The sequence below is a fragment of the Hevea brasiliensis genome, chromosome 11 (assembly GCF_030052815.1).
Source record: "Hevea brasiliensis isolate MT/VB/25A 57/8 chromosome 11, ASM3005281v1, whole genome shotgun sequence".
NCBI classification, from domain to species: domain Eukaryota; kingdom Viridiplantae; phylum Streptophyta; class Magnoliopsida; order Malpighiales; family Euphorbiaceae; genus Hevea; species Hevea brasiliensis.
The window spans coordinates 16,257,048-16,329,136 of record NC_079503.1 but is presented as its reverse complement, the minus strand read 5'-3'; the positions used below and the strand labels follow the sequence as shown (position 1 = coordinate 16,329,136).

General features: G+C 31.9%; 4 protein-coding genes across 10 annotated transcripts in view; all 4 read right to left on the bottom strand.

Moving 5' to 3' along the window:
• Positions 1–13,678: 13,678 nt before the first annotated feature.
• Positions 13,679–19,627, bottom strand: LOC110654416 (VIN3-like protein 1). Of its 4 annotated transcripts, XM_058129982.1 has the most exons (6): positions 19,454–19,627; positions 18,199–18,267; positions 16,148–16,787; positions 15,393–15,703; positions 14,184–15,296; positions 13,679–13,950 (listed from the first exon to the last, which is right to left on the bottom strand). In XM_058129982.1, the coding sequence occupies exons 2-6, from the start codon at positions 18,227–18,229 to the stop codon at positions 13,937–13,939; spliced, it is 2,109 nt and encodes a 702-aa protein (XP_057985965.1). In that variant the 5' UTR covers positions 18,230–18,267; positions 19,454–19,627; the 3' UTR covers positions 13,679–13,936. The 4 variants fall into 4 exon arrangements, with proteins under 4 accessions (XP_057985965.1, XP_057985962.1, XP_057985963.1 ...); XM_058129979.1 differs by having other exon boundaries at positions 13,679–15,296; positions 19,454–19,626; XM_058129980.1 differs by lacking the exon at positions 19,454–19,627 and adding an exon at positions 19,057–19,402 and having other exon boundaries at positions 13,679–15,296.
• A 21,964-nt stretch (positions 19,628–41,591) lies between these two features.
• LOC131170587 (protein SODIUM POTASSIUM ROOT DEFECTIVE 2-like) lies at positions 41,592–47,793 on the bottom strand. The gene is made up of 5 exons (XM_058129978.1): positions 47,040–47,793; positions 44,689–44,697; positions 42,344–42,424; positions 42,128–42,203; positions 41,592–41,987 (listed from the first exon to the last, which is right to left on the bottom strand). The coding sequence occupies exons 1-5, from the start codon at positions 47,154–47,156 to the stop codon at positions 41,860–41,862; spliced, it is 411 nt and encodes a 136-aa protein (XP_057985961.1). The 5' UTR covers positions 47,157–47,793; the 3' UTR covers positions 41,592–41,859.
• Positions 47,794–52,057: 4,264 nt separating this feature from the next.
• LOC131170223 (uncharacterized) lies at positions 52,058–52,839 on the bottom strand. Its single transcript, XM_058129292.1, has 2 exons — positions 52,520–52,839; positions 52,058–52,411 (listed from the first exon to the last, which is right to left on the bottom strand). Exons 1-2 carry the CDS (start codon positions 52,781–52,783, stop codon positions 52,058–52,060), a joined length of 618 nt encoding a protein of 205 aa, XP_057985275.1. The 5' UTR covers positions 52,784–52,839.
• An 18,374-nt stretch (positions 52,840–71,213) lies between these two features.
• LOC110647916 (protein MLN51 homolog) overlaps positions 71,214–72,089 on the bottom strand; it is a 7,297-nt gene continuing 6,421 nt past the window's right edge. For 3 of the 4 annotated variants that reach the window (XR_002493465.2, XR_002493467.2, XM_021801956.2), the window contains one exon: positions 71,946–72,089. This exon is cut by the window's right edge and continues 137 nt beyond it. The gene's annotated coding sequence lies outside the window, so the exon portion shown is untranslated. Of the gene's footprint in view, positions 71,479–71,945 lie in introns of those variants that run through there. The other variant, XR_002493466.2, reaches the window with a different exon arrangement.

The following is a 72,089-nucleotide window of genomic DNA, read 5'->3' as shown; positions in this document are numbered from 1 at the left end:
TAGGTGTAGGTTGACTAGATGGATCTATATCCATCTGATCTGTTTGTTGGTCAGAATTCTCCAACTCCAACTCTATTTTCCTTTCTTTGCCTCCTTCTTGTACAAACTGTTGTTCAAGAAATGTGGCATCTCTACTTATCATAACCTTTTGTGATGTGGGAAAATAAAAATAATATCCAAAACTATTTTTTGGATATCCAACAAATCGACCGTTTCCTGATCTGGTCTCTAATTTATCAGTGTTCAGCTTTTTGATATAACCTGGACAACCCCAAATCTTAACATGCTTAAGACTTGGTTTTCTTCCATGCCATATCTCATAAGGTGTGGAAGATACTGATTTTGTTGAAATCCTATTCAGAATATACAAAGCTGATTCTAAAGCAAATTCCCAAAAGAAGATTGGCATATTAGTATAGCTCATCATACTACATACCATATCCAACAGGGTACGATTTCTCCTTTCAGATACACCATTCAGCTATGGTGTTCTTGGAGGAGTCAGCTAGGAAACAATGCTATGCTCTCTTAAGTATTCATCAAATTCAGTAGTCAAGTATTCACCTCCACGATCTGATCGAAGAGCTTTAATACTTTTTCTTGTTTGATTTTCTACTTCATATTTAAATTCTTTGAACTTTTCAAAGGATTCATGTTTGTATTTCATCAAATACAAATACCCAAACCTTGATTTATCATCAGTAAAGGTAATAAAATAATGAAAACTGCCTCTAGCCATTTCTTTAAATGGACCACATACATTACTATGTATTAGCTCTAAAATATTTTCAGCTCTTAGTCCTTGTCCAACAAAGGGCGATCTAGTCATTTTACCCTAAAGGCAAGATTCACAAGTTGGAGTGGGTCCAAAACTCAATGAGGATAAAATCCTCATTTTCCCCAGCTTTGCAATCCTATCTTCTATAACATGGCCAAACCTTAAGTGCCAAATATATTTTGAATTTGAGTTTATTTTCATCATGGAATTGCATTCTTTTAGATTGTTTGCATTAGATTTGTATTTAACATTATTATCTAGATAATAAAGTCCATCATGCACATAACCCAAACCAACATATTTATTTCCAAAATAAATATTGCAAACATCATTTATGAACTAAAATTCATAACCATCTCTAGTTAAACTAGATATAGAAATGATGTTCTTAAAAGGTATCAGGTATATGCAAAACCTTGTTTAAATACAAAACATATCTATACATGTATAAAGATTTAGATCCTATGGCTAAAGCTTCAAGAGTTGAGCTTTGGCCAACCTGGAGTCTAATATCTCGTTAGTGCAAGCTTCTATTATTGGCTATACTCTGGGCAGTTCTTATTTCTGTGCCCATCATTCTGGCTGTGGAAATACTTTCCTTTGCCTTTGTCAGCTTTGGTCTTTACTTTCTTTTTAGCTATTTTCTTAGAAGGACCAGGAATTTGAGATTTCTTTTTCTTATTGCTCTTCTTCTTGTTGGACTTTCCAATAGAAGAAGATGCAATCAAAGCTACCTCTTTTCCTTTATTGCTCTGCATATTCTTTTAGGCAATAACTAGCATGTTGAGTAAACCAGCCAAGGTGCATTCCTGCTTAGTCATATGGAAATTTGTCACAAAATTCCCAAAAGACTCAGGAAGGGACTGAAGGATCAAATCCGTCTGCAGTTGGAAATCCATGTTAAAATCAAGATGTTCCAGATGCTCAATCAGCCGAATCATATTGTAGACATGATCCCCAACATTCTGTCCCTCAGACATCCTCATGCGGAATAGTTATCTAGATATCTCATACCTGACATTCCTACTGTGCTCACCATACAACTCTTGTAGGTGAAGAAGGATCTCACTCGCACTCTACATGTTTTCGTGCTGCTTCTGTAACTCATTTCTCATGGAAGTAAGCATATAACACTTAGCTCTCATATCATGCTCCTTCTACTTATCCAAAGTTTCATATTCCTCTTAAGTAGCCTCTGGAGGTAAAGGACCAGGAACATTTGAGTCTAGAACATATCCTATATGTTCAAGGTTCAGGACAAGTTTCAAATTTCTTAGCCAATCAGACAAATTAGGTCCTATCAACCTATTGCGATCAAGTATGCTTACAAGAATATTGGATGGTGGTAGTTGTTCTGTGCTCATTATTATTAGAAAATTAATTGTAGAAAATAACCAGATTTATTGGTAAATGTATCATGTAATTAACCAAAATGATTATGGTCTTTTAATCAAATTGGTCCTCCCACTAACTTAGCGAATCCTACACTTCCAAAGAAGAAAACGGAAATCTTAGTTGGATGGATTTCTAGTGGGTGATTAAATTCTTATAATTCTATTGATCATCCTCAGGCACATCCATTATTGGAATTATGATAAACTATAAGTGAGCAACTCCTTGCCCATCACATTTCATGTGAGGTTCAATCCTTTACCTAGCCCCTAATGCTCAAAATCTCAGGTACATCCATTATTGACTTATCTGGCATTAGTTAAGTTGATCCCATTGAGCCAATAATTATGCAAATAATTTTAATGTCCTCAGGTACATCCAATATTGGCCACCAAACCATTTATATATTTACAACATCTCATGCTTAATAATTATTCTTAAGAAAATCTCTTAAAGTAATTGTATCTTATGCAAGTATTTAAAATTTCTTAAAATAATTGCCTCAATGGAGGGCCTATGTTATAATTACTTTAATTATAGCATTTCCAACTTAATCATTTGTTTGGAAGATTTTATGGTCATCCTAATTACTATTAAGGTCTCGCCTTGCACATTATCCATTTAACATGCATATATCATATAGTTGCATACATTCCCATACATCTCATGCATTCATGGATAAACAGTAAATATGGTATGATCATAGACTTTCTAAGGGATTCAATTCTGAACCACCAAGAATTGAATCAGGGCATTCCTAAGTGCATTTCATTCATTCATATTACAAGAGTTGCTGAAGGAGTACATAATCAACACTTGATATTAAATTCCTCCCACTGGTCCTACCAATGCTATTAACCTTCTTGTTCTTCTTGCAATCCAATTACATAGTAATCCTTGGCATACCAAGGCGAATTTACAAGAACTAAATAAATGAAATTACAACTCAAAAATTATTACAACCTTAATAATACATGCTCAAAATAAATTAAAATAAATTAATTAATTTACAACCCAAAGAAATATAAAAGAAATAAATCCAATCACATTGGTCTTTTATAGTCCATGATCATTCATCATGCATATTACTATTTAATAATTAAATAAAACATACATACTTAAATTAAATTGAGTATTTCATATTCAACTTAAAAATCCAGATTTGAATATGATTCAAACAAATTTAAAAATTCATATTTGAATCACATTTAAACAAATTTAAAAATTCATATTTGAATCACATTCAAACAAATTCAAAAATTCAGATTTGAATCACATTCAAACAACTTTTAAAAAATCAGATTTGAATCACATTCAAACAACTTTAAAAATTCAGATTTGAATCATATTCAAACAACTTTTAAAATTCAGATTTGAATCACATTCAAACAACTTTAAAAATTCAGATTTGAATTACATTCAAACAACTTTTAAAATTCTGATTTGAATCAAAATTTAATTGTGTGATTTAAAACTCTAATTAAACAATTTAATTAGAAATAAAATAGACATAATTATGAGCATTAGATCATACAACAATTGCACAAACATTGCCCAAACAATGCGCACCATAAGAAGTTGGTCAAACCATGCGCACATATGGAGTCTTCATCAAGCCGCCACCTTTATCATTGCAACCAGCAATGGATCTATCACCTCATTATCAAACCACACAATTAAATCATATGATCAAGAATCTAAATGGCAAATATAGTGGCTCTGATACCAATTGAAGGAGCGGAAGCATGAAAAACACAAGTTTAGATCATTGAAATTCAAAATTTTTCTTCTAGGGTCACATGCATCATGCAAGATTTATTTTTATCTATTTGATTTCAATGATAAACATCATATTAAAACTCTTGTAATATATTTTTGCATCTACATTTGCCATTTAAGATTTTAGAATTAACAGATTAATTCATTAGAACACTAGATTAGATCAAGAACAAGTGCACTAACATGTTTGATCCACTGCAGTGTGTTTGGCACCTTTGGGATGCACCTAGGACATCAGATGTTGTCCCTCTAGCTTGTCCACACTAAGATCACCAATGGCAGCCCCTTGAACAGCTTCTAAAGCTTTTTCAATCAATTAGAAAATTAGGTTTGGCCTTTTGAGAGATTACAGATGTAAACAGAATACTAGAAACAATTTCTAGTATTTTTAATTCAAGAGATTGTTGGGAAATCTCTTTGAATTGATGAGAGATGAAGAAGATGAAAGGAAGAGATGCTTTGGGGAGGCACCAATGAAACAAATAGCAGCTAGGTATTTTTCTTTTCATCCTTTCCCTTATATAGCTAGGTCACCACTTAAAACCCTTGCCACATGTCACCTTCTGATTAGCTCTAGGTTTAATTGACCCAATCACATTGTGCCAAGTGTTAAACCTATATTTAATCTTGACTTTAATCATCTTACATGATTAAAAGACATATGGTAAGCTTATGTGTAGTGCCATGTGTCACCATCTCTTGGTGCCACATATTACCCTGTGAAATGACCAAAATATCCCTGTGTCTTAATTTTGAGTTCTCAACCCAAAATAATTATTTCTCTTCTTCTAATCAATTCATATCAAATATAAATTAATTAATTAATCTCTATTAATTAATTTCTCATTAATTAAATTCATATTTAAATACTTTAAATATAAATTTAACTTATACTATACATCCAATAACCTAGATTTGGTTTCAAGCCATGCTAGGGACTTTGCAATCTAATTGCAAACCAAACCTATTTAATTAATCAATTAAACTCTTTAATTAATTAATTAAATCATATTTAATTTAGTGATTGCTTGTGTATGTGTGTGACTTACTAGGCTCATAACTAATTGGCAATGAGACATGATATCAACTCTTAATATTATCAGAACTCTTTCTTACCGTAAATGATTTCTCCAAATCATTTTATGCACCTCATAGACCATGGTTAACACCTAGCCTAGCATGCCATGGCCACCCAATTAGTAATAAGGTTTACCTTAAATGAACCTATAATCATATGTTACCATGCACTAGAATCTCTACATAAAATCCCAACTCAAGCCGAGTCATGATTTATGTCAAACCCCATTTGCTATGAATATTATGTTCTGCTTTAATTTCAGTTCTTGATTAAAAGATTTTCTTATCGTAAACTCTTTCTCGAATAAATCTATCTGTCCTGGCCAGGAACTTGAAACATCAAGAACAATTAAATGAATATAGGATTTTATCCCTATTTACTTAGAGGAACAGATTCCATCTTGATCAACACCTACCTCCATATATAACTAGTAGGAGCCAACACATGCTCATATACCTATACACAGTACAAGTATGAAAGCAGTATCAAACTCAAACCACCTATATATAAGATAACCGTGCTATCTCAGGTCTAAAGATTATATGCACTGATATGATTTATGACAATGCATTGACAAGAGTAAACTCCATGTGCTTGTCATAAATGTCACTGGTTCGGCCTACTTATCATTTATAAGTGCCTATCATGTTTGTTATATGGCATGAGACTCACCATTCCATCTTATTTATATCTCATATAAATAACTTGGAAACAAACATGAATACAATCTTACTGGATAAGTCATGTCCTTATTGTGAAGTATCCTCGATTGTGAACCTATTTATGATACTTTGTGCTAGAAATACTGTCACTCATATTCTTAACAACTTAAGAATAGAATTTCTAACAAAATATCAATGGACCTTTTCTATTACACATAAATATATTTTGTAAACGGAAAAGTGAAAATGCCTTTTATTAATAAAAGATGTACAAAATACATACTAAATGATATGCTCTAGGGCATACTACTAACATCAGGTAGCACCTATAAAGGGTATGATCTTAACCATACAAGCTAGAAAGGTGCTCCAACAAGGGTGTAGAGGGTTCATTGCATATGTTAAGGAAGTTGTAGAAAATAGATATGGACCAGGATTAGTTCCTGTGGTAAGAGAGTTTTCAGATATTTTTCTAGATGAGCTACCTAGATTGACACCTGAAAGGGAAATAGATTTTAAAAGCACTAGACCTATGTCTATCCCTTCTTACAGATTGGCTCCTATAGAGCCAAAGGAATTGAAAGAATAGCTACAAGAGTTAATAGATAAGGGATTCATCAGACTGAGTACCTCCCCTTGGCGTGCTCTGGTGTTGTTGGTGAAGAAACAAGATGGATCCTTGAGGCTGTGCATCAACTAGAAACAGTTGAATAAAGTGACCATGAAGAACAAGTACTAGTTGTTTCTCTAAAATAAACTTAAGGTCTGGATATCACCAGTTGAGGATCAAGGAGATGGATATTTCAAAGACTACTTTTCAGACTAGATACAGGCATTGAGTTTCTTATGATGTCATCAGTTTAACCAATGCCACAGCTGCATTTGGGGATCTCATGAACAAGGTATTTAGACCTTTTTTGGATCACTTTGTGATCATATTTACTGATGACATATTAGTGTATTCTAGAAGCCCCAACGAGTATGCACACCATTTAAGAATGGTTCTATGGACTTTGAGGGAACATTAGTTGTATGCGAAGTTTTCTAAGTGTGAGTTTTAGTTGAAGAGTATATCCTTCCTGGGACATGTAATATTAGAGAATGGAATTAAAGTGGACCCTAAGAAGGTTAAAGCAGTGGCAGATTGGCCAAGGCCAATTACAGTGACTGAGATCAAGAGTTTTTTAGGTTTGGTGGGCTATTATAGGAGATTTGTGCATGATTTCTCCAAGATAACTGCTCCAATAATGAGGTTAAATCAAAAGAACAAAAAGTTTGAATAGGATCATCGTGAGAAGAGCTTCCAGAAGCTTAAGAAATGTCTGATTTTGCACCAGTGCTGGCTTTGCCTTCAACCAATAAAGATTTCATCATTTGCTACAATGCCTCCAGAGTGAGTTTAGGATGTGTTCTTATGTAGAATGGCAAAGTAATAGCTTATGCTTTGAGGTAGTTTAAAAACCATAAAGCTAATTATCCCACTCATGAATTAGAAATGGCATTTCTAGTTTTTGTCCTAAAGATATAAAGACACTATCTATTTGGGGCTAAATGAGAAATTTTCACAGACCACAAGAGTCTTTAGTATATCTTCAACCAGAAAGAGCTGAATCTCAGATAAAGGAGATGGGTAAAGCTACTCAATAATTATGATTGTACCATCTAGTACCATCTGGGGAAGGCAAATGTTATTGCAGATGCCTCAGCCAATAATCATTTGGCAATTTGGCGCATATATCCATAGAAAGGTAGCCTATCTTAAAGAAGTTACACTAGTTGATTAGAGAAAGGTTATAGTTGGAGCTATCAGTTAAGGGTACTTGGATAGCTCAAATGAAGGTGACACCAGTATATTTAAGACAAGTAGCAGAGAGGCAACACAAAGACCCTAAGTTAGTAAATATAGCTAAAGCAGTGCAGAAGGGTAAGAACCCTAAGTTTCGATTTGATAGGAAAGCAGTGTTAAGATATGGCAATAGGTTATGTGTACCAGATGATATCAAGCTCAAGGGAGACAATATGAGAGAAGCTCATAATGCTACGTACAACATCCATCCTAAAGCCACCAAAATGTATCAAGACCTTGAGAAGGTGTATTGGTGGCCTTCCATGAAGAAAGAGATTGCACAGTCTGTGCCTACTTGTGAAGTCTATCAGAGAGTGAAGTTAGAGCATCAGAAGCCAATAGGAATGCTTAACCCACTACCCATTCTAGAATAGAAATGGGAAAATGTGGCAATGGACTTTGTTATGGGGTTACCAATAGCCTCCAGTAGACATGACTCAATATGAGTTATAGTGGATAGGTTGACCAATATTGCTCACTTCATTCTTATAAAAGCTAACTATTCTGTGGATAAGTTAGCTCAAGTGTATGTGGCAGAGATAGTAAGGTTACATCGAGCTCTAGTGATGATAGTCTCTAAAAGATTACCATAATTCACATCAAGGTTTTGGCATTGTCTTCAGAATGAGTTAGGCACCACGTTGGACTTCATCATAGCTTTCCATCCTTAAATAGATGATCAATCAAAAAGAACTATACAGACTCTAGAGGATATGCTAAGAATGTGTCTACTTGACTTTGGAGGATTGAGGAAAAAGTACCTTCCTCTAGTTGAGTTCGCATACAATAATGGTTATCACTCTAGCATTAGAATGGCACCATATGAAGCGCTGTATAATAGGAAGTACAGGTCTCCTATGTGTTGGGAAGAAGTAGGTGAAAGAGCTTTAGTAGGAACAGAGTTGGTGGAAATCACTAATAAAGTCATGCCTTTAATCAGGGCAAGGTTAAAGACAGCAACCAGTAGACAGAAGAGATATGCAGATCTCCATAATAGATAAGTGGTTTTCCAAGAAGGGGATATGGTGCTTCTAAAGGTATCTTCGATGAAGGGTATCATTTGGTTTGGGAGGAGAGGCAAACTAGTTTTGAGGTATGTTAGACCATATGAAGTGCTGTAAACGGTCAGAAATGTATCTTATAACCTAGCCTTGCCGTCAGAAATAGAGAGGATCCATCTGGTGCTTCATGTTTCTATGTTGCGAAAGTATGTGGCAGATCCAAAAAATGTTATAAGTGAACCCGACATGTAAATTTCAGAGGATCTTTCTTATGTTGAGCAGCCTATTCAAATCATGGATACGCAGATAAGGAAGCTCAGGAACAAGGAAATACCTATGATCAAAGTTCTTTGGAATCACCATAACATGGAAGAATGCATGTGGGAGACCCATGACTCTATGTTACAACAATATCCTCACTTGTTCTCAGTATGTTTTGTTATATTTGTCTATGTTATACTGTAAATGCTCATGTTGTTATGTGTTTGTTTAACATTTAAGGATGAATGTTCTAAAAGGGGGGAGAATGTAATACCCACCATTTTTTGATGTTGGAATTTCTATCGTCGATAGAATATTCTAACAAAATTTAAGATTCCACAAGTAAGGGAATGGTAGAAAGTGTAGGTATATATATGTAAGATGTATTAAAATTTTGCTTTTAAAAATAAAAGTGTTAAGTATTTTGTGGGAAGAAGGAACTTCGATAGCCAAAGTATGGACTCTCAATAATTAAAGTCCCTTTTTACTGTTTAAATTTTTTTTGGGTAAAATGGACTCCGACAACTAGAACTATGACTTTCGGCTGTCGAAGATCCCTCGACAGTGAAGGTATAAAAGGCCAATGGCTTGTTTTTTCTGTCCAAAGGTAACCTAAACCCTCACTTCTATTTCTTTAAACTTTAGAGACGTACAAAGGGCTTTCTGAGGAGATTTTTCTTGGTTATTTCATGCTTTGAAGTTTGACTCTTCTATAGGGAAGCTTGGTGAAAGTGGATTTAAGCTGGTATCATCAATTCACTTTCTTCCCTAATTCAAGGGAAAGAGGTAATTTCTCTTTTCTTTTAATCTTTTGGAATAATCCAAGTATGTTTAGGTGTGTTAGATTGTTGGTTTTGATTGCATGTTTGTTTAGAAGAGTTTTAGAGCATGTTTAGGTTAAGAATGAGGCTTGCACGTTGCTTAGAAGTGTTTTTTTTCATGTTGGGTCTGGATATGTGGATGCTAAATGAAGGATTGTTCTTGTTTTTGACAAGCCTAAGAGTTTATGGACCTTGAATGGTTAGTTTCATTAGTTAAACCCAAGGATTTCTTGTATTATGTGAATGTTGATGTTGTTTGAGCTTTGAATCCTAGCTCTAAATGGTTGCATGTGAGCTTTAAGCATGAATTCAAGTTGTTTTAGGCCTTAGGAATGTGTTTATATGTTTTGATTGTCCTTTGGACCTTTGGGGTATGTTTTGGAGGTTTTGTGAAGAGAAATTCTGCTGCTTTTGACTTGAGAATTATGGAAATTCTCAAGTTTGGCTGCCTAAAATCATTATTTTGATAGCCGAATCATGTAGTTTCTCAGGAAAAATCTGGAGAAATTCCAAGTTTGACAGCTGAAGTCTGAGCCTTCGGTAGTCACAGTGGCTACTGCCCAAATTGGGCACCTGATGTCTAAGGGTTCAATAGTCGAAGTCTAAGACTTCGACAGCCAAACTTGGTTCTACCAACTTTATTTCTCCTTTAATTTCAAGGTTCCAAAACATCATTTTATGGTTCCTAAGGCCTAGAATAAGATGTTTGATATGAATATAGAGTTCTAAAGATTCGAATAACTCATTAGGTTTCGAAGTTTATGGGATCAGACTTAAGGGATTCGGGAAGCTAAGCATCCGAGGCTAGCTATCATTCGTGTTTTGAGTAACTCTAACCCTAATAAATGTAAATTCTTTAAATGTAATTCATGATCATCCACATACATCATTTCATTATTTACTAGGGTGTATGTATCTAGAGCATGAATATGTTGCATTTTTACATAATTTTTATTGATGCATGATGGAATTTGGATGACCCACTGCTTCTCCCTATATTATGTTTATGATGTGATCATGCATGATCTGTGGTGGTAAGACCAGGTGAGCCCTAATAAGCCCCTGGTGCACTACTCTTAAGCGAAAGTCCTGAGGAGCCTATGTGTGAGCCGAGCACATTAGATTTGAGGAATTACTAGTGACAAGTCTATCTTATGTACAATGCTTATGATGTGAAAACTCATTTGGATGATGCATTGCATATGTATGAAATGAATATTATAACTAATTAATGTTGGTTAGCTTACTCATTGAACTTGTGTAAGCTCATCCCTTTCCCCTAACCCCAGGTCCAGGAGTGCAGGAATAGAATAGTCCTTTGGAGCTTGGGCAGTAGGAGTAATTGTAGAGTGTTTATATATATGTTGTATGATTAGTGGACATGTAATATGTAAAGTAATAGGTATTATGCTAGTATTGAAGTTTTGATAGATGTTTTATCTTAAGTATAAGTGATGTAATTATATATGTTTAAAATCTAAGCTAACTCTTCATGTGAGTATGTATGTATGAACTAATTACACTGGAGTGATTCTATGTATATAAATGTCCAAATTCTGAGCCAATTCTATGTTAATTTATGAATGAGAAAACTAAAATGTAATGATTTGGAGTATCCTTGGATTGTGAAATACAAGGATATGTTCATGTTTAACAGGTCTTTAGGCTTACTATGAGTTTTGGTAGCTTTAAGCTGACTCGGTCCCTAGCGCCGGTAACGGCCCCCAGGCTGGTTCGTTACAAGCAATTTGGTAGGTTGTAAAATGGAAGTCTTTAGAGGTTTTCAAAAACCTCAAAAAATCATATTTTAAAAAACCTTCTACTCTCCTAAACACAATATCAAGGTTTTTAAATCATGGAAAACCTCCCATTACTTTAAAAAAAAAAACTTCCTCCCAAATAAAAGCTTACTCTCATACCACATGATTGGCTTGACCACAATTCTATATCACTTATCTTTCATTTTGTCAGGATCCTATAGTCGCATAGCACATTCTTCCACTTCAACTATTAAGTTTTTATCTTATGAGTTACATCATCAAATATTTTTTCATTCTTCTGGATGATAAAATCTAAATATTTGAATTGATTATAGCTTGATACCAAAACTCTATCCAGTCAAACTTCACCTTCATTTCTTCTACAAGTGCTAACTTCCAAGGCATGTATTTCGTATTACTTTTATTTAACCTAAAACCCTTACTCTCAATAGTCCTCTACAACTCCAACTTATAGTTAACTTAACTAATTTCATCCACTAAAACAATATCATTTGCAAATAATATACATCATAGGATATCATCTTGAATAAAGTTGGTTAGCTCATTTACAATCAAGATAAATAGGTACAAACTCAAAGCCAATCCCTAATATTAGTATGTTGTTATAAGAAACTCACCTGTATCCCTTCTCATTGTTTTTACACTTATGATCACCCTCTCATACATATCCTTAATGATATTTATGTATTTGAGATAAACTCATTTCTTTTTTAAATCCACCAAAGAACTGTCCTCAACATGTATTATATGTCTTTTCTAGGTCAATGAATACCATGAGGAAATCATTCCTCCTCTATAAATTTCCATTAATTTTCTTAACAAAAAGATGTTGTAAGTTTACCAAGCAAAAAGCCAAATAGGTTATCTAGGTTTACCAAGCAAAAATCCAAACTGGTTATCTGATACCTTAATAGTGTCCCTAAATTTGAGTTCAATCACTCTTTTTCAAAACTTAATTATGTAACTCATCGATTTAATATCCCAATAACTTGTACAACTTTGGATGTCTCCTTTGTTCTAAAAAATAAGAACCAAAGTGTTCTTCCTCTACTCATTTGGTAGCTTTCCAGATTTTAGTATCCCACTAGATAGCTTGATTAGCAAACTTATTCTACGAATGTAGTTAAAATGTGTATATGCCTAAAGAACATTAAAATTTATAAAATATAGATCCAAAATATATAAAAAATATATATATTAAAATAATCTTAATTACATTTAAATTATATTTTAAAAAATATTTCTCTTCACAATGATTTCAAAAAGGTAACATTTTTTTTTTCTCCCAACACAAAAAGAATCTCTTTGGATCTAGCTTCATAAGAGGGTAGCAAGACTCGTAGCCGATGAACCACCTATTTCTTCTCTTTGTTTATATCTTTTTCATGTTTTATATGAATAATCATTTCTCTATCCATAAAGACTTGATTTTTGGTGCTTGAGTTTATGCATTGAAGTTCATCAAACGACCCGATGATCCTTAATTGAGAGATGTTCTATTAATTATTGTTAGGGTTAATGTTTGTCTCCATCCTGTATGGAGTTTTTATTTTATTGTTTTGTATAGATGTTCAATTTTTAGATTGATTATTTTGTAGATAATAACCTCCTTATATTAGAGCTTGTTCGCGCGACTTCTTTCTCTAGTGCAATTAGAGGTTCACTTCTTTTGTGGTTATCATATTCAACAATTACACAGTTAAAGTAAATTAATTATCTCTACTATTATTATGTTAGTCAACCACTATTACTGGTTCTTCAAATATCCTATTTAACAATTCCTTTTCTAGAAATGCCTTCACTGCCATCTATACCAAGAACTTATGCAGGGAAACACAACATTTTCATTGTTATTTCTTTTCTTTTTTTCCCTGTGAAAATTAATTCATATTAAAAACAGTAAAAGAGTATTATTCTAAACCTTAACTAGGTTAAGTTTAGTCGTTTACAAACAAGATAAAATACAATGAAAACCAGAAAAAGCCAACAATTAAACAAATCTAAACTTCCTAACTAAATATGCAGACTGGCCTTTTGAAGAGGCAGTGAAGTTCCATTGCTGAAATTTTATGTGATTATAACATTCTAATGGCACCCAAATTCCAAGAAAGCAATAAATTGCTGGAATTCATAACCTCACTTGGCCTCACAAAACTCATTTAGAAGTACACAGGCAAGTAAGGTTCCAACATTAGTTAGAGCCTACTTTAAAAAAATAAAATAAAATAAAATCTCAAGCTCATTTGAAAGTGTGCGGCACAAGACAGAAGAACACAATGTAACCACTAAATTTAGCCATCAATTAACGTACCCTTCTTTGAATTAAAGAAGGCAAAATAATAACAGTATCCAAATATATAAATGTTCATCACTAACGTCTACTGCTTCAAATGTAATTAGCACAATCTGAGAAATTGCAATGGCTTCTACAGGATGAAGTCTCACATGCGAATGCCTTTTACAGCATGAAGCCTTCCATCCATGGACATTGCCTTCAAGAAAAATGGGAACTGCCTCTGCAATCAGCAACCAATCTCTTAGCTGGACAAACCTGTCCATAACATAAATGAATCACTTCACGAAGTGATTTAAGAAAAAATGCCTGTACATAGAACGGCAAAACAATCAGAGGTAATTTGTCACATGGGAAAAAATAATCGCGAAGAAAATAGCAATCCCGTATTTTTGGATGCCCAGCCCTAATTTAATGCCACAGCTTGCTACAGAAACCGTTTCGCGACCTCTTGCTGGATATGATATCTGAAAAGGAGTCAACCAACTGACCTGCCAAACTACTATGATCATCCATCAGAGTTTGTATGAAAGTGTTGACCACTCGTCGTTCTTGTTCTGTTGATCTCAAACTAAACCAGGTCAGTAATTTCAACCTGAATTCCTGGTTAATGTGACCCTCACATTCCAACATTCGGATTATCTTTACACAGTCCTCAAAGTTGTCATCCAAGCAACCTGAGCCATTGGAAACACGGAATGGTGATCCATTTATCAAAGTGCTAACACAGTCATTCATCTCCTCATTGGAATGTGCAGCCCTTTTCCTGCACAGCTCTGCCCCCGAATCAACAGCTGGCTCTTCTGCACTAGGCCCATCGGTCCAGGTCTGGGAGTCACCACTACCATTTGATCTTGCTAAACCATTCTTCTTTATGTCATGAGAAGCAGCATCGTCATCCACCTCAACAGCCTGTTCCAAAGTACAACCATTATCTTCATCCCGGGAAGACTCAAATGGAGGGGTCAGCTCTTCATTCAAATCAGGCACAGAAACAACATTTAAGTCAAGCCCACGTGAAACAGATGGCAACTGATCTTCCATAGTTTCAGACTTCATCACTTGGCTAGCTCCACAACATTTTTCTGTATCAGCACTGCAAAAACCTTCAAAACATCCTTGCTCTTGAGCCCAAGCCAGGTGGAGGACCTTTCCAAGCTCTCGAACCTTGAATCCAGAAGAATTTACAGACATTGTAGTTTTAGACTCTCTTTTTGAACCAGAAGTACCTCCTCCCAATTGGGTATTTGGATTCTTGCCATTGACAGCAACTGAGGAAATTGGATTCTTGTGAATTATCTCTATGCTCTTGGTAAAACACTTGGCCTCAGAGTGACCCCAGTCACCAGCATCTGTATATGAAACAATTCGAAAAGTGTACTCTGTGCAGGGCCGCAGATTGGATATCAAAATCCTCCTCTGAGCTCTTGGAAACACACAAATCGGGTCTTTTGTGTGTGTTTCTTCTCTACTCTTGCAATACCAGAGCTTGTAGCCCTTAATATCATCAGATGATACAGTAGACAATTCAATTAAAATGATTATGACAGATGACGATGTCACTTCTTCAAACAAGAACCTGCAAGCAGCAGGGAGTGAATCCTCTGCGGAAAAGACAAATTGTGTTATTCATTTCAGCAAACTTTATGGTTGTCATGTACAACAGTAGGACAACAGAGAACAGCTATATGAATTTTAACCTCTGCAACTTGATTTTCCATTAGAAATGATAGCTAACCACTCATCCGCTTTGTCAATTGCAAGTGAGCAAAGTTTCTGCACATCACCAGCAACAGAGAGTCTGCTGACAATACCACGTGCCATCTTGGCTGAAACACCATTCACCGGACCCACCTCCGTTTCTAGTTTGGCCTTGGCATCTTTCACCATTTCATGCAGCTCTTTAAACCTTAAAGTCCCATCCAATAGCCTGTAGCTCAAGTATATCCTATAACAGAGCACATCAACACGACGAGCATCCTTGGCAATGATTAGCTGCTTCTTCCAACATCTGTCAGTATTGATAAAATCAGACCATTGTCATCAGTCCAAAGTTCAAATATATTACAGAAGCATAGAATTAACCCACAGTTATTGGCCTACATGACTATGTTTAATGCTGTTTAAGGTACCATCTCAATTAGAACTAGAGAAACATCTTTTCCCGGAAGACATTTAATTCACTAAGCTCCATTCATGTACTGGAAATCATCTTTCAGCAATAAAGACACATTATGCACATGCTTCTTTCATGGTAAAATACAGTGACAAGAACAGGGTAGAGAGGAAATTGTTCAATAAGATGAAGTAGGATGGTACTTTTCAAACTCAAAATGAATAAATAGAGTAAACTCTGAGCTGCCAAACATCAACTAAGAATTGATGAAACACCTTATTGAAAAATAAAACTTGTTTACAGAAAAATGAGTCAACAACATGAATAGAATTCACTTACCCAAGTATGCCAGAAATTTTACCGCAAGAAGCACAGCAATAACTACCATCTAGTTGCATCAATTGTCCCAGATCAACAACGCCCACCTTATCACGTTGAAGTGCACACTCAATATGACATGATAGCCCACAGGAGTCTCCCTGACCAGTTTCAGATGTGCAAAACAACCAGAGACTAGGATCTTTATTGTCATCAAATAAATGACAAATACAACAAGAGCACCTCTTGCAAAATGTGTCATCAATGGATAGGACAGCTCTACACGCAGAATTTTTACATATCCATGAGTTTGAACATCCAAAATCTGATGACTGCTCAGAAGCAGGTACGAGTTGTGTGGGATTTTCCCCCTTTCTTTGTTGCTTCTTAAAGGAAGGCTGATTATTGGGACTTGAAGACACTTTTTTAGATTCCTGCTTCTTAATTGTTTTGCTACCTATCTTTGTAACTTCTGTCGTTTTGCTCTTAGATGAAGCTGTGTGCTTCTTTTCCTTATCAAAGCAAGTTCGAAGAAGCTCCTTTTTTGGTCCAGATTTCAGAAACTCTTGAAGGAGTTCTGGACTTCTCGAAGCATCATCTGAATTCCCATTTTTCTCAGGTGTGCTTTGCACACTGGAAGAAAGGCTTTGAACCCCAGAAACTGGAAGAGAATAACGGACCAATTGAAAAAAATGAGAACCCTTTGGCAGAAACAAAACAACATATTCACTACAAACAATCCAACATTACATGCAAACATGTGAAATTGAATGAAGCTGTCCAGTATTACCATTAAAAATTGTGTCAAGGAGTATGAGTATAAGACTTCCCTTCTTAGTAGCTCAACCCATTTTCCTTTTTGACATTTTCTTCGCCCTTTTATTCCTTCAATATTAAAAGTTTAGAACACCCCCTTCCATATATATATTTATATATGGAAGGGGTGGTTCTAAACTTCTTAGAAAAATTATGTCCACGACCATCAATAATTGAAGACTTACAACATTAACTTTCTTCATAAACTTATTCTCCCAATCATTCAAGATGAACACCACATCATCTTTTTCCTTTTTCTAAGTTTCAGATATCTTATAAAGATATCGTCAGTTTTTACCAAAAGTTTGCCCTATAACGTATAGTCCACAAGTCAATAAGAATTGCATACAGTGGTGAAAACCCAAAAAAAAAAGAGCTATTTTTATTTGCATGTCAGGGGTCTGACACACAAGTCAAAGTATTAAATCAAATAAACATTGGAGTAACAAATGCCAAGGGACCATCATCATTAAATACTTTCTTCTATGATCTCGTAGAATTGCTAAAAGGCACCAGAAGCAACAGCTATACCAGTCATGACATCATATGGGAATTGCTAAACCCACTCTGCCCAATTGCCATTCCTGAATAGGGTGAAATTGGCATTAATGAGGTTAATAAGATAGTTGGTCATCTACGCAAACATGTGTGTAAAACATACCAATATAGGAGAAGATTCCTGCATAGAACCAAGAAGATTAAATCTCAAGCTAAAATTGGGATCATAGCAGCAGCTAAATCTATGCCAGTGGTCCATGAATAACAGGATAGCTGGGACAAAAATTTGCAGATAAGTGCAAACACAAAAGAAATTATGAGCTAACCAGGAAAGGAAGAGAAGAAAAACGTATCATGGGTACGAGTCAAGAATATGGCATGGCAATTAACCACACCTGCCACAACTGCGAGTCATTTAAAGTCATCTTCTTGCAGTTCTTACAGGCACACCCCAGTAGTTTGAACTTGGGATTTACAAACGCCAGGTTCAAACCACAATGAGCTTGGGGTTAGGGGAGCTGGATTACGGTATGGGAAAGGACTACTCCACTAAGGGACCTCCAAAGTGTTGTGGGAGGGAGGGGGGTGGGGAAGAATAGAATCCAATCAGTGAACTGAACAACTGAACAATGTCCTAATAATCTCCACCACTGCTTCTACTATTACCATGCAACCAATTTTCACAGCATACATGAAAACCAACACAAGAAGACAACCAAAAATCAAGTTATAAAAAGAAAAGAAGATAAAAAACATACCTTTAGCAAGGAATTTATCCTCTAAATCCATTTTTCAACAGGTGAGCGCATAGGCCTCCCCAGACCCACCTGTAACAATGAATTCAAAACATCAAAACATCTTCAAATTTCCATCATTTACTTAAAAACAATACATCAAAAAGAAGTAAGAGTCTAAGAATTAATCCCAAACTAATTGGGATCAATTTTACGTATCCTGTTTCATCACTCAACTCTGTTTGAGACCAATTATATATTAATATTAATACAATAACAAATCTTTTGATACTTCTTCACTCCACGTCATTTTAGGTACTCCCTTTCCCTTCATTCTTTCCATCACTAACTTATCACATTTTTGTATTGATACATTCAATGTTCTACATTGGACAAGGCCCATATCATCTTGATCAACCCTCTTTCATTTTATGCCAATGTGTGCTACATGATTGAATGTGTTCATTCTTAATCTTACCTATTATCGTAATACTAAACATTCATCTTAACATCCATCTGCCACACCCAAATACAGTAAATCTTAAAATTTTCACTGCCTAATTGAATATTTCACTTTCACTCCCCAATATGTGATCCAAAAAACCTACATTTCTTTCACTTTCTTCTCTTGCAGCAGGTTAAAAAAATACATTGCACGATCAAAAATTCTCTCATTTCCAAAGTTGAATTTACTTTCCTTTTCCCCTTTTTTACCGCAATGCAGCTAACGAAAGAAACATAATGACCCAAAATCCGCACAACCAATAGCACTGAAGAGCAAACAGAAATATCCAATTGAATCTTATCAACAAACACACAATAAACCCCTCAAAGCACATTACTACTTTTATCTTTAAAAAATTTCATGCGAGATCAACATACCCCATTTCAAAACCCATGCTTAGCTTCACATACGCTCACTAAAAACAGGAAAGAAATAAATACAACAAACATATCGAAACAGAATCCAAAACGACATGGAAAAAGCAGCAAACAGAAACTTTAACAGTTAAAAGTGCCTGAATGTCCGTACATTGTTTAGATATAACGTAAACTAATATTAGAAAAAATACAAAAAAAAAAAAGGAAAATCACATAAATTTTCAAAACTCGAGTATATAAAGGAGAACGCAATCAGAGAAAATAAAAGCAAACTGAAAGAGGAACGGAGAAAACGAAGAAAAAAGGAACGGATCTGAGAGGAAACACAGAGACCAGAAATCAAAACGACAATTTGAAAAAACAAAAACAGAAATAAACAAGAAAAAAGGAGAAGTACCTGTGGATAATGGGAGAGGAATCTAGGGTTTTAATGGGGCCAAGAGTGAAGAATTGGGTAACAGAGGACCCGAATCAGAGGAGAGAGAGGTGGAAAAGAAAAGGAGAAACTTCTCCGTTGGTATCTCTAACAAGGGAAGAGAAGCGGAGAGCAGGCTTGGCTTGTACGAGTTGTTCACGTTTTAGAGAATTGAGCCAAGGACGAGGACGAAATACAAGTTTCACGCGCGGAGGAGAAGCGTTTGGGTAAGTTGTTCAGCTCGAATGCAGGGTTGGTTGTGCTGAGCACAAAAAGTACGTGAAGCACTATCATTTGTTTCGATTGGTGCGTGCTCTGTCACGTACTTACTGGAACGTGGTACCGGAATTGTCTGTATTTGTTTTTGTTTTATTTATTTTACTCTATTTTTAGGAGAATTTAATTTCCTTATTATGCGGTCTTCTTATTTAAAAAATCAATTATCAAGATTTTTCTGAAAAAAAATTCAGAAAAATTAAAAAAAAAAATCTTATAATTTTCCGCTTTGATACAAAAGTCCTGTGATTTTTTTTTTTTAATTTGATGCCCTATGTTATTAAACATTAATAAACATAGTCTAAATCGTCATTTATTATTAAGTGAGGCAGACGTGATAAAAATAATATTGATACGGCGTTAATACCAATATATGTTATCGATTTTAATATTATTATTTATTTTATCATATAAATACAAAATATTGAAAACTTAGTTCTTGAATTAAGAAAAAAAAAATCAAACCTTTAAAGTTAAAAGTGTGAAAATATAAACTAAATCATTATTTATTATTATGGGAGATAGACGTGATAAAAATAATATTGATATGATATTAATGTCAATATATATTATCGATTTTAATATTATTATTTATTTTATTATATAAATACAAAATATTGAAAACTTAGTTCTTGAATTGAAAAAAAAAAATCAAACCTTTAAAGCTAAAAGTGTGAAAATATAAACTAAATCATTATTTATTATTATGTGAAACAGACGTGATAAAAATAATATTGATACAGCGTTAATGTTAATATATATTATCGATTTTAATATTATTATTTATTTCATCATATAAATACAAAATATTGAAAACTTAGTTCTTGAATTAAAAAAAAAATCAAACCTTTAAAGCCAAAAGGGTGAAAATATAAAATATTTAAGTATACTTTATTATTTATAAATAAGTATTTATATTTTGATAAATAAATTCTTAAATATTATAAATATTTATAATCTCTTTACTCTTATCTTTTCTTCCATCTCTCTTTTTATCCATCTTTTTCTATTTTTTTTTCTTTTTTCTCTCTCCTTAATTTTTTTTATGTGTTTCTCTCATTATCTCTCTTAGTCTATCTCTTTATATTTCCATAAATATTCTGAAAATTAAAATTAAATTATAAGATTCACAAATCCAAAATATATTGAAAAATATAAATAAAAAATTTTTATATAATACTAAAATTAAAAATTATTGACTTTACTATTTTAGAGATGACTTGAATATTATTAAATAACTATTCTATAACACTTCTCTATGCTATATAATTAAATAAATTTTTAAATAAATATTCACCATGTAACATTTTAAAAATTGCATTCACATGTATTAAAATAAAATTTATTTATATTTCTTTGATGATTAATAATAATAATAATATGTCATTGATTTCAAACTACCAACTCCAAACTTACTTGAAAGTTATTAGGCGTTAATGTTGAATCTAATTTTGTTGGCAAGTTTTGAAAAAAAAAAAAAAAAAGAAAGAAAGAAATTAATAGAATTATTATTGAGATACGTATCAAATGGGAATTGGGAGGAGGAGTCACAATCACACTCAGATACTGCCATGTCATCATACTACATAAAGTTAGGTACTTTTTATGATTCGTTCCCACACTTTCTCTGTGCTCTCTTTTAGCTTTAAGGAAATCACACTTGGCTTATTGGAATTCCAAGAAACATTTACTTTCGATCAATTTTAATAATTATTTTTAAATTTATATAATTATAATATTATTATCTTTTAATTTAAAAATATAATATAAAATATTTTTAATTTTTAAATTTTATATAATAAAATCATTTTAATATTTAATTATTAATTTTTAGTTAGATAATAACTTAGAAAATATCAACATAATACTCAATCAATATTTCTCTTTTCTCTTTTAAATTATATATATATATTAAATTATTTTATTTTCAGTAAAAAAATAATTTTTTATATATCAAGATAATAATTTTATATTTTATATAAAAAAATAAAAAAATATTAACTAAATATCACATTAAATTTTTTCACATCAATATCTAATTATAAAATTAGTGATTATAAATTAAAACAATTTTATTGTTAAATCAAAAATCAATGAATTATATTTTAATTAATAAATATTGAACATAGTAATAAGGCTTATTGAGTTTTAAAAAAATAAAATTTATTTTTTTTAAAAAAATATTATTAAAAAAAATAATTATAAATTTCAAAAAAGTTAATTTTTTTATAAATTATAAAACAGATAAAAAAATACCTTAATAAATTTATACAAGCTTAGCCTCCATATAGGCCTAGTCTTAAAGTTGGTTTTGGTCAATGGTGGGTTCCTCAATATTTGACTAAGTTTTCCTTTTGTAGAGTAAATTTGACTGCAGGTTGAAGATTTCAGAGAAACAGAAACTCATGGGATTGGTTAAGGTTGAGAAAAGTTTTTTTTTTTTTTTTTTTAAGTGCCTTCAGGATATTTATATAAAAGTAATTAAATTATTTTTGTTATTTTAAAATTTTGATTAATTACAATTAAATTCGCATAATATTATATATAATTTATGATAAAATTATATAAAATTTTTTAAAGAACTCATAATAATGAAAATATATAAATTTAAATAACTATTTCTTAACCAGTGTCTTACGAACACTTGTTAGAAAATTTTTTTAAATAGTTATTTTATTGACTATAGAATAAAGTTTTAAATAAGACTCTAAATTTTTTAGTGATATTTAATTAGGTCTAAAATGAATTTTTTTTATTTAATTAATTCACTTTTTTTTCATTTAAGATTAAATAGATTCATAATTTAATAATAAACATAGGCTTGGAAGAGAATGCAGGGTCTTGGAGTAAATAAACCAAAATTGAATTTCAAATTCTCCCTTTAATTCTCAATTAAGGCTCAATTATATAAAAAATAATAATTATTTTTTACAAAAAACTAAATCAATCATTTTAATAAATAAAAAAATATTTTATATTTTTAAAGATTTAAAATTAAATAAATATACTTTTGTAACTCATTTGAATCAAGATATTATTTAACTATAGTGTTTTTATTTATAGCAATATAATAAATTTTATCAAATAATATATCTTTTATTTTTAATATATATTTATAAAGATAATTAATATCTCTTTTATTTTTAATGTATATAAATAATATTCTATAAATATTAAGAAGATAATTAAATATTTGTGGAAGTATTTTTTATTTCCTGTATTTTTTTTATAAACATTGAAAATAAAAAATAATATTTAAATTTAAAAATAAAAAATAATTAAAATTTAAATGTTCAATATTTTTATAAAATTTAAAAATAATATTAAAATATTTGTAAATTTAGCTTAATGAATGTTTAAAAATTAATTTTAGGCCCTAAAATAATGCTCAATAGTTATTTAGCCACTGAAAGAGAAAAATTTACAACCAAATATGTCTCTCAAGTTTTAATTTTTATTAACTAAATCATATTTTGAAAAGTGTGACTAATGGTGTTAAAAAAATTATTAAAAAATATTATTTTTTATATTTAAATTATTAAATATATTTTAAAAATTAAAAAATTCATAATCTATATGTGTATGCTACAATATCATGCACCTTCCTTTTTTTTTCAATTATAATTTCATTAATAAAATCCAATTTATATTTCAGGTCCAAACTAAATTCCGACTAGTAGTCCTCCCCAATACTCTCAACCTAAAGCCCAAAATGTTAAGTAAAGAAACTTAAAATAATATCAAACAAAATTAAAGGATGTTACAAGGAGAACTCGAAGGCTCAAACCAAAAGGTGAGACTAGCATCAAATGTAGCTAACCGATGCAAATAATGAGCAACTATATTAACTTGTCTTCAAATCCAAACTAAGGTCCAATCAAACCCTTGAGATAATAGGTGCTTACAGTCAAAAATAATATATCCAAAGACATACCAATCATCTTGACTATGATGAATAGCATCCACCATCCATCTCGATGTCAATGGTACTTATATTGCTATTTTTCAATCAAAGAAAGGCTTCTCTGAGAGCAAGAGCTTTAGCTACACGAGGAAGATAAAAAGTACCTTGATAACCTGATAAAATGAAGGAGCCATTGAAGTCCATAAGACCGCAACATAGATGTGCACCTATCCTCCCTGTGAATCCAGCATCAACGTTGCTTTTTACATGTCTCTCCAGCGACTTACTCCACAACGTGTGAGGCTGCAACTACATCCACATGTGCCATTGCCATTCATCCATCAATTTCAAACCACCCTGTACAATATCAATGGTTGTCAAAGATAGAGGTGTAAATGAATCAAGCTGCTCGTGAGCTATTCAAGGTTCGGCTCGATAAAAGCTCGGCTCAATTTTTAAACGAGTCGAACTCGAGCTCGAATTTTAAGTTCGTTTAATAAACGAGTCAAGCTCGAGCTCAGCAGCATTCGACTCGAGCTCGAGTTTGAGCTCGGCTCGTTTATAAGTTCGTGAACTGACTCGTTGAACAGGTTCGCTAGCTGGCTCATTGAATAGGCTCGCGAGCTGGCTTGTTGAACAGGCTCGCGAGCTGGCTTGTTGAACAAGTTCGTGAGCAAGACAAAAATATTTATATTAATTATTATAATTTTAAAATATTATAAATATATTTATTTTGTTTATAATTAATTTTAAAATAATCTATTCTTTCAAAATATGATATAAACAATATATAAAATATATTTATAATTATATAGTTATTTATGCTTTAGATTTATTTTTCTAAAAAAATAAGTTAATTTTTACATAAGAATAAATTTAGAATATTGGATAATAAATACATAAAAATTATTGTGAACTATTTTATCTATATTAAATTACTAAAGAAATTAAAATTACATACTTTTGGCGTTAGTGTGATTTGAAATATGAAGCATGTCTCTCCCCTTCTCTTCCTTCTCTATTAAAATTTTAAACTTTTAAAAAATTAAGTTTCAAAATTAATATTAATATATCTAATAATTATTATTACTTTCGTTCAATATGTAGTCCCACTTACAATCTCTTGATTAGTTTTCTTTTATGTGAAATTTAAACTTTTAAAAGATTAATATTCAATTTTAATACTAAACTATTTATCCATTATTAATATTCTTCTCTCTGTCTAAACACTTTCTCTTTATGCATCATTTAAAAATTCTTTCTCCTAAATCTTTTCCTACTTAATATTATCTACTTATTCCCCAAGAATTAAATTGTTAATATGTTAAATTTAAATTATAATACTATTGAGTTTAGTTAAGAACCATAAAATTAGATTATGTGTGCGTGTGTGTGTACACATTTATGTAATTGAGTTTATTATAATTGTCATTAATACATTGACATCATATAATATATTGTATTTATATTATATAGTAATCTTTTTAATTAAATCATAATACTATTAGAATGTGTGTGTATATATATACACATGTAATTGAGTTGATTATAATTATAATTAATATATTGATATCATATATTATCTTGAATTTGTATCATATGGTAATCTTTTTAATTAAATCATAATACTATTGAGTTTAGTTAAGAGCCATGAAATTAGATTAAGCATACATGTGTATAATGTAAATATGATTTTTAATTAAATTTAAAACTTAAAAAATTATAAATGTAATAATAAATATGATAAAATTTTAATTATATATTATATTGTGCTGTTAGGCTTTTATTGTAGTAAATTATTTATATAAAATAAAAGTAAGTTAAAATTTAAAAATAAAAGTTAATAAATTTTTTCACAAAAAAAAAAAAAAAACAAAACCAAAGTCCCACATCGGATAGAAAGAAGGGGGGGGGGAGGGAGGGGGAGTGAGTGGCTTCCCTTTTTTGGTTGGCCGGCAACCTAACGTGCTCGAATCGAGCTCAAGTTTAATATATATGTAATGAGCTGAACTCGAGCTTGAATATTAAAGCTCGAGCCGAGCTTGAGCCTGAAAAAAAAAAATATAACAAGCTGAGCTTGAACTATTCAAAGCTAAGCTCGGCTCTGTTCGTTTACATCCCTAGTTGAAGACTTAACTTGCTAGATCAACAAATTTCTTGGGTTCCACATGCTCCATAAAATGGAGCAAATCTTTTCCATAATACCACTATTAATAGTTCTCAACAAATAACCAATAAACTTAGTAAAACATGAGAAAGAATGGGTATCCAAATCCAAATCAAAAGACATCCAAAAATCATTAGCAAGAGGACAAGATAAAAATACATGAAGGTCATTTTCAATACCACCACAAATAGAGCAATTAACATCTATATCAACATATTTATTACCCAAATTTACCCCTTTAGGAAGAATACCTCTTAAAACTCTCTGAAGAAAATTTTTAACATTAGGTGGCACATGGAGTTTCCAAATCCTTTTCTAGTCACTGAGAATAACATAATTAGACAATTCTCCACTATAGTTGATATCAACATGGTACCTAGATTTTACACTATATTTACTTGACTTGGTGAAATGCCATATACACATATCCATACATCTTAACAAATTAAGGGGAATTCAAACAATGTGGACATTAGGGGGAGTGAGTGGCTTCCCTTTTTTGGTTGGCCGGCAACCTAACGTGTGGGGCTCAAATGGGCTCTTAAGTATTTTTTTTTCAATTTTAAATTTATTTCAATTAAGATTAAATATATTTTAATTATAATTATTTAAATTTTTAATTTACATTTATTTAAATTAAATTTTATTTTAATATAATAATATTAACGAGCTTGAGTCGAACTAAAATTCGAGCTTAAGTTTAGCTTATAAACGAGCTGAACTCGAGCTTCGTTCGTTTATATTATAAATGAGTTTGATACGAGCCGAACTCGAGCTTGGTTCGTTTATATTATAAATGAGTTTGATACGAGTCGAGCTCGAATCGAGCTCAAGTTTAATATATATGTAATGAGCTGAACTCGAGCTTGAATATTAAAGCTCGAGCCGAGCTTGAGCCTAAAAAAAAAAATATAACAAGCTGAGCTTGAACTATTCAAAGCTAAGCTCGGCTCTGTTCGTTTACATCCCTAGTTGAAGACTTAACTTGCTAGATCAACAAATTTCTTGGGTTCCACATGCTCCATAAAATGGAGCAAATCTTTTCCATAATACCACTATTAATAGTTCTCAACAAATAACCAATAAACTCAGTAAAACATGAGAAAGAATGGGTATCCAAATCCAAATCAAAAGACATCCAAAAATCATTAGCAAGAGACAAGATAAAAATACATGAAGGTCATTTTCAATACCACCACAAATAGAGCAATTAACATCTATATCAACATATTTATTACCCAAATTTACCCTTTTAGGAAGAATACCTCTTAAAACTCTCTGAAGAAAATTTTTAACATTAGGTGGCACATGGAGTTTCCAAATCCTTTTCTAGTCACTGAGAATAGCATAATTAGACAATTCTCCACTATAGTTGATATCAACATGGTACCTAGATTTCACACTATATTTACTTGACTTGGTGAAATGCCATATACACATATCCATACATCTTAACAAACTAAGGGGAATTCAAACAATGTGGACATCACAAAGGGACAAAAAAAATTCAAGCAACAAATCCACATTCCAACTCAACCCATCCTTATTAATTAATCCTGAAACTTAAAATCTTCTAAATCATCAATGAGAGGTGTGTCAATATAAAAAATTATTTTCATTATTGACCCATGGATCACCCCAAATATTAATACTAGATACATCTCAATTCTCCACCTAATACCATTAGAAAGAAGCCAGCAAAAAAACTTTTCCACACATAACTAGGACTATTTTCTTCTTCTGCAGTAACAAAATCCCCTTTTGGAAATTATTTAGCTTTGAGAACCCGACTAAGAAAAGCATTTGGGTCAAAAATAATTCTCTAATTCTGTCAACCAAGCATAACTAAATTAAAATAGTGAAGGTTTCAAAAACCGATACCCTTAAAATCTTTCCCTGGACACATTTTATCCCATGATAACTAGTGAATTTTCCTATGACCATTCCCATTAGAACCCTACCAAAAAGGATTCTGATTGAGTTAGGAGTTTGTAAAGAAGTTAAAAAGAGAAACGTAAAGGAAGTTGCTGAATAAAGCTTTGTATTATTGAATAAGAAGGGAAAATACAACCAAATAAAATTAAAAACTTCAAATGGCCCACTGGAGATGAAGAGAACTCTGGCCTAACAAATTTGCTGATGTAATAGGAAATCACTCAAAGCATGCTCTTATTCTATTGTTTACTACTATACATAATTTTCTTTCCTACACATGCTATTTCTTTGAGTATTTAGTTACTGGCCAACTTGCTCCAACTCATCCCTCCTAGGACCTTCCTCCTTGTTACTGGAAGCTCTTGTTGTGTAACACCCACTCTTTCCATTCGTTGGAATTTCTGTCACAAATGGAATATTCTTACGAATTTTAAGATTTCGTAAATGAAGGGAAGGGTGGCAAAAGGTGTATATGTTTATGTATATGTGTGTTTGAAGTTTTCGAAATGTATTTAAAAATGAAAATATTTTAAAGGTTTTCTTTTTTAAAAGTTTTTAAGTGTGTATTTTGGACAGAAGAAACTTCAGCGGCCGAAAGATGGATTTTCGATAGTCGAAGTCCCTTTTTCCTGTTTAAATCCCTTTTTGGATAGAATGGACCCTAGCAATCAGAGCTAAAGTTTCTAATAGCCAAAAGTCCCTAAATAGTGAGGGTATAAAAAGGGGACCAAAGCTCATTTTTTTGCTAAAAACACTTAGATTTTTCTCTTCTTCCCTCTCTCTCAATTGTTAGAGCCTACAAGGAGCTCTTTGAAGAAATTTTCTTGAGTTTTTCAAGATTTGGAGGTCAATTCTTTCATAAGGAAGCTTAGGAAATCAAATTCAAGCTTTAGACCTTTAGCTCTCTCACCTCCAAGCTCCAAGAAAAGAGATAACTTTGCTTTCTTCTTAATCTAATAGGTAGATCTAAGTAAGTTAATGAGGAATTAGGTTTTTATAACTTCAATTTCATGTAAAGTTGTGTTTAAGATGAGTTTTAGGAAATTTATGCATGTTAGGGTTAGGATTTTATGATTTTATGTTAAAATTGCATGTTTAATGTTAGTTTAGTCATGTTTAAGTGTTATGAGCTTAAATGGCTAGTTTCCTTTGATGGATTTGAGGAAATCCTTGAATATGCTATGTTGGGTTTAGGGAAAGCCTATGATTTGAGTTTTTAGTTAATGTGTGCGGGATTTAAGCATGATTTCAAGTTGTTTTAGATCCTAGAGACTTATTTATATGTTTAGTTTGAGTTTTGGAACTTTGGAATGAGTTTGGGTGTTGATGAGAGAAGGATTCTGTAGGTTTTCAACTTGAAAATTCTGAAAATTTTCAGGTTCGGCTACCGAAAATCATAGTTTCAATGGCTGACGTATGCAGTTTCTCAAAAAATCTAAAAAAAATTTCTAGGTTCGGCACTCAAAGTCTAAGACTTCAGTAACCGCAGTCAGCACTGGATTAGAAGGCCATTCGAAGCCTGAAACTTTAGTAGCTAAAGTAGGTTCTGCCTGACTTTTTCTTCTTTCTTTTCTAAGGTTTCAAAACATGGTTGCATAGTTCCTAAGGGCCTAGAATAAGATGTCTATTATGTGTATAGAGTTTTAGAAGCTTGTATAACTTTTTAGGGTCCGTTTTTGTAGGATTGGTCTTGAGGTACTCATAAGATTAAGGACTCGAGGATAGCTACCATTCGAGATGGGAGGTTGATAAGCCACAAGAAGTAAGTAACTCTAACCTTAATAAAATGGAAACTTGTGACACCCCTTACCCTTCTACAGTGTAGCCGAGCAAGATATGCCACACAGTTTACCGAAACACCCTATTTTAATTCAATCATTTTTATTCTTCCTAATTTATTTTTTTTCATAGTTATGGAGTACAATTTGTGAAGTATAATTCATTTTCAGTCATTTATTAAAATCATAAATTTATTTGAGGTTCCGCAAATTTTATAGAAAATCCGGCAGAGTACCGGCTAAAAATGGAGAAAACAGTTCTTCGGAACCTGTGAAAAACACTTTCAATATTTTCAATCAATCCCAAACTCCATTTCATCAACAAAATCTCAATATGTTTTTCAACAACATTTCCATTTCTCAATCATTCATCTCATATGATAATCATGTAAAAGTCATAAATAAATATTCACTTTTTCATTCATAAACACAATTTCTACTATTTACATTAATACCAAAATACATCACATAAGTTTCAATTACATATGAGAAAATAAAAGTTAATTACAAAATACCCAAAATGAAACCTAGTATCCTATCAATGCACTGACGTCGGTGAGGTGACACGGATACTATGCAGAGCTGCAGAAGGTCTCACCCAGTCTGTGGTCTACTGGGCTCTCTGTCTATCTCTCAAGAACCTACGCATGGCAAAAGTAATGCGCTAAGCAATAATGCTTAGTAGTACCAATAATAAAATAAAAAGAAATAATAGAAAATAAATATGCAGTGAATGTATTGATGTCTCATTTCAAACAAATTTTCGATGAGTATTTGTAGTCTTACTTATTTTGTACTTGTTATATTCATTATTTCATTAAATTTATCCACTTTCATTTTTGGTTGCCCAAGTAACTTATACTGGACGACTGGACTGGATAAACGGATAAACTGGCATTGGGTATTAAGTACCTCGGGCCGTCACATCATCGGTCACATATGTGTCTCGGTGTAATGAGCGACTAATAAGTCAGTAATAACATTAGGCACAAGGCCAAGTCTCAACACAATGTCAGAATAGCTAAAAGCCATAAAATCACAGAATGGCATAATGCCATGTGCAATACTGCTAACTGAACCCAATTGGCATGCCAACCTATCCAAACCCATCTTGCTAGGTGTACTAGAGCATGTTATACTTTTAAACTTTACAATTCTTGAAATTTAAGTTTAGGTGTTACTATTCATTTCATTAGTCAACTAAAATGTTGACTTTTGCATAGACAAGAGGTAAATTGGTTCTAATACTCCCAACGTACCACATTTTGCATTCTAAAATTATTGGTATTGATTGCCAATACCATTTCTAAGCTTAGTGTTAGTTGTTCAAAATTTTCAGATTTTAAGCCTTGTGCTTACTGTTCCATTGGTCATTTTTACAATAGGAATTTGACAAAATTGTCTTCATGAAAGTTGTTCCTTATTTTGTCTAGTTACATTTCTTTTTTTGAATCACTCCATTTGGAGTTTTGTAGCTCAAGTTATAGCCTAAACACCATAACTGGCTGGATTGGACAGAATCCAAAATTCTGGGCAAAACTGGTTCTGCCAGATTTGGTAACCCAAGTTTTGTTGGCAATTTGACTAGGTTATGGTCAGAATTTGGATTTGTGTTCTTCATGAAAGTTTTAGGTCTATGTCTCAGCTTTCTTCTGGTAAAATTTCAGGTCAATTGGACCTTTCTACACTAAGTTATGACCAAATGAATAAGCACTATTCATTTAGTCATTTTGCCCAGGCAGAATGCAAGTCACTCAGATTAGGGCAATTTTTAGGTTAACTTAGTTTGGTTTTTTGGGCAGGGTTTCTTCACCAAAGTTGTGCCATTATATGTCTAGTTTCATATCCAATTGGTCTTGCACCAATTGAACCTCTACAACTTCATTTATAGCTGCCCAAACTTGCTGGACTCATGCTCAGTCCTGCAGGTCAGCCAAGGCAGCTCACCTATACACAAATGCCAAGCCTCAACTCACTTCAATTCCTCATCATACACAGCCAAATGGTCACTAATTGACCATTTAAACTTTTATTCACCAACACATGAACAAAATCCAAGTTTTGTGCCTCAAACCCTAACTCCAATAACTAAAATTTTTATACACATATAATCCATGAATTTCAACACTAAAATCATGTTCAATGGTAGCCATACACAAAATTTTTTGAAGAAATTAGCACTAACCTTGACTTAGGCATTTTCCAAGGCTTCAAAACTTCACTTTCTTCCCTTCTTTTTGCTGTCCAAAGCTTGCTCTAGGTGTGAAGATGAGTTCTTGTGAAGGGAGGCTAGGGTTTTGAGGTAGTTTGATGGGTGAACAAAAGCTTGGAAAAGCTTTAATGGAGTTTTCCTTCCTCTCTCTCTCTCTCCACGTTTTTTGGCTACCCAAAGGTTGAAGAAGTAACTGATTTTTCTTTCTTTTTTTTCTGCCCATTAAGTCATTTTAAATAAGTTAATGCCATGTGTCAAAGTTTGATTGGGTGGGAGGATTTTTAATGATATCATAATGATGTCATAATTCTAATTCCTTTAATTTTCTTTTCTTTTCTTGTCTACTAAATTTCAATTTAATTTTTAGTAATATTTATTCACATATTATGTCATAATAATTATTTACTTAACTGGACAAGTGCGCCAAAAATCATCTCTGAAGACAAAATGACCAAAATGCCCTCCGTGTGACTTAACAGACTAAAATTATCTGTACTGATTGAAAAATTTTTTGTAAGTATTTTCTTGGCATTCTAATGCCATAGAAACCTCAATGACCCTTCTCTGGAGTCCCAAAAATTATTTTATGAATTTTTCCTCAAGTCTAGGGCTCCTAGTTGGGAGAACCGCAACTTCCTACTAGGTTACCCATCGCTAGGGCATCGGCTCATTTAACTTGGTTGTATTTTATTTCTAAAATTTTTCCTAAATTTTTCTTATTAATATTTGAGTTAATTATGGTTTCTCACTTTAATTTAAATATTTTTCCGGACGTTCTAACTATCTGGACCGAAACTGGTCACCGAAACAGTAGAATGTACGGAGTTACTATAGGGAGGGTGTTACAAAACTAATTAAATTTAATTTATGATCATCCTCATGCATCACGTCATATTTATTTAGGATGTATGTATCTAAAATATAAATATGTTGTATATTTGCATAATTGTTATTGGTGTATTGATGGATGATCGATGACCCACTGACTTCTCCCATTTTATGACTACGCTATGTTATGCATGTTATGGATCCATAAAATCTAAGGGGAGATCTTTTATGATGCCCATGGTGCATGACAAAGGTCATGTTTTACGTAAAAGTCCTAAGGAGCTTCTGTATGAGCCGAGCATATTGGATATATATGTTAAGTAAAAGACCTAATGAGCCTCTGTATGAGCTGAGCACATTGGATTTAGGGAGTCACTGGTGACAAGTCCATCCTACATAAATTTTTTATGATGTGAAAACCCATTTGGATGATGCATTGCATATGTGTGAAATGAATGATATAATTAATTGGTTAGTTTACTCACTGAACTTGTGTAAGCTTACCCCTTTCCTCTAACCTCCAAGTGTAGGTTTGCAAGATTATAAGAGTCCTTTGGAGAAAGAGCAACATGGGTTGCTTTAGCACTATTCTTTATGTATGATGTATGGATAAATGGACATATAAATATGAATGAGTAGTACTGTACTAGTAATTATAGAATGGGAGTTATGTAACATTTTGATTTACTTTACTTGAAGCCAGGACCCTAAGTCTCAAGTTTTGCTAAGGTTGAATCCACTTTTATTCTTTTTTTTTACAACTTATTCTAATCGAATAAAAAAAGAGGAGGGGCCTTGGAAGTATCAAGAAAGTGTTACTAAAATGTAAGAAAAAAAATATGTATAAGTAAAGGCCAATTATCTATTCAATCACTGCTAGATTGATTGAATTCATGAGTAACATCGATAGATTTTATTTTGATCCTATCGATTCTACAAATATATCAAAATAATTAATCTGATTTGATCCTTAAATTTATTTGTGGCCTTCAAGGAGCCAGTTAGTTATGTAATATTTTACTTATGATTGGTGATATTTATGATTATGTTAACTCTTTTGGGAGTGTATATGCTGAACTATTACGCTTTAGAGTTTTATATATGTTAAGGTTCAAATTATGAACCACTTTTATGTTAAAGATTTTTATGTATGGATGAAAAGACTAAAGTGTAATGGTTTTTTATCTGTTTGAGTGTTAATAGTACATGTATTAAAGGTATGTTTACAGATTTTAGGCTTGTTACAGGTTCTGACAACCTTAAGCTGACCTAATCCCTAGTGTTGGTAACGGTCTCTAGTTTGGGTCGTTACATGCTGGGTCTCTCTCTTTCCCCATTTCTTTCTCAGTGTTCTAGGTCCAGGCCCATCTTTCTTCAACTTTCCCCAATTTGCATAATTCCTATAAGATTCATCATCCTTAAGCTTTTCATATCAGGAAATAGGGGTGGAGAACACACTCATGCAATAAGATGGAATTGCTTGGGCTACTAATTTTAACAAGATCTCTTTCCTTGCACGGGAAAAAAATATCCCCTTCCAACTACAAATCCTTTGCCAAAGCCTCCGCTTCAAATAAGCAAAGACCTATTTTTTATTCTTGCAAATTAATGAAAGTAAACCCAAATAGTTACCATGATTTAAAAGGTTAAAAACGCCCAATATATGATAAGCCTCAGTCTCAGTATCATCCGTAGAGTTGGCACCTCCCCTCTTTTAACTATTCCCACAAATACTTTTAATGCTAAAAATACTTGTTTTGTTTTTCTCCTTTTCTACACTTTCTCTTGAAAAGCAAGAACCCCCGCACCAATATATAAAATTGTTGTAATACCACAAATAACAATCCAATTTTCTGCCATATGTTGATCTCTTAATTTCTTGCATCGTTCTCATAGTTGTGAGGATCTTGCTATGCCAAACATGATGTGCTTCATTGATGGTTCATTTTCCTTATGCTTTTCGTCCAAAAGGTTGCAATTGCAATCCAAGTGGAATGAAGGATGGGGACAGAATTGAGGAGTCAATGGCACAAATGATGGTTGATGATAAAAGAAATTGGTGGCAGTGGTTGTGATGGTGGAAGGTCACTTCTTTCAAATGGGCATGTAAGGGCTGCTTTCCCAATTCCTAAATGGTGTTAGCAACAAACTCTTGTGTTTGAGAATATGAGAGAGTGATAGGCAGTGATTGAAATCAGTAGTATAACACAAATTTACGAAGCCACGAATACTCAACTCACAAGTAAATCGATATAGACAACGCCCCTTATAGAGCTAAAAGAGGAACCTCTAAATAAGACCAGGAGAGAAAAATAGGATTAGGGCCTTCGCAGTGTGAATCAATGAACTTGTTGGTATTTGAAAGTAAGAAAGAAAGATTTGAAAATCGGGTGGTAGAGTATTTAAAAGTTCTTGTATAACTTGAATTCATGAAGCTAAAAAATTTCTAGGAAGGATGGACGATTAATATCATCCTAACATTGCATAAATTTATTTACGAGCGATTTTATTAAAATAATATGTAATTACTTCAAAATTAATTGAATCAAAATAATCTAATTAATGGTATTATAAAAAAATTGTGAAAAATAATATTTTAGTTACTAAAAATTATAATAAATATATTCAAAAAATTTTATAATATACCTAAAGAGATCGCAAATTTGCAATAAGAAGGTATGAGCAATGGGATCATTCATTTCAACCACAATAGTAAGCAGAACGTTTGAAATGATTTTTATCATAGGATTCAATTCAATTATATTAAATAATTTAATTCAAATGAGTTTGTAAGAAAATTCACGTGTTTAAAATATTTTTAAAATAATATAATTTATTTGAATTCAATTGTTTAGAACAATTAACAAGTGAAATGAATATATTTATTTTTCATATTTTACTCTTATTTATAAAGAAATAAGTATAACTAGATTAGTGCTCATTGTATGGGCGATATTTTATTAAAATTTATAATTTCATTAATTTTATAAAATAAATAAATCTATTAATTTTTTGACGATCATATAGCATTTTATAAAATAACATATAATCATTTGTGGCATAATTAAATAAATTATATTTTCTAGATGAATAGTCACTTGGCATAAATGTATAATCTTGTGTGGCAACACTATAAGAATTAGGAAAATGTATCTATTTTTATAGATATAGATATATAGATTTAAGTAAAAATAGTTTGGGTGTTTACTATAAAATTTCATTAAATTAATTGAATTTTTGCAAAATATCTCATATTTTAGCATTAATTTATTTTTTTAAAATATTTTTTAATTAAAAAATAAATTTTAATAATTTTAAAATTTTAAATGAAATAATTAACAAAAAATTAATTGAATTGAATTTCATCCTTATTTGAAGTTAGAAATATTTTCGAAAAACATTTTAAGATATAATTTATTTTTTATTATTTAATTATAATATTAAAAAAATTATTTAAAGTACAATAAAAAAATATTACTTTTGTTTTTATATAAATATTAATAATATATTTGCTTATTGCGTGTATTTATATTATTAATAATTTAATTTAATTTATTAATTCAAAAATAATTTTAATTTTCTAAACTGTTACATGTCAATAATTAAATCTAAAATTAATTGATTTATAATTAGTTATTAATTTATTTTTTATTTTTTTATCATTAAAAAATTTAATGACGTAATTTATATTTTTGAAGCTGTAATTAATAATAAATAAAGAAAATTTTAAACTTAAAAAAAATTTCAATACGTTAAAACGAAATAGCGTCATACTGTATGGATGGATATAGAGATATAGATATACAGAATTTAAATTATTCAGACTATAAAAATTTTATTTATTTATTATTTATTCTTAAATATAAAAAATAAAAAATGATTAATTATGGGGGCCACCATGATTGCAAATAATTTGTGGTGGCTGTCATTTCAATCCTAAATTAATGATCTGTGGTGATTCATAAATTAATGAATATTCGTTTATATTATATATTTATATATATTTTTTATATTTAATAAGCTTATTAAAATTTTAAAAATAATTTCAAAGTCTTTTTTTAAAAAATACTTAATTTTTGATTAATTAAGAAAATATTTTTGATTAATATTTTTTTAAATACTCAAAAGCTAGAAAAATACAAAAAATATTTAGTAATTTAATATTAACTTAATATATATCAAGAAGATTAATATTACAAAAAATATCCTAATAAATAAAAAATAATATACTAATATTAATATTATTAATTTTATAATATAAATTTAATATACCATTAATCCTTTATTATCGTCGATTCTAAAATAAGTTGAATATAAAAACCTTAATTATAAGTGACTGAATTATTGATCATAAATTACTATTACCATTAACGATATGAAATATAAAGAGGGGAGTTTCCAAAACTTTATAAGAGACACATTACCTCTATCCCAAATCAAATTGATATAAAATATTAACATACCCACTACACTTAGAATCGAACATATGAAACATGAAACACTTATAAAAGAGATGGTATTAGTCGATGAAAATCTAATACTATTTTAAGAAAATAAATCGAGTTTAATGAATTTTTAAAATTAATTTAAAGAGAAAAGCATCTAAAATTTTATAAGAACACATTACTTCTGTCTAAAATCAATATAAAGTATTAACAACATATACATTTCGATTCATAAGAACTAAGTTAGAAATGAGAAATCTTAACAACTCTCATCCATTTCAGGAAAAAGGTCTTATTGGCGTTGTATTTAATGCATAAAAAATGGAGTTAAAGATTGGACAAGTTCATGGATGAGGCCTTCTCTTTAATTGATGAAAAGGGTAGTGTGTGTTTCATGATGCTACTTCTCACCTAACTGTGGTCCCAAACCAACTGCTCAAGCTAACAGAAAAAAGAAAGGATTGTGTATTGGCTAATGGCTATGAGTTTTCCTCGTTTTTGGTGTGCACTTGAATTAATTCATTTACAATTTGAGCTACCATTCAAGTTGGATTTGGTCATCATTCATAAATGCCAAGCGCCCTGAGATCACAAGAAAACTCATCTTTTTCCTTTCGTATGATCCAGCAATTCAAAGCCAGCAGAACGCTTGGCTTTAGAATTTCCCGTTGGAAAACTCAGCAGACCTGTCAAAACTAAATAAATAAAAAATCTAGAAGAGTGAGCTGACATATACCACTATTTTATAATATTAAATTAGTAATTTAATGATTTATACTTCAGTTCCTCCTAAAAATGATATCTTTGGGCGGATATCCGAGTAATCGATTAACGGACGAATACTAAGATCGAGTCCAAGCTGCTGTATGTGGCTCAAACATTCGTCCCGATCATCTCACATTACATTTTATTTGGAAGAAAATAGATTACATTAAGATTTTATAAAGTAAAATTTTTAAAAGATAAAGATTCTGAGATATTTGTTCTAATTATATTCCTAGTACTTGTAGGACTTCCATACATTCTAACTCCAAGCCCTGTTCTGATACTAACTTATATTAAGACAAACCCAAAATCTATATTAAGGGCTATCAAGTATGTATATATTAACTTAATTTTATTAATCTCTTATCTTAATCCAAAGTATTAGAGAGGTGACCCATCAATCTATAAGTGTTCTTTGTGTTGTATTATAGATTTAAGATCCATGATCTTGACCCGCAGAAGAGGAGAACTGCATTAATAATTAAATATCAATTTAAGGTTATTAATTAAATATCTGTGGAAAAAAATTGAGAGTTTAATAACTTCATTTTGCTTTCAGCATTATTGATCATCAAGGGACATGACCAAAATCATGAATTGGGCTTTGATTTAGACTTCTATGGAATCACATAGATTGAAATGTGCTTAGCATAGATGGGCACATTTCTTTGTGACCTTTTTTTTTTTTTTTTTTTTTTTTTTTTTTATAACTGGGAATTCATTGAAGAGAAACTAAGCTTACGTCCGGTCCCTTGGAAGAGCACCTCTTCTCTCAGAATTTGCTGCCCAGTCTCTGAACACTTATGGGCTTTTTTGTTAACAAGGTTTACACCAAAATGGGGGCCATTTAACTGCAAGCAACGAATCTATCAATATCAGACTTACCACGTAATATTTTAAATTTGTATTAATTATTTATTTATTTATTTTTATTATAATTAATATTCCAATTATATATATATATATATATATATATATATATTACTTTCTTATACCATAATAAGTAGTGATTATGATTAATTTACAATGTATCAATATATATTTATTTAGATTCCTATAATTTTATATTGTGCACACATATAATTTTGTTTTTATTTTTTTTCTTTTTCATTACCTGAATTTTTTTATTATTAATATTATTTTTTAGTATAATATTAATATTACTAAATAAAGATAGTAATTGAATATATTATATTTCTTACATATATTTAGAGGATAAATTTTTTTTAATATTTTAAAATGATAAAAATGATTATACAATTTAATAAAATTTAAATTATTTCATATATTTAATAAATATTTTTATTATATTGTTTTATATTTTTTTTATTATGAAGAAAATTTGAGAGGTAAAAAATTTAGTCTATATAAAAATTATAAAAATAAAATATAAAGTAAATGCTAATAAATTTAATTTAGATATATTAAAATTAAAAATGTATAATTAAAATTATTTATATTAAAATTATTATTAGCCACGTTCTTTTACATGGGCAATTCTCTAGTTTCATATACAAATCTATCCATTTCCCAAGCATGGATTGTATTATTTTTATAGGATAGCCGAATCTGATTTAAAATAGTTTAAATCTTAATTTTGCATATCTGAACTAAATTCTATTTATTTTATTCACTATTTTTTAAAAAAAAAATTAAGATTTAATAGATAAAAAAAAACCAAATGTTTGCACTAAATCATAATTATGGCCAATTCTTTTAATTTTTTGTTTTACAATTAAATCTTTATAATTTATTACAATTGTGGCTAAAGAGCAAAATATAGTTCCTAAAATTTTATTTGACTAACAAAACGGTTTATTAATTTAAACTTTATATTTAAATTTTTTATTTATTATATAAAATATATTTTATATTTATTTGAATCCAAATTTTCATTTTTATTAATTAAAATATATTTTAATATGAAATCATTATTTTAGTTATATAATGGGAATAATCTCCTTTTCATAATATCTAACATAATTTAAATTTGAAATTCCAATATAACATTTGATTTTTTTTTATTTGGAGATATTTTAATAATCATAAGCTATGGGCATTTTTTTAAATTATAATTATTATTTTAAGGCATATTTTAGTAGAAAGTGTGAAACATGGACTTACAAATACATTAGGGAGACATTTTGAAATGATCATATGTAAAAAAAAAGTTGACGACATAAATTTTTAGATGTCTATAATTTTGTAGTTTATTAATAATTAGTATAATTGTTATTTTCTTGATATCTTAGTTTTGCATTTAATTTGTTTTCTAATTAAAATAAAAAATAAATTTTAGTTATAATTGAAGATTTATTAATTGATTATATGTCTAATATATAATTCACGCTAATTAACATGTATATTTTATTTAATATACGTTATAATTTATGTAGGATACATTCATTTCAAATTTTCTTTATAAAATGTTATGATTTTATTTTTACATTTCATTTTTGGATATAGAAATTTATTTGGCTTAATTTAAAAGATAATTACATTAATTTTGATTAATAAAAATATTTTTGTTATAAAATTTTAATTAAAAATAAATATAAAATATATTTTATATAATAAATAAAAATATTTATTTATTAGATATAATAAGTATAAAATATATTTTTTGAATATAAAGTTTAAATTAATGGACTATTGTGTTAATAACATAAAACTTTAGTGACTGTTTTGTATTTTATTAATAATTTTTCTAAATTCAATTTAACCATTTGACTGAAATTGTGATAAATCATAAAAGTATAGTCATAATATAAAAAATTAAAAGAATTAGTTATAATTATGACTTAGCGTAAATATTTAGTTTTTTTTTGTTAAGACAAAATTTAATAAAATATATTTTAAAATAAAGTAAAAATAAATAAATGAGATATTTTTATATTTTTATTCTAAATTAATAATCATCAATAAATATTAAAATATTTATTAATTAAATTAACATGAGATGGTAAAAAAAAAGTGATTTCTACTTATTAATTGAATTCGTAATTAAAACTAAATAGGTTTTTATATATTATGTAGATATTTACGTATTAAATATAATTTTAAAAACTTTTATTTAAAAATTTTAAAAGGGCCAACTTGCCCCTTGTTTATGGAAAGTGATGAGGGCTTGGGGCCATGGTCCTCTCTAGTTGTCATGCAGCGTTGGCGAATTGTTTTTAGTGGGGTGAAGAAACCTAGGTGATAGGGATTATGAATGGAAAAATAGGAAAATGAAAGGATAAATATAGATAGTTAAATTATAATATTAATTTGATTAATTATTTTAATATATAAAATAATATAATTTTTTATATAATTTTAAATTAAAATAAATTAAATTATAATTTGATTAATATTTATTTTTAAATTTAATATAATATTAGAGTCCATATTGAATTATAAATTTTAATTATTCATAAAATTATATTATATTCATAATGAGTTAATTGAAATATTAACTTCATTAGTTATTTTGAAATGTAAAGTAATTTAATTACTTATTTAAAAGAAAACTAAATCATTATTTTAAGGAAAATGACTTCTTTTAAAAAAAGAAGATTTTTTCTATTTTCTGTACTTTGATAATTTTATTGAAATATAAATATATATATACATACGTGATATAAACACATATTATTAATTTAATATTATAATTAAATAATAAAAAAAATTTCGTAAAAAATATTTTTTATATATAAATTATTTTTTATAAATAAATAAATCTTTGAAAAATTAATTTTAAGACGTATTCACATTAATTTATTTATTGTCCTATTTTGCAATAATAGATTATGCAAAGAGCATTTCTCAAATTCAGAACGTGGTGCCAAATAAATAAAAATTACACCAGATGGAAAATTAACAATAACATAAATATTACACGGCATATGAGAGCAAGCCATGTTTGTCATGCAGGTTATATTAATATTTAGAGCCTACAGGTGGTTTATATTTTAATATTGTATAGGGAAAATAGATTAAATTTAATTTTACTGAAAAAATTAATTCAAAGGAGGAGGATTGTTTTAATTTAAATAATTTCTTTTCCCAAAATTGAAAGAAAAAAAGAAAAGAAATATCAGGATGGAGAATTCCAAAGCTCAGCATATTTCACCTTGGAGACACTTTCTAGCACTTCAAAAGGAATAATATCTCCAAGAACAACCACCATCTTGCTTTTCAGGTCAACTTTGTATGTGGTTACTCCTGTTATATATATATATATATGATTCAGAGAGAGTGAGAAAATAAGGAAGAAGGTCACGTTGTTGATAGATCAATGCAGAAATTTAAAAAGATTAAAAAAAAAAAGTTACAATGCATAGCCATTAATTTTGTTTAATTACCTTCCAATTTTGAAACATGTTTCTCTACCTTCCTTGCACAGCCGTTGCAGTGCATAGACACCTTTAGCACCACCATCTACATATATGTACAAGAAGCATTGAAAACAGATCACTTAAAACTCCAGTCTCACCAGAATAATGGTAAAAAAAAAAAAAAAAAAGAAAAAAAAAACCTCCAACCATATTGGAAAATCACCAAGCTATGGAATTGTTTACCTTGGGCTTCAATTGAAAGGCCAAGGTTTGGTTACCAGAAACAACATCTTTGAATCTGAGGACCTGGCCCTTTTTCATTTGCTATCAGAGGTTTTTCTGTTAGGAGTTCTTGGTCCAGTCAATTTCTGTTAAAATAAAGTCCTATTCTTCAGGAAGTCCTATTCTTTTGGGACTGTTAGGATTTATCTGCTGTTATTTTTTTCTTTTCAACAACTTTACGTTATTTGTGTTTATCTATCTTTTGTAAGGCTATATATTGCCATGTCTAATTTCAATAAGATTATCACTTTGAAATCCAATTGTTTATGTTTCTGGTTTAGTTATTTTACTGTAAGACTCTACAATTGGTATCAGAGCCCCCACTGGGTTTTGAAAAAAAGGGAAGTAGCAATCTTCGAGTGATCAAACACAGAGAGTATGAGTGAAGATAAAACTCTAACAAAAATTCCTCACTTCGACGGTCACTATGATCATTGGAGTGAACTGATGGAAAATTTGCTTAGAGCAAAGGGTCTGTGGAGTTTAGTGGAAATTGGTTTTACAGAACCAATAGAAGGAACGATACTAACTGAGGCACAACGGGAGCAGTTCGATGATGCTAGACTCAAAGATCACCAAGTCAAGCATTACCTCTTTCAAGCGATTGATCGAACTGTCTTTGAGCAAATCTTGGACCGTCGCACAGCCAAGAGTGTTTGGGACTCACTGAAACGGAAGTTTGGTGGGAATCTAAAGGTGAAGAAATCTCTTCTTAATGCACTAAGGAGAGAGTTTGAGGTTCTAGAGATGAAGAAGGATGAAACCATCACTGATTACTTTGCAAGAGTAATGATGGTCTCCAATAAGATGAGGAGCAATGGAGAAGAAATGCCAGACAAGAAAATTGTAGAGAAAATCCTAAGCACTCTAACTGACAAATTTACATATGTTGTAGTGTCCATCGAAGAATCAAAGGATACTGATACTATGTCCATTGATGAGTTACAGAGTTCGTTAGTGGTGCATGAACAGAAATTTCGACGTCCTAGCAACAATGATGAGGATCAAGTGCTGAATGTTGTAGGTCGATCAAGTACAAATAACAGAGGAAGAGGAACTTACAGAGGAAGAGGGCGTGGAAGAGGGAGAACAAATTTCAACAAAGCAACTGTTGAATGTTATAAGTGTCACGACTTAGGACATTTTCAGTATGAATGTCCAAAGTGCAAAAATGAAGCAAATTATGTCGAGCTCGACGAAGAAGATGAGTTGCTGCTAATGGCCTATGTAGAACTCCATGAAGCAAAAAGAAGTGACGTATGGTTCTTAGACTCAGGTTGCTCAAATCACATGTGTGGTAATAAAAGTATGTTTTCAAGCTTAGACACAACTTTCACTCATAGTGTCAAGCTTGGAAATAATACAAGAATGAAAGTGTCTAGAAAAGGTACTGTGAAATTGATTTTACAGGGAAATTGTTACACCATTGGAGAAGTATATTGGGCACCTAAACTCAAAAATAATCTTTTGAGTGTTGGACAACTTCAAGAAAAGGGAGTATCAGTGCTGTTCAAAAATGGAGCATGCAGTATTTATCATCCACAAAAAGGGAAAATGGCAGAATCAATTATGAGTGCAAACCGGATGTTCATTTTGCTTGCAGAGCCATCAATCACAACACATGAAGGGAGATGCCTCCAAGTTTCAAATTCGGATCAGTCAATACTCTGGCACTATCGTTATGGCCATCTCAGCTACAAAGGCCTTCGTATCTTGCAACATAAAAACATGGTGGAAGGTTTGCCGCAAATTGTTGATCCAAGCATCACTTGCGAAGCATGTATGAAGGGCAAACAACATCGGACTCCCATTCCAAAAAGAAGTCAGTGGAGAGCAACTGAAAAATTGGGTCTTGTTCATGCGGATCTATGCGGTCCTATTACACCGCCTTCAAGCAGCGGAAAAAGGTACTTGTTATGTTTTATAGATGATTTTTCTAGAAAGGCATGGATGTACTTTCTCCCAGAAAAATCAGAAACATTTTACCATTTTAAATGTTTCAAAATTTTGGTGGAAAAAGAAATTGGAATGCCCATAAAATGCCTAAGAACAGATAGAGGAGGAGAATTCAATTCTGCAGAATTTAATGACTTTTGCAAGCAACATGGAGTGAAGAGACAACTGACCATAGCTTATACTCCACAACAAAACGGAGTAGCTGAATGCAAAAAATCGTACAGTGATGAACTTGGTAAGAGCTATGTTGACAGAAAAGAAAGTACCTAAGAAATTCTGGCTTGAAGCTGTCATGTGGGCGAATCATTTCTTGAATCGGTCACCGACACTTGCAGTAAAGGATATGACACCAGAAGAGGCTTGGAGTGGAGAAAAACCATCAGTTGACTATTTTCGAGTTTTCGGATGTGTGGGATATGTTCATATTCCAGATGCTAAGAGAAAAAAACTAGAAGACAAAAGTGTAAGTGGTGTTTTATTTGGAATCAGTGGTGAATCCAAAGGGTACAGAATGTTTGATCCTATTGCAAAAAAAATCATAGTGAGCCGTGATGTAATTTTTGATAAGGATCGTGAATGGGATTGGGAAAATTTTGAAGATGAAGCTGATTTAGATTGGGGAGAAAGTATTGAAATTTCAGCCGCAAAAGAAGAAGACACTGAACAACACACAGTTTCAACTTCATCGATTAATCCATATGGTGAAATTGAAGCTGCTATCGATGCAACACCTGCTGCTGAAATCGAACCAAATTTGGCTATAAGAGAGGGCAGAAGTCGACGTCCACCTATATGGTCAACTGATTATGTTTTCGGTGAAGGTTTGTTTGAAGAAGATGATATTAACATGGCGTATTTGACGATTTCAGATCCTGTAAACTTTGAGGAAGCAGTCAAAAGCTCAAAGTGGAGATTGGCTATGGATGAGGAGATTAAATCCATTGAAAAAAATCAGACTTGGTACTTAGTAGTTCTACTCGCTGGTGCAAAGAAAATAGGAGTAAAATGGATTTATAAAACTAAGCTAAATGAGCTTGGAGAGGTTGATAAATACAAGGCGAGGTTGGTGGTGAAAGGCTACACACAAGAGCATGGAATTGATTACACTTAAGTTTTCGCGCCTGTGGCCAGAATGGATACTGTAAGGATGATCATAGCTTTTGCGGCTCAGAAAGGCTGAAAACTTTATCAGTTAGATGTAAAATCAGCTTTTCTACATGGAGAATTGAAAGAAGATGTCTTTGTAGAACAAACGAAAGGCTATGAAAAAAAGGGGAGTGAACAAATGGTGTACAAACTCAACAAAGCACTCTATGGGTTAAAACAGAAACCTAGAGCCTGGTTTAGCCGAATTGAATCCTACTTCATCAAAGAAGGATTTGAAAACAGTTCTAGTGTGCATACGCTCTTTGTTAAAAGGAAGAAAGGTAACATTCTTATTGTAAGCATTTATGTTGATGATCTTTTGTTTACTAGCAATGATGAAATATTGTTGGGAGAATTTAAATGTTCTATGAAAAAGGAGTTTGATATGATTGATCTGGGTCAGATGAGGTTCTTTCTCGGAATTGAAGTAATACAGCGATCAGATGGCATTTTTATATGTCAAAGAAAGTATGCAGCTGAGGTTTTGAAGTGATTTGAGATAGAAAATTACAACTCTGCTTGTAATCCCATTGTTCCAGGACAAAAAATTGGCAAAGACAAAAATGGCATTAAAGTGGATGCAACTTTTTTCAAACAGATAGTGGGAAGCTTGATGTATCTCACTGCCACTCGTCCTGATCTTATGTTTGTTGTAAGTCTAATAAGTCGTTTTATGGCTTGTCCGACACAACAACATTTTGTAGCAGCAAAAAGGGTCTTGAGGTACTTGAAAGGTACTGTTAACTATGGTATATTCTACAAAAGGGGAGGAATTAGAGAGCTGATTGGTTTTACTGATAGTGACTATGCCGGCGATATGGAAGACAACAAAAGTACTTCAGGCTATGTGTTTATGATGAGTGAAGGAGCAGTGGCATGGTCATCTAGAAAGCAACCTATAGTCACCTTATCAACTACAGAAGCGGAGTTTGTTGCCGCTGCTGCATGTGCATGTCAAGCTGTTTGGATGAGAAGAATACTCAAAGAGATCGGTCATTTACAGGTAGAAGGAACCAAGCTTATGTATGATAATGCTTCAACTATTAAGTTGTCAAAAAACCTAGTTCTGCATGGTCGTTCCAAGCACATAAGGATAAGATTTCATTTTCTTAGAGATCTTACTAGGGAAGGAGCTGTCAATTTATTGTTTTGTGGTACTCGAGATCAACTTGCTGATTTGTTGACAAAGCCTCTCAAGTTGGAGGCATTTCAAAAACTGCGTAAAGAGCTTGGTGTATGTGATGTTTCAGACTTAAACTAATTCTTGTTATAAAATCCAAAAAAAAAGGGAATAAGTTTAAGGGAGGGAATGTTAGGAGTTCTTGGTCCAGTCAATTTCTGTTAAAATAAAGTCCTATTCTTCAGGAAGTCCTATTCTTTTGGGATTGTTAGGAGTTATCTGCTGTTATTTTTTTCTTTTCAACAACTTTACGTTATTTGTGTTTATCTATCTTTTGTCAGGCTATATATTGCCATGTCTAATTTCAATAAGATTATCACTTTGAAATCCAATTGTTTATGTTTCTGGTTTAGTTATTTTACTGTAAGACTCCACATTTTCCTCGAACTCATCATCATGACTTTCCAAGGAATTCAAGCGGAAGCATGAGCTTGATGAACCTGAACTCAGACAAAAGCAATCCAATACCTTGCCAAAATTGAGCCTACCCATGTCTACCGAGCTTTTTTCCCCTACAGCTAATCTAACCCACACAATTTCTTCACCTGCATTGTGAAAAGTGATCTATGGCAAACCAGCAAGCATTATAAGTTAAAATCAAGATAAGGGAACAAAAAGGAAAAGCTGAAGAAGGTCAAATTTTTGAAAAGCCAAAAGCTGAGCGCTGAGCAACCCAAAGAAAATTATGAATAAGAAAAGATGTCAACAAGATTCAAGACCCATTTTCCCATGTAGATCACTGGTCAACAAAATGTAGGGAAACTGATAAAGGTTTGCTCAACGACCCAAAATGTACGTCCTAAGTGCAGTAACCCCAACTAGATTTTGTCATATGCTACACTCCTGTGAACTCTATAAAGGCTTGAAAGGAGGGATTTTCATGTGAGAATGAAATTTATTAGCTATGGATGAGTAGAACTAAACTAAAAGTGGGTTTTCTCTCAAGTGACTTTTCTAGTAATGAAAGAAACACAATACATGCACTAAAAGCAAGAATGAAGCCTATTTTATATGCCTGAGAGGTGAAGAAAGGAACAAGAGACAAGGTTCACCGTTACTCAAGTGGAAGCAGTAACATCAAACTTCATCACAAGTCATGATGGTAGTTAAAAAATAAAAAAATTATGTATATGGGTCTGGATAAGCATCTTTGTTTTGCATGCCCATAACAGTTGAGGTCAAAATATAAGTTATCCAAACTCTTCAGAACAAAAACTACAATATTTTTAAATATATTTTTCTCATGAATGTTGTATAAATTTATTTGGTAATAATGAAGATGAAAGTTGATAAAAGAAGCTTGCTTTATGATAATTAAATTAACTATCGAAAGGCCATATTATGAGATTGTGGACTTTCCTTTTCAGAATAGTTAGATGGGACCGTTGAGAATTGAGAGGGACGTTGAGAACTGTATTGGCCTTCAATATAATAGTGGAAATGGGGACAAGAGGCTATAAATTATTGAAGCCAATGAGCTGTGCTGGCTGAGAAGGGATGAATTATTGGAAGATAGAATTATTTTTGTTGTGTTAGATTAATGGGTCTACTCTGAACAGGTTGGTCCATGTGATGATGATGGTTCCTTTTAAAAATGGATCAGGGTATGAGGAAGGAGACGAATTTTGAAGAAAAGCTTGTATTAGATGGGAGTAAAGTTCATTTAGTTGTTCACATGATCATTGTTATTTATATATTGCCTGGCTTCCATGAATTTCATGTGGGAGAGCACATCTGATTAAAGAAAAACATGAAAGTTCCAGCGAAATTTGAGAAGGCATGTTTCTATCTTGGATTATTTTTTATTAGATTTCAGATTAAATTTTGAATTTACAATATATATATATATATATATATATATATATATATATATATATATATATATATATACACACACACACACACTAATAATTAATATATTTTAATAATTTTTTTATTATAAAAGTGAAAAAATTCATAACTGATAGATAAGAAAACACTTAGAAATTGGGATAGGTATATTGTTTAGGGTTAAAGGCTGTATATTTGAACAAACATGCATATTGTCTCAGGCTTCATTTGGTTTAAAATGGTCTATTCGTTGAGAAGTTACTTTTTGGGAAGCACAGTTCTAAAGAAGTTACTTTTTGGCAAAAAAATAAAATTATATTAACAAAAACTGACAGTGAAAATAATAAAAATATTTCTACTCTACTTAATTGATAAAACAAGAGCAAGGGTAAGTATGGCCAACCAAATGTCATGAAGCAAGCGTAAGGGAACTTATTTAACTAGGTTAGGCTCTAGAACTTAAAAGTTCCTATGCCACCAAGAAGTGAGGTGCTTCATTTAATGGGGAGCTTCACAAAAATGGCTAACCAAACAAGCTTCACAGGAAACTTGAAGTACTTACCCTTTTTTTTTTTGTCACGGCTTGAAGTACTTACCGTTTTTTTTTTTTTTTTTTTTCCAAAGGTAGAATGTGTTAATCAACCCAAATTGGGCAATGAAGAAATTACATAGTAAGTATGGCCAACCAAATGTCATGAAGCAAGCGTAAGGGAACTTATTTAACTAGGTTAGGCTCTAGAACTTAAAAGTTCCTATGCCACCAAGAAGTGAGGTGCTTCATTTAATGGGGAGCTTCACAAAAATGGCTAACCAAACAAGCTTCACAGGAAACTTGAAGTACTTACCCTTTTTTTTTTTGTCACGGCTTGAAGTACTTACCGTTTTTTTTTTTTTTTTTTCCCAAAGGTAGAATGTGTTAATCAACCCAAATTGGGCAATGAAGAAATTACATAGTTAAATTGAGTCAAAGGATTAACATAGAAGGAATCATCTGCTAAACATTTCCTAGCTGAGTAATGAGCTGTAGAATTCCTCATCCTATTGACATGAACAGAGTTTACCATCTCAAAATTTTAACTTAAACGAATGGTATTAGTAGTAATTCCTTGAATGTAGTGATGGTAGCAAGAGCCTCTACACTGGTTGATAACAGAGAGTGCATCACCTTCAATTATGACCCTTTGAAGGTTCATGCAAGTTGCTAATACAATCGCCTCGCTACAAGCCATAGCGTCTATAATCAGAGGATCTGAGATGGCCTGAATCCTCTTGCAATTCCATCCCAGTGGCCTACCATGTGAATCTCTAGCAAGAACAGCTACTGCACCAGCTTTTTTACCTTAAGAGACTGCTCCATCAAAGTTAATTGTCATGAATCCTTGCGGAGGGGCTGACCAAAGTTGTGGATGCTGATGGTCTTTCGTTTGAGGAGATGACATGGAGACTGAATTAGAATTAAAGTCATCAAAATCTGCAAGAGTTGAATGAACCAATTGATGAGGATCTAAATTCTCATTTCTAAAAATATAGTGGTTCCTGCTCTTCCAAAGGTTCTACAAAAGGAACACCATCAGTATCAATGTTCCTTGATCATGTTGATTATCTTTGACAGCTGAATGTAACTGTATCCAATAGTCTACCATTGAAGAACCCATGATGAGGGAGGAACGCAACATAACAGGGGACAAAAACCAGCAATGCACTGCTCTTGAACATTTGAAAAACAAGTGCTCATGAGTTTCACAATCACCACAAAATTTGCACTCTCTCGAGATGTGAGGCAAGATCTTGTTAACCTGTTCATTTGTTGGCAACCTCTCCTTTAGTAGCTTCCACATAAAAATAGCAATCTTCGGTGGAAGTTTAAGCTTCCAAAGACCTTTCCAAAGTTGACCATTGAAGAGGGCAGAGGCTGGGCCTAGTCCAGGGAGACTACTAATATGATTTTCTTAATGTTTCTTACATGCAAGAACATAACCAGACTTAATAGAGGGGAATTGACCGTACAGGGTCAATTTAAAAAATAATATACCGAAACGGGGTAGAATTTGAGAAAATTACGGGAAAGGGGTGAGAAGGCCAAAAAACGTTGATAAAAATAGCGTCCTAACAAGTAAACGCTATTTAAAATAGCGTCCAAAGAAAAACGCTATTTTGAATAGCGTCCTCACGTAAAAACGCTATTCAAAATAGCGTTTTTACGTGAGGACGCTATTCAAAATAGCGTCCCCACGACAGCGCCCAACCCACAGCGCCCGAAGCAGCCGAAGCAAGCCGAAGCAGAAACCGAAGCTACCCGAAGGATGAAAAACGCTAATATGATTAGCGTTCCAAAGGATGAAAAACGCTAATATGATTAGCGTCCGAGACTCTCCGTCGGCAAAGAATAAAAACGCGTCCTCAAGCATGAAAAACGCTAATCATATTAGCGTCCCAAGACTGATTTTGTAAAATATATTAAATTTATAATATTTTGATCGATCATTTAATTATAGTTATTTATTATATTTTATAAAATATATAAATTGATTTTGTTTAAAGTTTATTTTATATTTTAGTAGTAGTAATATTTATTTAATATTATATATTTATGAAATTAATTTAATTTATATATTCTAAATAGAATATAATTGTACGGTTTAAAAAATATTTATATTCAAAAAATTAATTTTATATTTTTGTAAAAAAAAATTTATTAATCATAAAAATATTTCTTAATTTATAGATTAAAAAATATAAATGTATAATATTTGAATATATTTGATTGATAAATTTAAAATTATGTTAGTTATAAAAATTAAAAGTTATTAAAGTATAACTAATATTAATTTTTATTCTTATTATAATTATGGATAATATATTTTCTTCATAGCAATTAATAAATGTAATTACTTAATTAGTTTTAATTACTTTATTATTTTCAAATTAATTAAAAATATATATATAAAATGTTTACTAACATGTCATACGAGCAATTGACTTAAAGCAAGATATAAATTAAGACAAGTATTCATAATTATTATACAAATAAAAATAAATATTTAAATTAGTCATGTGCCACAACCAGGTCTTCGAATATGTCGTCTCGGTCGAAGAACTCGATGTTGTCCCCCTTCTTGCTGCTTCCGATCACCTTGTGCATCTTGGGGTTGGCAGTTGCCCTTGTTGTTGTCCCGATGATTCCCCGCAAAGATAATGCATAGCACCTTGTTCGTGGTGTCCAAATAGACTCGCACTGGATGGAATATGGCCTAAGGCACGGTGATATAGTGCATAGTATTGATCTGAACCATATCCGCCAAATTGACTCGAAGCATATTGTGATGGCCCAATGCTAGATGGTCTGCCAAATGGAGCAAATAAGCTACTCATTGGTGTATGTGGCTGCTGACTCTCAGTGAAGTCAAATGTGCTTCTGCTTTGCACATGAGAATGATATGTCATCCATGGTGTTGATGGGCCAGGTATTGATGGGGTAGGCATCCAACCAGTATAATGTGGGGGGATAGTTTCTGAATATGGTTGGAATACTGTGGATGGACTAGGATGAGACGGTGCAGGAGCTAAGGGAATAGGACCAGGCGCTGATGCCATGCAGAAAGGGTGAAATGCGACAGGTGGGGGCATAACATCATCAGGTGGAGAGGATTGACGCATTTGATGTTGACGACATCGAGGAGGACGTGATTGACATCGTGTTGGTCTACGTGAGGGCCAGGTTGGTTGATGGGTTGGTCCTCTTCCAATTCATCATTAAAAGTTGCTGCTTGAGGTGCAGACTGAGGAGGTGGCATTTGGCAAAGCCTACTTTCTTGTTCCAGAGCAATCATCATTTTTCTTAATGTACGCTTAACTTCTGCCACGTTTTGTGTTGATGGATTTTGTAATTTTATCAAACAATCCTCAATTGCGTCCTCCTGTAAAAATAAAAAATATATACATAACGTTACATTTTATGTTAAAAAATACAAAATTATTATTATAAGTATTTAATAATGAAAAAAATACATGTTGTTAATCATTACCACACAACCAATAGCAGCTCCACTTATTGAGATCCAACGTCTACCAGCTCGACGGTACCACTCCATATATTCAGAATGATGGTGGAGTGGTTGTCCCATTTGTTGCCCTTGAACAATATATTGTTCTCGCCTATTCCAACGATGAATATATGTTGCATGGTGGTGTGCCCAATTACTCTCACTGAGTCGGAGAGTAATATCGTGCAACTCATCTGTTTGCATCGGTGGTGCTGGAATAGGCTGGGCCAAACCAAACTGCCTCATGACTCTGTCAGGTTGGTGCCATTCAATAATATGAAAGCAAATTAATGGCACCACTGTCTTCCAACCGACGACCTTGGATACACATGTCAGCGGCACTCATCCAATAATTCCTCACTATATGGTTCCCAAGTGATCTGCAAGTGAATATTAGCAAAACATGAAGTGATTATAAAGGTACGGAAAAATATAACATATTATTTTAAGTCATATTATTACATCTTCAGGTCGCATCCGGTCAAGGTTGTACCGAATTTGTGGCAGTACATGAGTTGTTACTTCAGTGATTTGTCAAGCTCTACTCCACATGTTAGTTGATAAGAAAATTAAAAATATAATACAATAAAAGGCAATTTATTCATTGCTTAATGGATAAAAATATAAATTTAATGACATACCTAGCACCTAGAGGTGCATCATGAGGAGCTGATGGATCCCTTATTGATGGAGAGATTATTTTAAATCTCTCCCAAGCCCAGATCTGCAAAATGAATAGTGGTCCTGAAATCTCCTTTGTTTCAGTAACAGCAACACGGCATAGCTCACGATAAAGGAAGGCTAAGCAAGCTCCACCCCAACTGTATGTCGCAGCTTCCCTCAAGTCTTCTAGAAGGGGTAGAAACATCAAGTTGACACGTGAGTTTGTCTTGTCGGGAAATATCGAACTAATGAGTCGTAATATGAATGCTCTTGCATGCCATAATACGGTTAAATCATCAGCTTGATGTGGAATATCTCCAAACTCATCAACTAGCCACGATAATTTGAGTGTATGTCCTCGGATCATTTCTGGGGGTGGTCTAGCTCCCAATAATGTCTCACAAACTTCTGGCCAGTCGGCCCGTGACATTCCAGTTACAGCAGACCCATGTACTGGCAAACCGGAAATAATGCTGACATCCTGAAGAGTGATTGTGCACTCACCAATTGGCATCATAAACGTATGGGTTTCCGGTCGCCATCGCTCAACAAAGGCACTGATCAGGTGCCAATCAAGAGAAAAAAACCCTAGTCTAGCAATACTAATAAATCCAGAATCACGAAGATGAGGAACAATTCGGTCATCAATGTCAGTATGTAATATTAGCCCCTGCCTCCTGCATGTAACCACTTCATGCTCAACTGTACCATTCCAAATCCCTTCAGAACGGTGTTGTGGCTGGAGTCGAAGAAGCTCTTTATCAATTGGACCAGGCACAATGTAATCTCTTCTTTCTTGTTGTGTAGTCATACCTATTTAGTATTACAAAATATACATTTTCAATGGATCTTTTGATAGGTAAAACAATGCACATATGTTTCTTGTACATTAATTAATACACGAATGGTAACAAAAACATATAATGAAGGAATTAAATTATATAAATAAACATAGTCAATACATTACTTAAAAGTACAATATTGTTGAGTACATCATCAAAACATATAAATATACATGAACAACACATATAAATATTACAACTAATTAGGTCACCCTGACTATTTGATTCACAGGACATGATCTAATTAGCTCATCATAAAGGTCTTTGTCCAATGTGTAGTTGATTTTAGGTAACATGGGCTTCAACAGAGTATGTTTGTTACTATCACGAATTTTTATACCACTTGACCGACACATTATCCGCGTAGCGACCCAACTAGCATATTCTTTTGCGAATCCCTTAATTAGCAGTAAATATGATGGGGTACGGTTAGCTTCTAATTTTTGCCATATGCGGTCAAGTATACCCTTGTCGTAGATACAGCTAAAAGCTGACCTTAAAGCCAAATATCTAGGTTTATCTGTTAATAGCTCTCCTTCCCATATGATTTGTTGGATGAGCCCGTTGACCCTTATCATATGCTTAACAATGCAGAGTAGGTAATTCCCTGTAGTTGAGGGTGTTACTTCCATTGGTAGATTAATCAAATTCTTAATTAGACCATGTACCCTTGCTCTTTGTTGTTGATTGACAATCCTTTTTGGAGTGCGCATTATACGAGCCATTATATTATCTACGACATAAACAAAATGGAGCACAAATAAATATATGAGAATCACATGATAATGCAAACATTATGGGAGATAATGTACTTGATAATAATACATGTTACATTTACACATAAAATTAAAATATAAAAATAAATACATTCCGCAACAATTTATAATAATGATACATATTAACATAATTAACTTATGTTGTTCCTTCGCATGTGACAATTTTTTTTGTGTGTCCTTGTACATGACATAACGAACAATGATTTACACTCCAATCCATTTCATTCTTCTTCCTTGATGAAATTGGTCGTCCTTTAGACCTTTTCTGGGTTGGGTCAGGTAGAAGAACTGGATAATTATCTGTTGGCCAATCATCAGGATGTCCAAGAGCATGAAACTGCCACTCATAGCACTTAAGTGTTTGCTCCAATGTGTAATAATTTGAAACGTATTGCTCATAATTAATTGACATTGCTTGGCATGCGGCAATCACATGAGAACATGGAATGCATATTTCTTCAAACTTCTTGCATGTGCATTGCCTTTCATCAAGTTTGACCACATGCTTCGTTTCAGATCTTCCCTTCCAAACTTCAAATTCACCACAATCGCGGTTAAAGATTCGGACATTATATGAGCTTGCTTCATTTAAATTGTCAAGTAATATTTGACGACATGCTGGTGTAAATTTGAAGCCCATTTGCAGTTGCTCACGGAGGGTCGTGCGGCGTGTGTCAAAATAATCAACACCTTTGGAAAAATATTTTTCTACCATTGCGATTATGGGTAAAGCACGGATCCCTTTGAGTATTCCATTAACAGACTCAACAGTATTAGTTGTCATGGAGCCATAACGTTTCCCTCCATCATGAGAACGTGTCCATTTTTCCAAAGGTATCTTTGTAGCCCATTCAAATGTATCAGGATGCTCATTCTTGATTGTGTTCATGGCCTCATAAATTTTTTTTTTCCAATTGTTGTGCTGTAAAAATAAAAAAGCCATGTTATTTGTTGGATACACATGTCAACTTTATATTTAGATTACAGTAACAATAAATAGTCAACTTAGAAAACTAACCTGCCTTTCGGAGAGCTTCTTTCATATTAGTATTCTTAAACTTTGTGTTGTAATTGCTGATGATATGTCTTAAGCAGTATCGATGATGCCCAGCAGGAGGCTGCCACCAATCTTGATTCATTGCCTTTTTTATGGCAATATGTCTATCTGATATAACACATATTCCATTACGATCTGTCACAAACACCCTCAAACAAGACATAAACCAATCCCAGTTCCTTGTATTTTCACTGTCGACTATTGCCCACGCAATTGGGAAAATATGGTTATTACCATCAAGTGTTGTTGCACAAAATAAACATCCTTTGTACTTTCCATATAAAAAAGTTGAGTCTATGAAAATAACCGGTCGACAGTTCTTGAATCATTCTATTGTTTGTTTATATGCTCAAAACATTCTATCGAAAACCCGATAAGCAGGATCTAATCTATTATTAACAAAAACGGATCATCTTCAATCAAGAACATACTTTCAGGGTTCTGTTTGCACAAAGCAAGCATAAATTGTCGCAACCTTCCGTAAGATTCGTCCCAATCACCAAAGATCTTAATAATTGCATCGTGCCTAGCCTTCCAGGTCTTTCGATAACTTGGCATATATCCAATCTTATCTTTTATTTCAGACTGTAACGCTCCTATCTTCACATTGGGTTGTTCACGTACAATGGCGAGAATGAAATCAGATATAAATTTGCTATCCAATTGCTTATGATCTTGTGACAGTGATGGATTAACACATGTATGTGGTCCATTATATCGCGTAATTTTCCATATATCACTTCCTTTCCCTCGTGAGGCACGCAATCTCCACTTACAATTGCTCGTTGTGTCTTTGCACCTGATGGCATATGTTCTACTCTTTGTCTCCTCATTACAAAACTCATGGTGCCTATGTAAATGATATTCTTTGGCAGCTTTTTGGACATCCTCTCTAGATGAGAATATCATTCCTAATTCAAACTCTTTTAATGGATCCCACATTGAACTACACTGTGGTGTTGACCATGGATCAACCGTTAGCAATGAAAAATCTATTTCACTATAAGGCGGAGGAGGGACAAGCGGCATTATTGGGTTTGCAACATGAGTATTATAGTAAAAAGGCAAATCTACTACTAACTCATTATGATGACCACCATCCTTATTCATGTCCCGGTCATCACTATCAATCCATTCTTCATCGACTCATCATCCTCATCATCATCGGACAATAATCATTGCTAGCGGATTCAAAATCATCCGTACACTGATGCTTGATTGTAACAATTATTTGATGGGCCCGCTTCATCAACAACATTTCTGAGATGGTCGAAAAATTTCAATATATAATTCAATCGATGACATACCTCCAATTTCATCAATGTAATTAAACATAATATTCACATCGTCATCGTTTGTCAAACCCATGCAATCCCATTTAAATGAGTCATTTTTTTCAATGGGTTGTCTGAATAAGATTTTCGATATAAATTCATGTCCACCTTTAAGATTAATTCCACGGACAATTTTCATTCCTAAAGTACCAAAATCCATACGTTTACCAATAGTAATGACGGTTGATGAACCCCCATAATATTCATAGCCTTCATCATTCATAATGATTTCTCCATCCCAATATAAAGTAGCAAAACTTAGAATTGACATTTCTGATAAAATAAAAATCGTAACAACTATCAAAGATAAAGTCTGGTTGACAATACGTTTTACATTGTACATTACTAATTTTTCTATTTTTTTAATTTTAATTAATAAAATAAATTAATATTTTATTTCTACTAATTATATTTTAATTAAATATGCAATGATTTCGACATATTTTTATGTTACTCTTGTTTTAATTTTTTAATCATATTTTAATAATATTAATTTTTTTAAATAATTACATATAATTGTTATATTGAGTTTCGCCAATTTTTTTTATTTTATTATTTTTTATTTCTTCCATATTATCTAAATCATATAATTTTATAATTTATTTTTATTAATTACATTTTAATTAAAATGCTACTTATTTTTTTTTTGGCAATTTTTTATATTACTAATTTTTCATTTTTTAATAATATTTTATATAAATTTATATTTTATTTTTATTACATCCTTTTCTATAATATATTATGAACACAATTTTCTATTAATAAAGAAATTATTTTCAACAACATTTTACATTACTAATTTTTCTATTCTTTTAATTTTAATTAATAAAATAATTTAATATTTTATTTCTAATAATTACATTGTAATTAAAATGCTACTTATTTTTTTTGGCAATTTTTTATATTAGTAATTTCTCATTTTTTATTAATATTTTATATAAATTTATATTTTATTTTTATTACATCCTTTTCTATAATATATTATGAACTCAATTTTCTATTAATAAAGAAATTATTTTCAACAACATTTTACATTACTAATTTTTCTATTCTTTTAATTTTAATTAATAAATTAAATTAATATTTTATTTCTAATAATTACATTTTAATTAAAATGCTACTTATTTTTTTTGGCAATTTTTTATATTACTAATTTCTCACTTTTTATTAATATTTTATATAAATTTATATTTTATTTTTATTACATCATTTTCTATAATATATTATGAACTCAATTTTCTATTAATTTTTCCTTTTCTTCTATAGCTTTTACTAATTTTTAAAAACTTAAACTATTATTTTATTTTATACTAATATTCTCTGTTCAACTTATTAAACTATTATATTATGAGATACAAAAATTATATGACTTAATATAAAATTTATTTTGTAACATAATTTACATTTATAATTTTTATTTTCTCTTTCCTAACATTTTCTTAATACTACAAATTTATATTATTTTTTCTTTACCTTCTTTACTATTATACACTAAAAATATAATTTTTTGTATTATTTTTCCCAATAACTAATACTCATTTTATCAGTATTATGCTATTACTATATATATATCAACTTGCTCACAAACATACCAACATGCATGCATAAAAAAAATATATATATTATTTTCAGCATAATAATTACATTAACACTCAAGCATTTTATATATTGCATGTTAAAACTTGTAACGAAAATTTATTTCTTAAGGAATATTACATTTTTTTCACAATAATATACATTATTATCACCTAAGCATTTCATATATTATATGTTAAAAATTATTAAACAGTCAAAATACATACCTTAATATAATTTTTTTTTCAAATTTCTTCTTTCTTTCCTTGTGATCTACCACTGCCTGCACCTTACTCTTCTCCTTCTTGCTCCACCCGAGCTGCTCCACCAAAATGAGACAATGGATGAGGGAATGAAGGAGCGAGGGAGACGATGGACGAGGAATGAACGAGAGCGAGGGGCTTGAGGGCGAAATGAAAGCCGTAAATGAGAGCGCAGGGAGAGAGAGCAGGAGTAGAAATGGTGATCAGCATGAACACGGGACGCTAGTAAAAATAGCGTCCCCCCTTCACTGAAGATTCCTGCACAGATTAGACGGGGCGGATCAGCATGGGACGCTAATAAAAATAGCGTCCCGCGTGCAGGAAGATTCCCTGCGCAGATTGGACTTGCGCCAGGCCAGGCTTGGGTGGGAGGAGGCTGCAGCCAGGCTCGGGAGGACACGGGACGCTAATATAATTAGCATCCAGAGCAGATGGGACGTAATATTCCTCGCGTGCTGTAGTGGCTCATTCCGGACGCTATTCAAAATAGCGTCCAAGCGGTGGGAGGAGGCTGCAGCCAGGCTCGGGAGGACACGGGACGCTAATATAATTAGCATCCAGAGCAGATGGGACGTAATATTCCTCGCGTGCTGTAGTGGCTCATTCCGGACGCTATTCAAAATAGCGTCCAAGCTTCGGATGCTATTATGAATAGCGTCCCTTATTCAGACGCTATTTTGAACAACGTCCCACGCGGTGACCACTGCAACCCGCCCCCTCTTGGTAATTTTTTTTGGTGTTAGCCTATTCTGGTATTTTTCCTTTATGAGTTACCTTAGTACGGTCATTTGCCCCTTAATAGAATAGTTAACAGAATTTGAAAAGTGCCAAATCAAGGAATCTTCTCCTCTGAAAAAATGGATGGGAATGGAGATGATATTATCAATTTCCTCCTTTTCAAAAATTGCTTTAAGTTTGTCTACATTCCAAGAAGTTGAATGCTCATCAATGAGCTGGGCTGCCCAAACAATAAATTCATCAGCATTACTTTTAATCTTCGGTAATGAAGGAAATGAGTTTGGGATCCATTTTTCCATCTTACACAAAATAGATTTTCCATCATTCAGCTTCCATCAAATCCCTTCTTCTAGTAACTGTCTACCCCACATGATACTCTGCCAACCCCAAGATGGTTAAGAACCTTGTTTAGCTTATAAAAAAGATGAGAAGGGAAAATATTTACGCTTGAAAAGCCTTGCTATAAGAGATTGAGGCTGACAGAGGATTTTCCATGCTTGTTTAGCTAAAAGAGCCCAATTGAACATCTCTAAATCTTTAAAACCCAATCCTCCCTGAAACTTAGGAAGACATGTTTTATCCCAAGCCACCCAATGGATTCTCCTTTCTTGCTCCTTTTGCCCCCACCAAAAGTTTGCAACCATGCTATTAATTTCTTTGCACAAACCAACAGGGAGTCTAAAACAACTCATAGCAAAGACTAGAATGGCAGTAGTTATGGCTTTAATAAGGACCTCTTTCCTCTCTTGAGATAACAATTTCTCCTTCCATGCTATTTTTGAATGAATCTTCCTCTTAATATCCTCAAAGGATTGAGATTTAGATTTCGAGATGATAGTAGGTAAGCCAAGGAATTTATCTTGAATGCCAACATTATGAATACCAAGCATGGCTAAAATCTGGCTTCGTAACTCTCTAGGAGTATTGGCACTAAAAAAAATGGCTGACTTGTCTAAGTTCACCATTTGACCACTGATATCTGCATACAAGTGTAGCAACCGATGGATTTTAAGAGCCTCAGCTACTGATGCTTTGGAAAAGATGATGGACCATGTCTAGAGATGGAGATACCTTGGATTAAAGAGCTGCTCAATTGGTGGGATAAGCCTTCTGCACAAAATAAGAAAAAATATGGGGAGAGAGGGTCTCCCTGCCGTAATCTTTTAGAGGGATGAATCAAACCAATTCTATGTCCATTAATTTGGATAGAATAGGACGCTGTAGATATACACTCCTTAATCCAATGAATCCAGGTATTGTGAAAACCAAAGCACTAAAGCATATGGATTGAGAAATCCCATTCAACACACTCATATGCCTTGCTTATGTCTAGTTTAATGGCCATCCCATAATTCTTCCCTGTTCTCCTTTTTTTGAGATTGTGCATTATCTCATGGTTCATCAGAATATTATCTGAGATTAACCTACCTTTTGTAAAAGCATTTTGCTCTTCACTAATGATATCATTCATAAAAGGCTGCAATCTATGGGTTTGTAACTTAGATATAATCTTACAAAAGACATTGCATAACCCAATAGGCCTCAAATCTTTCATGGTGCACACTTGCTTAACTTTATGAACAAGAGAAATAATAGTGTGATTAAAGCTTTTGAGCATTTTACTTCATGAAAAAAATTCAAGATTGCCTCACTGACTCCATTTCCAACCATATCCCAGTAACTTTGAAAGAACTGTGCAGTTAAACCATCCTCCCTTGGGGCTTTAGAGGGGTTAATAGAGAAAGCAGCTTTTTTAATCTCCTCTCTTGTTATTGGCTTTATCAACTGAGCATTCATTCTATCTGTTACCCTTGGAGCAAAACCTTCTGTTAAGAAGTTGAAATTGTAGGGTCGCCAGGATTTGTAAATGCTTCGAAAGTACGTAATTGCCGTCTTAGAAATGCCCTTCAAAGAGTACTGCCATCTTCCATATTGATCTTTCAGCTTTAAAATACTATTTCTCCTTCTTCTTTGTATCACTTTAGCATGAAAGAATTTTGTATTTCTATCTCCTTTCATAAGCCAATCCTATCTTCGCTTCCGTGCCCAAAACATTTCCTCCCTTTTCAATTCAGTTTTTAAGTCCTGCTCAATCCCTTTAACTGCAACATCATCCCAGAGTGGCTGTCTTTTTATCTCAGCTAATTGGTTTTGAAGCCTCTGAATATTTGACCTTGCATTTTGATCATTGAGCTTCTTTCAATTAAATAAGTTGTTCCTGCAATGTTTTAATTTAGAGAACACTTGGAACACAGGCGAGCCTGCATCCTGATTTTGCCATGAGTCTGCCAATTTGCTCAGCCTGCCTATTACCTAACCATCTAGCATCAAAATAAAATCTCACTTTCGGCCTTGGAATGCTGTTCTCCGTTACTAGCAAAAGAGGATGGTGATCTGATCCAACATCATCCAGGTGTTGAACAACAGTGTTAGGATATAAATGCAGCCATTCTGGAGAACTTAAACCCATATCAATTCTTTCATGCACATTATCCAATCCACCTCTTGTCACGACCCAGCCTATAGGCTGGACCGGAACTAGGACCTAGGCCGACATAAAACTCCCGAAACATAAAACCCCCGAAGCCGTAGTGAGCCTTACTGTTTTCCAACTCATGACCTGGCCCTCAATTTAGGCTCAACATGCAAATGAAATAATTTAAATTTAATTATTATAATTTTATTTCGGGCCATCTTAACCCAATAATTATCAGAAACTAAAATTAGGGGAGCCCAGCTCAACCTTGTTACCTCATTTACAAACTATTAAAAATCATAAAAAAAATTTATTTATTAATATAAAAACTCATACAGTCCCTGACAAGATTAATGCTATTGCTAGTACATGCGGAGTTTTAAATTACAATTTAAAGAATAATAATACAATTAAGTAATTATTGATAACCTGCGAGAAAAGAAGTAGGTTATTCTGAAAAAGGTCTCCCCTTGTAGCCTGAAAAAATAAGATGAACAGGAGTGAGCGTTCGACTCAGAGAATAAAATACTAATTTTAAGTACAATTTCTATAGCTATCTAAAATTAATGCATCCTAAAGAGTGGAATGCAATACCTTTATAGTTTTCATACAAATCACATCATAACAGCAAAAAGGTAATTTGGAGCACTCACACACCTATGTAATGTTCAAACAGTACATATACAAGAGCTAATCCCATATACAGCTCTCTTAATCCAACCTTGCCAGCGAGTGCCTCTCAAGCCGAAATTTCGCTTAAAGAACCAAATGCGAGGGCCAGCGAGTGTCTCTCTAGCCGTGCCTACCCCTACTTATCCATAAAAGACCGAGTCCCAGCGAGTGTCTCTCAAGCCGCGTCTACCCATCCTATCCATATCCAATACCACATACCACACGCAAGCCAACGCACACACTGCTTCAAATTACCATAAACAATATCCATGGCACTTCATCAATTAAGAATGTGATATAAAATGTGCCTAGGGTTTAACTACATAGATACATATTTATAAGTGATGTATGAGCATGCTTAAACATATAATAATATTGAAATTATAATTAAAAATTAATATTTTACTCACAGTATATCAGAGACCACTGTAGAGGTTGGGTAAAGGAAGATGGTTGACCCTGATCACCTACATAATTTTATTGTGAATTTATTAGTACTAATTCAAATAAAAATAAATCTAAAGAGACAATCTTAATTTATGCTGAAAATTCGGCAGAGTTTCTTCTATACCTAGGACCTACCCAACCTGTAAAAAGATTCAAATAACACTTCTAAATTCTCAATTTCTACAATCACATCTCATCAATATCATATGGCCCCTCATGGGCCTTCCAAATCAGATAATAGTCATAAACTTGAAAAATTACGTTTTAATCCCTATAATTGACATTTTGTAAAAATCCACTTAAACAAGCTCTAAAAATTCTAAAATTTAATAAAATTATAAAGCTATTGCAAAAGGAATGTAATTTTCTAATCTCCCATGAATATTTTATTCAAAAATATTACTCAATCCATAAGTTTCTAACAGCTAATATATTCTTAATTCAACCCAATTCAATATTCACATATTTAAACCTCCATCCTCAAGCTTCAACCAATCATATAAAATTTAAATACCATAAATCCAAATGATCTTATATGCTCATATGCTAAAAATCTAACTAAAACCCACATATTTTTCAAAAATATTCCACAATCACCTAAAAATTCAACAAATACCATAAAACATCTCCAAATAATTTTACTTTCATTATATATTTTTCTTATAATTCTTCTCCAATTTTTCCTGTTTAAGAAACACTGCATTTAAGCACCGTAGACTGAGAAATAATGAAAATAATCTTACCCAAAATTTATCTGTGTCTCAAAAATTTTAAAAATTTATGAAGAAGCCTCTGGAAGTTGAATCATCCCAAAGCTCACCGGAGCACTGCCAGAACCACCGCGCACGGTGGTCGGCCGCCGGTCATTGACAACATCTATCGAATCTGGTCACACTAAAATGTTTCTCTCCTTCTCCTGAGTCCATAGGTGGTCTTGGATCATCGATCCAATGGTCGGATTGTCTGAAATCCCGTTGGAAAGTAAAAAAAAAAAAGCCGATTTTCTCTCTCCTTGCTAGTTTCGGAAATGGCCACCAAATCCGGCGAGGCTGGCCTCATTTGAAAGAGCTCTCTCTTAGGAGTCGATAGCCATTGGAATCACTCCAATCGGACGTCGGGATCGCCGGATACGAGTATTCAAAGTTTGGGACCCTTTTTTTTTTTCTCTCTCTCTCTCTCTCTACTGTTAGCCGGATTCTGGGTTGCTGCCGCCACTGGTGACGTCACTGGTGAGTGTGGAGCCGCTTGGGAGGTCGCTGGCCAGTCACCGGAGAAGAGAAGAAGAAGAAGAAGAGAGGGGAGGAGAGGGGAGGAGAGAGAAATTTTGGGGGGGGGGCCTCCTCCAGATTTTTGTTTTGAAAAAAAAATATTTTTTTTTCTGACAGTGGAATTGAGTTCCACTGCCACATGAAAAAGTCACCTCTTCTTTTTTTTATTATTATATTTATAATAATAATAATAATAATAATAATAATAATAATAATTTATATAAAAAATAATACTTTTTGGCTATAATTTAATAGGTTCAAGATTCTTTTTAATTGGCTTCTAAATAAAATTTTGTGTATAATTAGACAACAAAGAAAATAATAATAATAAATATAGTAATAATAATTGTTATAATATTCATAAAATTAATAACAATTTAATCAAACTATATTATGAAAATTGATTTAATATTAAAGTATAAAACTAACCATTTCAATTAAAATTAGACTATTTAATAATTATAAATTAGGTAATTACTATTAAATTAATATTTTATTACCATATAAAAATATAAAATTTGTAATTTAAAATTCAGGTTATTACACCTCTTGTGTTATTCCATGTGAATTTTGGCCCCAAAAAACTTATGTCCAGCAAACTCATACTGTTCATAAAGGATCGAAAAGTAAGAATTTTGTGTTGAAATTGATTACCTCCCCCCCTTTTTATCTCGACCATCCAGAGAAGTATTAAAGTTCCTAAGAAAAATTACTTCCTTTTTGAGGTTGCTTTTGTACTGAATAATTTGATCAAACTATTCGTGTCTCATCATATCATCAGAATGTAAATGGAGAGCAATCAAATCCCATTCAAACTCACACTACAAATCTAGAAGGCGCACATGAACATAAAAAGAATCATAACTAATAATATTAATATTAATAGTCTTTCCAAGAAATCCAGATTCCCTCGCTAACCCTATTGGGTCTACAAAAAGGAACTCAGAAAGACCACACTTTGAGACTGCTGACTTCACTACCCTAGCCTTATTTTTTATCACAAACAAGCACAGCAAATTAGGGGAATGGAATTTATAAATTCCTTTTAAATTTTGGATTGTCAGAGGGTTCCCCATACCATGACAATTCTAAGCCAGCAGCTTCATTTGGGAGATTGGAGCCACTCTCAGCTGGCTTCCTCCACCGTTTCAGTTGACACAACATTCAGACAAGCTTTCTTGATTGTCCCTTCTTCCTCTGCTTCAATTCTGCATTTCCCTTCTATTTCTTTAATCTGTTGATTTTTAGTCTTTGTCTTATCATCAGTAATTTCTACTAGTTTTTCTCCCTGACCTCTTGCTCTCCCTTTCCAAGTCTTTTTATTTCCAATTTCCTCCTGACTCTTCTCTTCATCCTTCAATGGTTTTGAGACACTAGAATTGTTGTTTTTTAAATCCTGATTGTCTTTAAACAAAGCAGTAGCCATGAGAACTTATTGGTCAAAAGAGGAAAAACCATCAAGGCCTATTAACTCAGTAGATAACGAGCTTGGGCCTCCTTTCCTTGCCGAACTCCTCTTTTTATTGGTTTTCCCTTTCTTGTGGTCCAAAGAGCCCATATTGTTGTTGGATCACCCCACTTTAAATGACTGGGATTGAGGCCCATTTTCAAAAGTCTCAACAGCAGCTTCCTCATTTTTACTTTCAATAATGGGCTCCTTATCTAAAAGATCCACCAGTAACAAGGGCTCTTTCTCTTCTATTTTTGGGGAATTGGAAAAGGGGCCATCAACTTGAGATTTGTTTTTCTTTAAGGTGGATGGCATTGCAGAGCTAGCTTGGAGAAGTTTAATAATAGATTTGTGAAAGTAATCCAGCATAAAAGGAAATTTTTGGAAGAAATTTTGGGTATTGGCCCCCGAGGAGCTAGTTAAGAAAAGGTACGACCGAAAAAGTTATGAAATGTGTTTTTTGGATATTAAATCTGTTAGCTTTTTAGGAACAGATCTCAAGATAAGCTCACTGCTCAAGGTTGCATAAGAAAGGAAAACCGGTGGTTTCGAAACTTCCTTCGCCATTAAATTACTAAAAACAACAACAATCTAATTCTCCGATGAAGCCATCCTCGAAGAGGAACTATCTGGCTGCTTGCAGTTGGAAAAGATGATGGTTAAGGTTTTCTTGTGTTTTGCTTTTTGGTTTGTAAGTTCTTCATGGTTGGATGGAAATTGTTTATTAGTGAATGATAGAGAAATTTGTTTGTTTGGTTTGGCCTAGTTCAGTTTGTGTATTCAGTAGCTTTGAAGAAAGGTTGGTATCCATACGGTGGGGGGTATTGATAGCAAAGGGAAGTGATGGAGGAGGAATCGCCTTTAACCATGTCCCAAACTTTGGTTTTCAAATATCTATATGGTTAGGGTCACCATTCATTGACTCAGTACACCCTCTACTGAAATGGCCCATGTGACCACATATGAAACACAAATCTGGTAGCCTTTCATACTTGAGGTCTACCCATTGCAATTGCCCATCCTGTTTGCAATTCTGGAAACCTGCTTTGAAAGGTTGGTCAACTGGAAGCTCCACCCTTAACCGCAAGTAATTAGGAAAGCCCCTAATTCCACCTCTTGTATTATCTGCTTCCACAAAATTCCCTAACATTTCCCCTATTATCTTTGCATTTGCTTGGTTAAACTGATTTGGGGGTAGACTATGGACCTGTACTTAGAAGAGGGAATGAGAAAAATGGATTTCATTGAAGGATATATCTAGAGGCTATTGTTGAAGACATAGATGGTAATTTTGTACAGACCATGGTTTAATTTCCATAGCACCTTTGATGTCTATCTCTTGATCAAACATGAACAAAAACAAATTAGGTTTTTTGGGAGCTACTTGGAATGGCCCACTAGTGTTCCAGGATTTTGATAGTGTTGCTTTGACAGTACTCACATGGAAAGTTTTATGGGAAAAAATCTTACCCACCAAAATGTTGTGATGCGAGGCTGAATCCTGGTTAGTTGATGGGGTTAGTTGAAGAATAGTTTCTTCATAGTTTAATTTTTGAGCTTTGATGATAAAGTTGGACACATCTACCTCCGTGTTGTCCATACTTGAAGACAGCAGTTATGAAGTTAAAGCAAGTGTTTGTTGAAGGACAAAAAGAGGTAAAAATACTGAGTGGAGAAGTTATTGAGGCTATTGATGAAGCTATAAACATGGGTGATTGTGATTTTGCTAGTTGAATAAAACTACTGAAAACTCTAGTTTGCAAAAGCAGAGAAGGTACTCGGGATGGTGAGAAGAGTAGCTTAGCTTGTAGTTTTCTTGAAAGCTTGAAGTAGTTATCTTACTCCTAAATAAACAAGACCTTACATAAAGTACATTATTTAAGGTAGCTACACCTTTTGATGATTACTGTCATTAGATGTGTGCAGTAAATAGTTTAAACCAAAAAATAAAACTAAACCAATGTAGTTTTATTTTTATTTTTTATCAAACGATTCAATCTGATTAGGAATTTTAGGAAATTTAATTTTTTTGGTTTTGTCAAAAAATTGAAATAAATCAAATTGAACCGAAATGAATTTTTTAATTAAACCTCAAGATAAACTCATATCTTTTTGTAGTTCTACATGCATAGCCCAACCCATCATTTTTCAAGAAAGTTTCTAAACCTAAATTTTTTTGTTCTCATTTCTCATTTGCGCCGCATCACCCCACCCCTTGCACTGCATCCCCATTCACCTTTCTCATTCTTCTCTCCCACTCAACCTATGATGCCAATAGTCCATTCTCAGAGAAGAGTTGTTATATATATATATATATATATATATATATATGATTTGATTCAGTATTGACTTGGCCCTATTTAGTAAACATAAACAAATTACAAAGATTAATTTATTTTTAAAAAAAAAAAAAAAACTAAACTGCAATTTAATCATACTTTGGAACTAAATTATAAGATACACTTTCACAAATTCTACATGGGCTTGACTGTTATGCACGATATTAAATTAGAAATGGGTTTGTGCTCTAATAAAGAAATAGTATTAGATAGAATCTCATCATGTGAATTGATAATAAATCATCTTGGCAACTAAGTACCTTTGGCTTTGTTGTAGAGCAAATGGAATATAAAATTGCTGCAGGAGTTTTCAACATGTAAGTATTGTGGACTACATTTATAAAATTCAACTTAATAATAAATAATGATATAATAAAATAATATTTCTATAAATAGTAAAATTACAAAACAAAAACACTATCAGTTGTACTGTTTGTTTGATGATTAACCCAAACAATCAAATGTAATTAACAAAATTTCTTCTATTCCAATGCCATGAACTAAGAATTTCTTCTTTAAAATTAATTAAACCTAAACTTTTTTTTTTTTTTTTACTTTGGAAATTATTGAAAGAAGATAGAAATTATTAAAGTTTGAATCATTAACTTTTTATATTATGAAGTAAACACTTTGCACTGAATTACTAATTCAATGTCATTAACTCTAATCATTAACTGATTAGTTGTGTCTAAGAAATAATACTTATTGAATGCAGTTATAGAGAGTTCGAGCTCATATGAAAATGAATTCATTAATTATTAGATTAAATATTTGCATATAGATTCGTGCACTCTATGGACACACTTTAATTAATTTTACATATATTTTAATATAAATACTCAATTTAATCGTTATTAAGTTTATTCTTATATGAATTTAAATTTTTATTAGATGCATCCATACTCATTTGGTATCATACCAACAAGTGATAATGAATTCATCATTTGAACAAGAAGTTGCATTTGCAATGTCACTTCAATATTTTATATACAATTCTCTGTTTGGATGGGAAAATTTAAAATATAAGACTTGAATTTGATAAAAGCCTATATATATTTTATTTAATTGATTAGAGTTATGAATATATATATTAAGCTTATAAATATGAAAAGCATGTTATTAGAGTGTAGATTTAAAATAATTTAAAAAATAGCGTTATTTCAATTCAACTCCAAGATCATGTTTAGTTTAATTTTATGGTAAAATTTATTTTATTTAAAAATAAATTTCAAGATAGAATTCATTTACGAATGAATTTTTTTATTTGACATATTTTATATTAAATATGAAATTCATTTTAAATGAAATGAATTTTGTATTTGAAATAAATAAAATAAAATAAAATAAAATGATATATAATAAGAGGATAATTTAATTATTTGAAATATATATGATTTTAAGTTTAGAATTCATTTGCAAATTCTATCAATTTGATAGAATTTGATTTAATTATAATAAATTTCATGGAATTGATTATTAAGAATTTCAAATGAAATTTCATTTAAACAAAATACTAAATTATTAAATTTATAAATGAGTTCTATAAAATTTTATGAAATTCATTTATATCAAACACTATCTAAAAGTTGTTACTAAATAAAATGGTATTATTTAAAATTGACAATTTTTTTTTAAACAACAAAAGTTTTATGAATGAAAATGGAAATAAGGTAAAGTAGAGATCCAAACTAAAACCATACCAATAGCCAAAAATGAACAGTATTTTATTGCTGCTTTCAACTAAAATTAAATCTTAATCTGTTTATTTCAAATATTAATAGCCAAACATAACATAACGGTATTTTATGGTTGCTTTTAGCTAATCTCGATTACGGACCAAAATCAATAGTTTCAACTTATGATTGAGAAGATTTTATATGAGATTGCATAGGTTTTATTCAATGACAATTCAGAACTAAAGATTCAGATTCAATTTGATTAAATTTGATGCAATCTAATGGTTAAAATTTAGTTATGTTTTATATAAGAAGGTAAGTTGAATTGTGATTCGATCTTATTCAAAAATTGGAGAAGAATCCAACCCGACCTCAAAATCCTAAGTCCAGCCAATTTCAATCGTTAAATAGTTAATTAGTTTCGATCCCAAATTTAATCAAACTGATTTCTAATCCAACCCAAATTGTAGTTGGCTCTACTTAATGCAACAATTGTTCGATTTAGGATCTATTTAATTTAATTTGATTTAATTATTATATATAACTAATAATTGATCCCTAATGGTAGTTAATATATTTTATGCCTTCAATAAAATTATATCTAATTATTACTATTATATATAAAATAACTAATAAAAATATATATTTTATTACTTATTTTAATATTGAATTTGACATAATTATTAATTTATTATTCAACATATTAAAATTTAATTATTTTTCAGTATATATAAGAATAAAGATTATAATTATTATATTTATAATATTTTTATATTTAGTTATTATTTATTATAGTTTTAAATAATTTATTGATATAAAAATTTATTTAAAAAATTTATAATTAATAAAATTTAAAAAATAATATAGGCTAAATTAAAAAATAAAATTAAATCAGTTACGAATTTATGAGAAATAGCTTTAAAATAACATTAACAGTAACTAATAAATATGCTATCAACTGATCATCAATTATCAACTATAATATGCTTTACACCCTGCTTATCAATTAAATATGTTTTTCTTTAAGGTATTGGGCGGGAGATTATATTACTAATAAAAGATTAACACTTAACACCCACTCCTAACTAACCTCACCTATCTAATATCATTGTAATAAAAATGTTTCTCATTTTATTGAATAGGCAATGTTATAACCAAGCATGAAGAGGCATCAGGCATTTATTTAAAAAAAAAAAAAAAAGATTTTAAAATTGATGATGATGCATGATGATTTTCTGCAGGGAGATTTGGTAAAGGAATTAAACTAAGCCAAAGACTTGATGATGGAAGTTGAAAACATCACATGGATATGGCTGGCTCTCTCACATGTCCTCCACTTTATACCACCAAGGGGATTGGCATTGGCTGCCAGGCCATCGCATGCACACAAAAAAATCATATTAGGATCTTAATTTCACAATTTGCTAGTAAAAAGGAATTATCAGCACTAAAAAGCTTTAACTTATTAATATTAAAATTACTTATTAATATCCAAATTATCTTCATACAAAAAATTTATTTAGATTTACATCTACTTTACCTATAAATCCTCCTCTTAAATCCATAATAAACCAAGCCTATCTCATATTTGAATTACAATCAAATACTTCACTTAACCAAACTTTTATAAAATACATGTTAGCAATTTAGCATGGCATAAGAGTCAAATAACCGGGCAGCTCTGGGTTAATCCAGCTGAATTCGTTTCTCATATATAACCAAATGAAACGGGAACAGCTTCTTTTCAAAAAAAAAGAATAGCTGATGTTTACAGCTATCTTTTCCCTGGCTGTGCATTTTATGAGAGAGAGGCAAGGTAAAACTGTGCCAAGTTTGATAAGCAACTGTTTCTGTTAGTTTTGCCCTGCATTTTTACTATATTTTTGTATCCTTTTGAAAGAATCTTTATCCATACAGGCTATACAGTTTTAAACTATGCTTCAAAATACCAACCTATGCAATATGAAATAGGAGTT

Excerpts from the sequence above, each read along its gene's own strand:
- LOC131170223 (XM_058129292.1), bottom strand. The coding sequence starts at position 52,783 with ATGAGGCAGTTTGGTTTGGCCCAGCCTATTCCAGCACCACCGATGCAA. Across the intron at positions 52,412-52,519 it reads GAGCTGCTATTGGTTGTGTG|GAGGACGCAATTGAGGATTG; the intron begins GTAATGATTAAC and ends TTATTTTTACAG.
- LOC131170587 (XM_058129978.1), bottom strand. The coding sequence starts at position 47,156 with ATGGGTAGGCTCAATTTTGGCAAGGTATTGGATTGCTTTTGTCTGAGT. Across the intron at positions 42,204-42,343 it reads CCTTTCAATTGAAGCCCAAG|ATGGTGGTGCTAAAGGTGTC; the intron begins GTAAACAATTCC and ends ACATATATGTAG. Across the intron at positions 41,988-42,127 it reads ACATGTTTCAAAATTGGAAG|GAGTAACCACATACAAAGTT; the intron begins GTAATTAAACAA and ends TATATATAACAG.
- LOC110654416 (XM_058129979.1), bottom strand. The coding sequence starts at position 18,229 with ATGGATTTAGAGGATAAATTCCTTGCTAAAG. Across the intron at positions 16,788-18,198 it reads GGATAAATTCCTTGCTAAAG|TTTCTGGGGTTCAAAGCCTT; the intron begins GTATGTTTTTTA and ends ATTCTCTTCCAG. Across the intron at positions 15,297-15,392 it reads TGGAAAATCAAGTTGCAGAG|AGGATTCACTCCCTGCTGCT; the intron begins GTTAAAATTCAT and ends TCTTTTCCGCAG.